The sequence below is a fragment of the Glandiceps talaboti genome, chromosome 3 (genome assembly GCF_964340395.1).
Source record: "Glandiceps talaboti chromosome 3, keGlaTala1.1, whole genome shotgun sequence".
Lineage (NCBI taxonomy): Eukaryota > Metazoa > Hemichordata > Enteropneusta > Spengelidae > Glandiceps > Glandiceps talaboti.
In genome coordinates this window covers 31705602-31777690 of record NC_135551.1, presented here as the reverse complement: position 1 = coordinate 31777690, position 72089 = coordinate 31705602, and the positions used below count along the sequence as shown (strand labels likewise).

Sequence of the window (72089 nt, the reverse complement as noted above, 5' to 3'; positions counted from 1 at the left end):
TTTGCTACTTCTCTGGGAGAGATTGCAGGAGACCCTCTCCTCTGCCTTGTCTGTGAATTATTTTTAAAAGTACATGAATTACACTGTGAAATTAAGATATTTGAAAAACATAACAGAGTATCCCATTTTTGTCTGACTGGTGCTGCATTTAGTCACATACTTATATAATTTGTGCAGAATGAGATTGTACACACATCACATACATTTATTTAGGTATCTATCTGACCTTTTTTCCACACACTATGGGGACCAAAAGGGTGGAGACAAAGTTACAGTTGATTATCCCCCTTAAACCGTTAGACATGAACCAGAATGGAAATTCTTGTCATATAGCTGATATGAGTTGGGAAAACAGTTGATTGTGTATCGACCAGTCACTTATACACAACAATGTATCTAATACATAGGTTGTGTTTACAAGCTTGATACTTGAGCCTAATGTACACCAAGGTGTACTATAAAAATACCAATGATTTACAGGACAACAAAGAGAAAATAATCATATACTGTATTCCTTTTGTTACTACAGACAAATTATACACAGAATTAACTTTAATTCATGAATGTTTTTCGCAAATGTACGTGTAAGACTCTTCATTAGTAAATAACATTTCTTTCATTCCAGTCTAAAATAAAGTTGATATATGTCCAAATAATACAAATTAACAAGAACTTTGTTGGAAAAATTTTGGCAGGAAAGTTGTTGCAAATTGTAAATGTTTCACAATCACTAAGAGAAAACTACTTACCATTATAAATGACTTGACAGACATTTCTGCTCTGATACTAGTGACAGATCATGGAAAAGAGAGAGGAAATCATTAATATCAATAATCTCAACTATTAAAAGAACTCTGCAATCTAAGCTTCTATATTGACCAGCATATGTTCAATGATTGTCCAATCAAATTAAGTTTGCCTCATGAAGCTGATAGGCTTTCATTCTAAGATAGTGTTGATAGAACAGGATTTTCCATGACTGAACTGCAATGACCCCCAAGCTTTGACAACTTTTTGACTGGGAAATCAAAAGGCGGAAGCCTACTAAATGTAGAAACTTAGCAGATGACTGGCTTAAAGCAAAAATTCAAGTTTGTACTTCACTTTACCAACACTGATTTCAAAATATGCCAAAATTTTGAAAGGGTGGGACATGCTATTACCATACAGATAAATTTAAACAGATAACAGCTGACATATCAAATTGTAGTGTACATGCCATCTCAGTCTCTCAGATGTTTTTGACAGCATTCAATAAAAACAAGATTTGAGTTATGGTTGACCAAATCTAAACATTACAACACATTGTGGCTCTGTCTGCCAATCAGGTGTATAGGAATATAAATTGTAGATGTATAGGAATCTGCATGTCTATGAAAGTCTTTTTGCACCACTATGTAGTTTGTCAAGCAATTACATCAGTTCATGTATGACAGTATCAAGGCATGATGCAAGTAAAACCTGGTTGATGGTCAGCCAGCATGTTGAAACCAAAATTGATACAGTATGCCAATATATGGATGCAGTCATAGTGTGTCACACTCTGTGACATATAGAGTAAATTGCAATAGCAGTTACTTGAGTTGTGTCATCCAATATCAAACAATGTACATCTTAGACACAAAATATGAAGTGTCCTGAGACATTTCTAACACAAACTTTAACGTTACCAAAACTTATGCACAACCTTTGAAAACAATACTGTAAGTTGTGAAATTATTGTTTTATGTCATGTGACAATATCTGATTTGAAGATTAGCCATATATAGGGATGAAATTCAAATATATTTGAGTCCGGCGCGATATTATGAACCGAGCAACATTTTTGGTGTGCGAGGGTTTAACCTTGTAACTTGCCACATATACGATATTTTGGTCAAAATCTAGCAAAGGTCAGAAAATTTGAGACTGAACTGTATGAACAAACTGACTGCAGTTGTTACACGACGCGACGGTGAACTTGAGACTGTGATCGAAACGGGACCGCGAGAGAGTTCAGACGATCGACTAGACCCCCCCCCCCCCTTCACATCAGTCTCAGACGTTACGAGTACATTTTTGTAAATGAAAAGTCTGCTTCATGTAGGACGAAAAACATTGCCAAAGACAATAAAACTGAATGTTGAGATGTATAATGACAACGAGTCAGTGAATCGTGGTTTTAAAACCTTATCAAAACTTCTCCGCCATGATGTTTGTTTACACGTGACTGTGATTTATAATATTAGTTTATAAAGTTACTAACGCATTTCCACATCTCTCACTGCTCGACTCCACCACTTACATTTGTACATAAAGCATGGAAGTATAAAGTGACATGATTTCTGGTTGCATACGCCAATACCCTAAAGAAAATACTTGTCATCTTGCATTCGTACTTAATGATGAAACAACTGTGTGATGCCGAGTCCCTATCAGTGATTTCGGTGAAAACAATCTGAGATTTCGAACGTCTCAAACACTTCATTCTCCCAATTACATCCATACGCTCTTTCACATCATACCATACACAATCATACATAATATACAAAATTAATGACGCGAACATGGTAGAAACAAATGTAGTTTTCGAGAAACTAACCGTTTGGATGTTTCTAGATGTAAATCCACGTCCAACTTCCACCAACAGCAGTGGGGGAAAAATCCTCCATGTCACGGCGCCAGACACTTCAAAGAGTTTGATGACGCACTGAGATTTCACTGTCTAGATCTATGCAAATTAGATATATGGGACGGTAACCAACGGGACGTGACAGGGATAGTTCAGACGATCGATCGACTAGAAAACTTTCTTTCCCTTCACGTCAGCCTTAGAAGTTACAAGTACATGACAAATCTGCTTCATGTAGGAAGAAAAATATTGGCAAGACAATCAAGCAGAATGTCGAGATATTTACACAAGTCAGTGAATCATGATTTTAATTTAAAACCTTTTCAAAACTTCTCCGCCATGATGTGTGTATCATACATGTGACTGAACGCACCCCCCCCCCCACCCTCTCACTGCTCGATCAACACATACATAAAGAATGGAAGTATAAAGTGACATGATTTCTGTTTTCATACACTAATACCCTAAAGAAAAAATTATCATCATGCATTCGTAATTAACGACGAAACAACTGTGCATGTGATGCACAGGGGCGTGTATTATTGCTTAGATTGTCGTCTTATTATTAATAAAATATGGTACGAATCCTGCTGCTACAACTGTATCAATCTGTATACTTCAAAAAATATACAGGTAGGACTATATAGTCAAAGTGTTGTTATATTTAGCCTATAGACCAGGAAAACAACAATCTAAGAAATATTACAAGCCCCTATGGTCCCATATCAGTGATTTTGAGGAAAACTATTTGAGATTTCGAACTTCTCAAACCTTTATTCTCCCAACTACACCAATACGCTCTTTCACATCATACCATATATAATATACACAATTAATGAAGCGAACATGGTAGAAACATGTGTAGTTTTCGAAAAACTAACCTTTTTCTAGATTTCTTGATGTAAATCCACATCAACTGTGCAGTGGGGAAAAATACTTCAAAGAGTTTGCGCATGCGACGACGCACTAATTTGCTGTCTGTATGCAAATTAGATATGGTAACTTTGTAGCCAAAGTCGGGACGCGGTCTTCAGACGTGCGCTAAACAACAGCCAATCAGAATGTATACACTCGTCCTATGCAACATTTCATCCCAGGGTGGCGATCGACCGTGTGTATAGTCTCTGGGCAAGTTTTCTACCTGAGATACACCCGCGCAGTATGCAATCCGTAGGAAAGTGTCAATGTAGACTCCAGCTGAAACTCACAGGATCAACTATTTATGCCTAAAGAGGGCCTTATGTGGTTTATTCTTTAGTGGCTCCGGATATATGCACCACCAAGAAAAAAGGTTCCACCAACAAGTGAAAGTGTCGATATGCTGGAGCCACCTCTCATTGCGATGTCCAAACATACATACATACATACATACATACATACATACATACATACATACATACATACATACATACATACATACATACATACATAATTTGAGCATAGAGTGGGAAAGTGCTATATAAACACCAACATTTTTAATGTGGCGTCATAATGGACGAATGGTTAGGGTGGCCGACTTGGAATATGCAGGTTGCAGATTCGAGCCCTATCGCTGCCGTTTGTTTTTGTGTGGCTAAAGTCATTGCCCATGACTGTGCATCAGTCCACCTAGCTGTCTAATTGGGGACCTGGTACGATAGAGTTTTAATCATATGCGCTTATAAAGGCTGAATGGATTGTATGCTCCCCAGGGAGTTGAGGAAGTGCACAGTTTTGCTGATATAGATCCGTGCTAGATTTGAGCACAGAGTGGGAAAGCGCTATATAAAAATATTAAAATTAACATTATTATAATTATTACATACATACAAAAATGATACATGGAGAGAGAGTGTGTGTGTGTGGGGGGGGGATGTGTGCGACAGAAAGACATAGATAGATAGATAGATTGATAGATAGATAGATAGATAGATAGATAGATAGATAGATAGATAGATAGATAGATAGATAGATAGATAGATAGATAGATAGATAGATAGATTATAGTTAGAATGAATGAATGACTAGACCTTTAAGCATCTCTCACTATATGATTCGAATTCATTCATTCATTCATTCATTCATTCATTCATTCATTCATTCATTCATTCATTCATTCATTTAGTGAGGGTGTTGCAATTCAATCAACTGAAATAATTCATATACAAAACATATATATCTCCTTTTCTTCTTTATTACCTACTTATTAAATTTACATTTGTAGACAAAATAAAATAATACATGTTTTGAGGTAGGTAAAAGGAGACCAGAAAAATAGCTACTTGCTAATCAAGTCTGTCTCCTTAGACACTGTAAATAAAATTTATTAATAAATACATGACAAAGTATAAAGAGGGCAGTGAAAAAAAACCTAAATATCTATGAAAATATATATATTGTACATCAACATGAGTTGCAGTATATTCATATTATCAGGTGAAGAAAATATTTTAGTGAGTTACGAATCAAGAGGTAAGTTGTTCCAGTGTATAGCTCCTGTGTATGACATTGCAAATTTACCTATTTCAGTGTTTACCCTTGGGATTGAAATATTGCTATAAAATGTCGATATATTAAAAATCACCCAATTCCCGACAGAACAGCTTTCTCATGTAATGATGTATATAGACATGGTAGATGTTGGAGAGTGCTTTGCGAAATATATCTAGCTTGTTTGTGCTTATACGTCCCTCAGGCTGATTACTAGAAACCACTAAATATTTGTTGTAGACTTGAACACTGACAGCGTTATTTTTAGGACCCTTTGGGTGCATTGCGTTTCCGTGCGTCCGAATGAACGATTGTCTGGGGGAAAACACTGCAAAGCAGAAAAAAAAAACTTAGGGAAGCGTTGTCAGAAATTGCGCCCTCTAAAAGTGATATTTAGAAATTTGGCGGGGAATTTACGCGCATGCCCCCTTTGTTCCAAAACACGGTGAAGTCAGCTGCTAGCAAGGCGCACGTTTCAGAGGGATACCCCAAAATGGCTGAAAAAGAGGGAGGTAGGGACTCATTAATATGTTTTGTGATACTGAATACCTTGTGATTTTCTACGACTAATTTCTGGTCAGCAAACATTTCTTCCACTGAAACGCTCGGTAACTTGGCGACATCAAGTATTTCCTATTTTCTGCGCCATTTTGATTTTGCCGGGTTTCCTATTGTCATTACTGAACAGCTTTTTTGGATGGCATTTCCACGGCTGCATATATATTGGGATGAACTATTCGCTGTTTTGTCCTTTGTAAATACGTAATGTGAAAGCAATGTAGAGTTGTGGAATAGTTTTTACAAAATATCACCAAATGTTTCTTTTGACTGCCATGGCCTATGGCCACACACTTAAAAGTTCTTGTTTCTCTTCGTGGGAAGGAAAAGAGATACCCTACAATGAAGTTCAGCATTTAACTATATTGAATGTAATGAATATGAGTACTGCAGATGGCCTTTGCAACATTGTTTTACTTTTTATCAGCTGAGGGTCATACTCAATTCAAAATATGCTTAATGTTCCATAAAACTTGCATGACTTTCTTGATGCTAAATTCGATGTGTAAACTAATAGTATGCTAATGTATTCCAATTTCTACTGAAATTATCAAAGGATAGTTAAGCATTTGGTATCACAGTTTTAGTAATTTTGTACTGTTTTTGCCAGAAATCAAACGATTTTGGTATATGAAGCACATTGACATTGCTTAAAACTTAGATGCAGTACTGTAGCGGTTTTGCTATACTATACTAAGTCTCAGTATGCTACAACCGCGCACAGATAGTAGTGGATAAAGCTCCCATCTAAAATGGGTTCCGGATCCGAGAGCACATTTTTAAACCATTGGTTTTTTACCATATCCCTCACCTCTTTGAAAGTCAAGCATATCCTATGTCACTGACTCGAACTGCATCATTCTCGATCGGATTAATGCTTCCTCTCGTTATTTTCAAGTGAAAATCGTACTATAGACTATAGTCTCGACAATTCAGCTAACTGTTTAGATTCTGCAGACATGTTGACTAATACTGCGTATGCACTGGCACGACAATGAAATAGACTGCTGAGTAGCACTCCCATGTTGTGGTTTGGAGTATTTGTTGCCGTTTTGAATATAAAAATTAACTAATTAGAGTATTGACATAGTGAATTTTGGTATTGAAGCTAGGGAATTGAATGAGAAAACCATGGAGATTTCAGATTGGTTGTGCTCGTTGACAGAATTGTAGCTTTGTTTGATTTGCAAACCCTGTGAGAGTTACAGCAACATAAAATATGAAATAGAATAAAAAGCATTGTAAACAAAAACAAAGCTACAATTATTGCAGCTACTTAAAACTTTAACTTTTAAAAAGATTGAAGCATACATACCTACTTTTATTTTTGAAGTGTGCTCATAGTACACTCACTATTGCAGTTTTCGGACAGCTAGATATCAACTCGTATTTCAATCATTACTGTTTTCTCTGGAACTGTCATGTTGTCATGTTCAAGCATTCATACGAAAGAGCAGATGATACTAAAGCTTTGATTCAACACTAATCTTGTATCAGTTTTGAGAGTACTAATACCGGCGATCATAAAGTTACCGTATGTAACAACACTGCCAGACATATAGTTGTCAGTGTTTTCGCTACAGCAAAGTATGCAGAAATGTTACAAAATCACTAGAATATCATTTTGCTCTCATTTTAGATCTATAAATCTCTCATTAATAGTTTTCTCAGTTCAAACAAGATGACAATTTCCATGAAATGTGGGTGTTTTTAGATGGAAACATGGAAGGGTTATAAATTCGGGGACTATGTCATCTACAAAATTATTGATGACTGTAAACCCTGTTAAAAAGACCTAAGGAAAATGTCTAAATAAAAATTAATGGGTGTTACTTTTTTGCAGTGTTTATCCAATAGTAATCATCAAAAAACATGAACTTGTCCAAAAACTGCGACAGTGAGAGTGTACTGTAACTTCTAATCTAAAACCAAGTGGTGATTCCAGCTTGTAGTTTCAGGAAACAACATTGATGACAGATTACATAGCAAGATGGTCTATAGTTATGTAAATTTCAAACCAATAGCAAGAAAATGATATTCTGTTAAATTCTCAGTGACCATGCATATAAATGTTTCCAGTAATGGAAATCCAACCAAGATTTTGATATGTTCTTTAAGCACTGTCCCATTTTCAATACTAATCGGCTGTTTTTGTGCTGGTAATGTATTTTGTGTTACGTAGAAACATTTGATGATGCTGTGGAAGAGAGAGTTATCAATGAAGAGTACAAAATATGGAAGAAAAATACACCGTTTTTATATGATTTGGTCATGACACATGCATTAGAATGGCCAAGTCTAACTGCACAATGGCTGCCCGATGTGTCAAGGTAAGTTAAACTGTGATTGCATGAGATAGTATGTTTGTACTGCTTGTGTGTCACTCACCACCACAGCCATGGTTCAGGTTCACTGATCAGGATTGCAAAAATACACTAGGTAAAGACTAAAAAAACAAAAAATTGTTCAACAAGGACTAGAACTGATCCTATACTAGTACACTGATTCCTCCCCCCCCCCACCACACACACACACACACACACACACACACACACACACACACACACACACACACACACACACACACACACACACAATGGAGCCATGAACCAGCCTCCTTTGGTGAAAATTTGATAAAAAGAACCATCCCATATTTTGATGGGAACACATTTGAGTCTGACTTACTAAGGAATATTGACAGTGACTGACTGACTGACTGACAGTGCCAGCAATTCTGTGTAACATGTTTAACAGCAGCAAAATTGACCTTGGCCCATTGATAGGAGGTGATTATGTCAATGCCATATGTGACAAAAGAGAAGTTCAACTCTTTACACCTAAAAAAGGGAAGATGCTCTTTGCTAGTCACCTGAAGTATAGTGGGACAACTTGACATGGAAATCAGTGGTACAGATTGGTTATTAGTTTGTTGTATGTTAGGGAGTCTAACTATATCCCAAATTCTTACACCTTAACTCAATGACAATTGTTGGTTTACCAATCCACAGTATCAATAGCATTACAATATGAATAACGATTTCTCTTTTGTTTGTTTTAGACCTGAAGGAAAAGACCATTCCATACATCGACTTGTATTAGGTACTCACACGTAAGTAGCCAAATAGATTATTATAGTTTGATAGTAATGTAATGTAATGTAATGTGAATGTCCATTCTCATCACCTCAGGGAATGTTGGGGGGAAAATAGCAAGTATAAGTCACTTACTAAAAGAAGCCTGAGGTTGAAATACAGTTTCAAGTCATAACATATCATGTAGTCTGTACCTTGTCAGGTTTTATATTGCTGATGGCTCATTCCACTGTGCTGGTCAGATAATGACTTTGTAAGCTTGAAGTCACCAAATCTTGGCTCAAGTATTATGGAAATCAGTGCATATATGGTCAGATAGGCATCTTTTATTTCTTGGTATTGATGCAGATTTACATGGTATGTACTCGGCAGCAAAACCAACAGTCTGCATTATCTACCCTATCTTGTCTCTTTTACTCTCAACATCAATCTGGTAAACTAAAAAAAGTCTTTTCTAGTCTTCACATGCTGCAAAGTACAACAAAACCTTGCCTTGTGCTTATTCATTTGCTAAAATACTAACAACCTTTTTTCACAATTGGCTTGCATTGTGTGATGAGATCAGCAATATGAAGATACTCAAGGCTCAGAATAGACAACATGGGGAGAACTATTACTGTGAATTTCATGTAAAGAAGATATATTTTTATCATTGGCCCCACAAATATTGAACCTAGAAGAGTGCTATCAATGTGTGATTTGACTGATTTTCATATTCTTTGAGGTGGGGAGACTGGAAATTCATAAACAAACCAACGACTTAAGATAGCAATGGGGACCTACGAAGTAGAACAAAAGCATCAAAAATTTTCCATGAAAAAAATTGCATCATAATGCGTTGACGTTCTTTTTTTGTTTTGTTTTTTGAGTTTAATGGCTGTGGGGCCAACTACGGATAGTAGGTGAGTTTCATATCAAAATAACCTCATGCCCCTCAGAAATTTCAATTATTTTATTCAGTATTCCCAATCCCAATATTTCTAAAACTTTAATTTAAATCTTACTGAATATCGACATGGCAGGAAAGTTCAATTTGTTTTACAAAATTACAGTACAAAAATGGACTTTGTGTTGAGATTTTAATCAGTAAAGCTTGCCAGTCATGCATAAAGTACATTGTAGTCTAGGTTCAACATATTCCAACATTTCAGTATTTTTTAAACTCAATATTTTTGCATAAATGTCTTGTGAAAAGACAAGGATAGAAATATTTTATCATGTTAAGAGTGAAAAAATCTCTCTCAAAGTGAAATATGAATTTAACTTTTAGGAAGTTTGTAAACGATAAGGGGCAATGGGGTTAACAATGGCCAAACTCACAATGATTATATTTCGCCTTGATATACTTATGGAGGGACGTGGCCTTCATAGGAAACCCCACACAAAGGAGATGACGTGAATTGTTTTATTTGTAGTTTTAATTAATGTATACTTCATTCAATGTGGCTAAAGTCTTGATAAGAATGCATTGTGTGTTGATTTTTAATGACTGCTATATTTTTTACACCTTTTTAAATTGCTTGTATTATAGACATGGGCTCAACTTGACACATTACGCTATACATTTTATCATGCCCAATGATATTGTATTAAAGACATAAACAACTGTTTCGCTTCCAATAATATGATTCACAACCAAAATGGTCTTATTTGTATATACCTGTGAATTAAACAGTTTGTTAAAAAAAACTACACTATATTTTGTGTCGTTCTAGCTGGTAGAAAGATGACTTTTAAGGTGTTACTAAGACAGAAAGTAACATGTTGTAATGGCAGATATGCTTGTTATGTGTGTATTATAAGTTTTTGGTAAAACTTGCTGAATTGATAAAATATGTCAAGCCACAGTTCTTTTCCTTCTAGGTCAGATGAACAGAATCATTTACTGATAGCAAGTGTACAGCTACCCAATGCAGACACCCAGTTCAATGCCTCACAGTACGACAGTGAAAAAGGAGGTGAGTATATGCACCAAGCATGGGATGGGAGGGAGAAATTTTTGTAGTAGATAGATGATTATCAGCTCCATGTTATTAACCAATGAATTTGTACAGTTGCATTTTATGTTCCTCCTCATGTATTATTATAATGAGTATAGCGTTTGTCATGAATATTCCATCAAATTGATTATTACACCAAGTAACACTCCCAACTGACCACTGCTACAACTATGAATCCGTTCTATCTTGATACTCTGGTAACACTCCCAACTGACCACTGCTACAACCGTGAATCCGTTCTATCTTGATACTCTGGTAACACTCCCAACTGACCACTGCTACAACCATGAATCCGTTCTATCTTGATACTCCGGTAACACTCCCAACTGACCACAGCTACAACTATGAATCCGTTCTATCTTGATACTCCAGTAACAATCCCAACTGACCACTGCTACAACTATGAATCCGTTCTATCTTGATACTCTGGTAACACTCCCAACTGACCACTGCTACAACTATGAATCCGTTCTATCTTGATACGGTAACACTCCCAACTGACCACTGCTACAACTATGAATCCGTTCTATCTTGATACTCTGGTAACGCTCCCAATTGACCACTGCTACAACCATGAATCCATTCTATCTTGATACTCTGGTAACACTCCCAACTGACCACTGCTACAACCATGAATCCATTCTATCTTGATACTCTGGTAACACTCCCAACTGACCACTGCTATAACTATGAATCCGTTCTATCTTGATACTCTGGTAACACTCCCAACTGACCACTGCTACAACTATGAATCTGTTCTATCTTGATACTCTGGTAACACTCCCAACTGACCACTGCATGCTACAACTATGAATTCGTTCTATCTTGATACTCTGGTAACACTCCCAATTGACCACTGCTACAACTATGAATCCGTTCTATCTTGATACTCTGGTAACACTCACAACTGACTGACCACTGCTACAACTATGAATCCGTTCTATCTTGATACTCTGGTAACACTCACAACTGACCACTGCTACAACTATGAATCCGTTCTATCTTGATACTCTGGTAACACTCCCAACTGACCACTGCTACAACTATGAATCCGTTCTATCTTGATACTCTTGTAACACTCCCAATTGACCACTGCTACAACTATGAATCCGTTCTATCTTGATACTCTGGTAACACTCCCAACTGACCACTGCTACAACTATGAATCCGTTCTATCTTGATACTCTGGTAACACTCACAACTGACCACTGCTACAACTATGAATCCGTTCTATCTTGATACTCCGGTAACACTCCCAACTGACCACTGCTATAACTATGAATCTGTTCTATCTTGATACTCTGGTAACACTCCCAACTGACCACTGCTACAACTATGAATCCGTTCTATCTTGATACTCTGGTAACACTCACAACTGACCACTGCTACAACTATGAATCCGTTCTATCTTGATACTCTGGTAACACTCCCAACTGACCACTGCTATGAATCCGTTCTATCTTGATACTCTGGTAACACTCCCAACTGACCACTGCTACAACTGTGAATCTGTTCTATCTTGATACTCTGGTAATACTCCCAACTGACCACTGCTATGAATCCGTTCTATCTTGATACTCTGGTAACACTCCCAACTGACCACTGCTACAACTGTGAATCTGTTCTATCTTGATACGAGCTGGATATGGGACAGCACGGACTTTGTAAAGTTAGGAGATATTGTATGGGTGACTGTTAATGATAAAATTCAAGGAAATGTCAAACTGCATGTGGTAAACTTGACTGAAATATGTAGTGAAAACACACGACAAAGAATGACAAGAAGCCCATGAAATCAATGGGACATTCATTTATAGTCAGTGGTCCAATAAGTCTGATGTGTGAAGGTGGAAATCTTCTCCCTGTATGACTGTATGGAGTAATGTCTCTTTATGTAATAAAGACGTACTGTTATTTGGCACTGATACATTCTCCCATGTGATTGTTTTGTTATTTAGTAAACACATTCTTTTATTTGGCACTGACATATTCTACCATGAACATATTTGTAGTTAGGTCCCTGCACACAATTTCATAGCTGGTTGTGAGTGGAGATATTACCATGTTTGCTTGACTGCCACCCAACTATGAATCGGGACCAATAACAATTGAGGGATATAGACAACCTGTGCTACCAAGGGGAGTGCACAACACTTCTTACAGGAGGCAACTATAAACAATTTTGAATGCACTCAGTTATTGCACCATTACTTTATGGAAGGCACTGTGTGGAGTTACACTCTTTGTGTGTACTACAGTTTAGTACTGGTCAACCAACTACTCCTAGTGAACCTTCGTTGTTCTTTATACCTCATCTTATAATGGCTATCCTTGTCATCTATCTCTCAAGTAATATTTTCCATAGTATGGATATAGCAAACATCACTAATACTTGTGAAGCCCATATTTATTTGATATTTATGTGTATTATATATTTTTGATGTAGAATTTGGCGGCTTTGGTTCAGTGAGTGGTAAGATAGAGATAGAAATTAAAATCAACCATGAGGGTGAAGTGAACAGAGCTCGTTATATGCCACAGAATCCTTGTGTTATTGCTACAAAGACACCATCTAGTGATGTACTTGTCTTTGATTACACTAAACATCCATCAAAACCAGGTGAGTGCAAAAACTGTAGTTTATAATGTTGATATGATTTTCACATTTTCTGTCTTGTCACTGTTTTCTTTATCTGTCGCTGTGCTATGAAGTAACTATTATTGTGTATGTGTTGTGTACAGTAGAGATTTTGCCAAGGAAATGAAAGGTAGGTATGATTTTAATTACATTCCTTTCAAAATACTATGGTTCATGTTATTGGAGGTGAGTTTGTTTTTTATGAAGTTTTTCCTAACGAAACATATGAGTGATGTCATCATAATCTTCTCATGGACTTTAGAAAAATTGAATCATCTCAGAATGTTGTTTTCCATATGTCAACCATATTTGTGTAATAAAATACAATATTGATTAATTTGGAAATAAAGTGTTCCAGTCTGTAACAATCCATTATTAAGAGGTACCTCTGAAAGTCCCAATAAAGTATACATGTAGTAGGCTCGATGTAAATGTGGACTGTCTTTTTTTAAGTTATCAATATTATGTCTTGTGTACATGTATATTGCAACTCTGGTAATCGAGGCTTCACTTTGCTATTAAGATAGACACACGCTAGAACTTTTGTTATTCAATGTGGTAGATTACACAAATGGGTGATAGAAGTTCCTCTGTTGTGTGAATCTAATCACCCTGTGATCAATGTAGTGCAAACAGTGGAAATCTAAAAGCAGTACAGCATGTTTATGGAACTAGCTTTTCAGAAAGCCACCCACCGAGACTATAATGAACCAGTGCCCATTTAGTAGCTTATCACTGTTGTATCAACATGTTGCAACAATAGTTTTAGTTTGTGTCTATCTTAGTAACCAAAGCCTTGATTACCAGAGTAATATCCAACACACATGGGTGGATGTCCCTATAAACAGTTTTGTGTTGTGTTTGGTGTTTTGACAGTTATATTTCTCAAATCCAAATGACTCTTTCAGACCCAAGTGGGGAGTGCAGTCCAGATCTTCGTCTGAGGGGACATCAGAAGGAAGGGTATGGGTTGTCATGGAATCCCAACATGAATGGACATCTCCTCAGTGCCTCAGATGATCATGTAAGTACAGTAAAACGTCGATTATCCGAACGTCGAATATCTGAATTGATCGGTCATCTGAACTGACTACGTGTCCCCGAAAAAATCTATTCAGACTATTGTTCTGATGTCAAAGTAATGTTTCAGTAAAAGTGTGAAGTTTGATGAATGACGATCGACATGTGAATGAGCGCGGTTTGTCTTGGAGCTACAGTGTGTATTGTTTGTAAACAATCACTGTCCACCACTTGAATGATGTGATGTTAATGACGTACGGTAAAACAAAAGATGACTACATCGAGTGTGTTGGAACGATCACACCTTCAATAACATCTCAATTAAAGTCATTGTGAATTGTTGTATTTATCATGTTTTGAAACTGTCTTTTGATGCTTATTGCCAAACAATTACTGTTGTGTTTCACACACTATTCCATGATTCTTGCCTAGTATAGCTGTTAGTGTTACTGTGTGCCTGTCTGAATTTATATATGTGATGACATTTGAACGATTTGTATACGTGCTGAATTCCACTCAGTAATCACAAAAGTAATACTGGAGTGTCTTCAATGGAGCAGAAAAATTGAGTGCCAATTTAGCTCACAACCAATGCACAGAACCTTTTTGTAACATACCAATATTTGATGTTCCTCAACCCATTAATCCGTTTGTAATTGACAAGTAAAATCTAAATGTAATGTTGACTCACAACAAAACATTAGTCTTTCATTGAAAGTCTTACTAGTTTTTATATTGCCAAAAGAGGACGACTTATCTTGTGATGTTATTTACATTTCAGACAATTTGTTTGTGGGATATTAATCAACTGCCAAATGAGAACCGTGTCATTGATGCTAAGACGATATTTACTGGTCACACAGCTGTTGTAGAAGATGTTTCATGGCATCTACTTCATGAAAGTCTCTTTGGATCTGTTGCTGATGACCAAAAACTCATGATGTAAGCATGGACAATATAGAATATATGTTGCTGTCTGCTCCGATCAACTGAAGTTCAAAAACTTTCTTTGTGCTGCAACATCATAACTGTAGTGTATACTATACAGCTCAGATAAATATTATGGATTATTTCTTACTATACATTTGTTCAAATGCAAGGGTTGATATGTATGCTTGGTGGGGTATTTCTGCCCAAGTATTCTCAGTGTTATAACTTGTATATGCTTTCACAATACCATAACCACTACTGTATTTAACAGTCTATGAATTTCCAAACCATCTGGTGATGTTGTGATCTACATTTTGTATGTGAGATATAATGCAGAATTGCAGCATTTTTTGATGATGATGTTAATACTTGCCCTGTTTTACTCCTACAGTTGGGATACTCGTTCTACCAACACCAGCAAGCCTAGTCACACAGTAGATGCACATACAGCGGAGGTAAGAGGAAAATAAATATTATGTACGTGACGATCTTCCCGTAAGGAGACTCAGGGATAGATAATACCCTCTGAAGCTGCAAGTTGGACATTTTGGGAAGGGTGGGGGTCTAGTGCCTGTTTTCTGTTTTGATACAAGTTTTGCATAAAATTGAATGGTTTGGTGTATGGCTTCCATTTTATCAAGAGGGTTCTCAGACATAACAAGAGGTTGGTGCCCTTGTCTGTTCATTAGGGACAATACCGCTCTCCATATATGTTAAAGTTGCCAGCTAATATTGAGAGATGATTTTCAGTTGTCTTACTCTGTTATTATGAATAGCAAATAGACAGTAACCCCTTGATACAGTGTCCTATATTAGTTTGAAGTGTGTAAGTTCATTGACCTAACTAACAATATCTTCTAACATTGTATGTCGTATATGTAACATGTTCATACCATCTATCTGTAATAGTATGTTGTATTATTTTATTTTCTAGGTCAATTGCCTATCTTTCAACCCATACAGTGAATTTATCCTTGCCACAGGGTCAGCTGATAAGGTGAGACTCAATAATTATACTGTGTACATTTGTATTTTAGGTCATTTAGCTGAAACAATGTTTGTGCCAAAATAAATAAACATGAAAATGGAATCACTTTCATTGGTAAATTGTGAGTAACTACAAGATGTGGAGTAACATACAAATATGATGTTTCTTTTCAGAAATGATTTTTGTAGGGAAACTTGGCAAAATAACAATACCTAGGGAAGTTGTGTAAATTTAAGCATCAGATTAGTCCTTGCAAACATACAGCTAAATATCAACACAAGTCTACTCGGCATATAACTAACAACAGATATTTGATAATTCATTGGAAATATTACTTTCATTTTCCTGGTTTTTGTTTACCCAATAGACTGTTGCATTATGGGATTTACGTAACTTGAAATTGAAGTTGCATTCCTTTGAGTCTCACAAAGATGAAATATTCCAAGTCCAGTGGTCACCACATAATGAGACAATATTAGCATCCAGTGGAACAGATCGACGTCTCCATGTCTGGGATCTCAGGTAAACAAATATACTACTTTTCACTGTCTCTCTTCATTCATGCGTGCTAGCTTCTTTCTGTAGCTTATTTTATAGTGTTGAAACTTTACAGTTTTGTTAGAAAATGTTGAAATCTTGTTATGACTGGTCTTCATTTGTATTTAGGACTGAATATGTTGTGACTTGTGTGTACTTGTACAGGGCAATGTCAGGAGATTCTCAAAAGTGTCTAATTTAAGGCCTGTGAAGATTAGAAAGGCTGCCAACTGTCGATATCTTTATCTTAAGTTTAGTTCACTACAATGTTAGGGCATAACTATATGAATGTCTAACATTACATTCTGTGAAACCATCCTTGCCCTGCTCAAAGAAAAAATCATTTCAAATTATTTTTTTCACTGATATACATGCACACTGTAAACGTTGTTTTAATTTGTAACTTAGAAACAATGACATTAAAACACAAGAAATGAACCAATATAATGTACAAGCATTTGGTTTTGATATTTGAAAACCTTGTGCAGACCAGGCCATTATAGTGTATATTTGTTCATGCAATTCTATCAAGTAAATGAGTTAGAGTTAAGTCTGATACAAATTATTTCCCCAACAGTAAAATTGGAGAAGAACAGTCAGCTGAGGATGCTGAAGATGGACCCCCTGAGTTACTCTTTATTCATGGTGGTCACACTGCCAAGATTTCAGACTTCTCATGGAATCCCAATGAACCCTGGGTAATTTGCTCTGTAAGTGAAGACAACATCATGCAAGTTTGGCAGATGGTAAGTAATCCCTGGCTCTAATCAGTGTGCTCCCTAAAATGTTATTCCAAAAGGCCTCACCAATAGTAACACTTTCTGTACTTGTCAGTGTACAGGAAGGGAGAAATGTAAAGGGCTTGATGCTGTTCTGATATCATAAAATAAAGTAATTTGGAGTACAGTTTCACTTCAACTATCTCAACATGGACTATCCCAATATCTTACTTTGAACATAAATACAGGTTATCTCAACAGTGACTTTCCCAATATCTTACTTTGAACATAAATACAGGTTATCTCAACATAGACTATCCCAATATCTTACTTTGAACATAAATACCGGTTATCTCAACATGGGCTATCCCAATATCTTACTTTGAACATAAATACAGGTTATCTCAACATAGACTATCCCAATATCTTACTTTGAACATAAATACAGGTTATCTCCACATTGACTATCCCAATATCTTATTTTGAACATAAATACAGGTTATCTCAACATGGACTATCCCAATATCTTACTTTGAACAAATGTAAGCAGTGGCTGGTTATTGTTGCTTCATTGCTACTCTGCCACTGGTTGGGCCCCACTTAAACTTAGAGAAAACCCTCCCTTATTCCTTTGTAAACAGAGCATCAGTAAGTGTGTTGCTATGGTTTAAATGATGCCTTGACAAGAGACACAAAGAAATGCTTATGTTAAAGCATACAAAGTTATGGACAGTACATGTAAATGTATCCATTTGTTTACCTTCACAGGCAGAAAATATCTACAATGATGAAGAACCTGAGACACAAGCATCAGAATTGGAACCATCAACTTCTTAAAGTGAACTGTGACTACTTCTTGAGGACCACTCAGATATTTCTTAAACCTAGCCATCCAGACAACTTCTTGAACTCACCCATTTCTAAATATGATTATTCCGATGACATTTGACCTTTAGGAGATACAGAAGAGGGTGTGCACTGGCCTAAGAATGCGAAATATATATCCCTTCATGAACTCCAATTGTTTTGTAGAATTTTAAATGTACAGTGCTATCTATGCTTGCAGTCAACTGGGGGAATATTTCTTTGTACAAGTTTGTTAATCCTTATCATATGAGAAGTATGTGGGCTAAGTCTTGTCAAAAAACACAAGTTATCATTGTGTAGGAGGGGTTAATCACACACATCAAAATACAACTGTAGAAAAGAGTCAGAAGTTGTTACTGCATGAATCCTGTCTGTGTTACCTTACACATTCATGTATGCAATAGTCTACTTATTCCTACTTAATATACATTGTAGTGACACGACATGACATGACATGACATCAATCTTTCCTACAGAAATGTGTGCTGGAGTAAAATTCTTCATTTTCTTTCTACTCATTTCAAGTACATGTTACATGTAGTTACTGTTAATAACATGAAGACTTTCAGAGAGCTTTACACGGATTTGTTAGAAAGCAATGGAAAAGATTAGGATCCTTTGCCACTATTGTTTGTGATTATTCCAAGCAGTGGAACCCTTCAGGTAGCTTAATTTCACATATGAAGGTAGTTATCAAGATGAGTGTAATCTATGATTTAAGTCAGTCAATATGTAAATAGCTTATCTGATCTGAGCTATATGCAAATTAGAAGCAAGAGTCTCTGTTTTAGTCTGAGATAGACTTCAGTCAATATGTAAATGAGCTGATCTGTATGCAAATTAGAAGCATGGTTCTGCATTTTGGTCTGATGTAATAGACTTGTACACTTAATCATATGTACAGACAGGCTCTTTGAACAGTAGGGTTAAATATATATTGTATTTAGAACCAGCAGTTGTCAGAAAACAGGAAAACAATAAGTCAGAACTATTTGAGTTTCAAGCAAAATACGACTTTTAAGTGTAGAAAACCTGTTATGAATGGTTGCCTTGTGAAATGGTGTTCTGACTTGTATCCATGTACATTGCTAGAAGAGATGGTGAGACAACAGAGATGTAACCCAATACACCTTGCAAATTTTGAATGCCCACAGCAGCACAAATAAAGAAACTTGAGACCAATCTAAACTAAAAAAATGTAGTGCTGTTACACATTTCCACCGTCAAAGAGATGGGTCATGTCTCTTTGTTGTCTGTGGTCATAAGCCATCAAGCAATATCCACATAAATTTCACAAAGCTTTTCTCCAATTGATTTACATCAGAAACACAAAACACATAGAATTCAAAATAATAAATCTGTGAGTATTGGCCAATGGTAGCCAGTCTAGCGTGGTAGTGGTAGCTTTCCTACATCACAGAAGGCCAATCACAAATGTAAAGGCATGCATGTTGACAAACTTAAACTTCAAAGAAGTTAATCAAATGAAATATTTCAAAAGCTTTTCTTTTGGTATGTATCAAATTGCCCTTTTTACAGGAAATGTGTGGTAAAAAAAAGTATCACCATATTTTTGTGGCAATTCATAGATTGCTTTACAATATTCTGGACTACACATATACTACTGTCAGTAAGTGAAGTGAACTGTAATGTATTCTTTTCACTGGCAACTACAGCCATAGACAAAAATATCAATATTTATGAGTATTTTTATAAGAAGTAATTGATCCAGAAGGGAGGTAATTTCTATTCTTTTCAACAGAATTTCTTTGTAAGGAGACCATATTCTAAGTTTCTGTGTATTAGTATTACGAAAATAAACCATATTTCATAGAATTTGTGGTGTTTTAAAATGTTGCTTGTCATTTTGTGTACGTGTAAGTTTGCATGTTCTTGAAGTGTTCAGGAAGGTGGTACATGATAGATATAGGTGGCCAAATTCTGTGGATGTCACCTATTTGCGTACACTTCTTTATGCTATACTCTGAATTTGCAGTTATTCATCTTATGGGAATAGGCAGTATGTGGATGACCAATGCAATTATCTGCAAGTTTCTCATGATACAATCACCCCACAAAATATTCTGGCAGTTTCCCGGGAAAGGAGACCTTACATTTTCAACATGAAAATAAGACTAGGACGTCGTTGAGGGCGCCCTATCAGGGCGTGTCTTACAGACTGGAAATGTAAGTAACATTTCCATGGATTTTATAAAAATAGCTGTTGCCAGTTATATCCCAGGTTATTTACAGTTATTCATCTTGTGGGAATAGGGAGTGTGTGAACAAATACTTTTGAGAAATTGTGTGTGACCATGCAAACAATGAGAAAGTTTCTCTGGAATAAAGTAAAGGTAATTTACATGATTAGGCCTAGGGGAAAAAAATGAATTTATTGGGGGGGGGGGGAGCGAGGAGTAATATTTTGGTCAAATTCTTTTCTGCACCCCCCCCCCCCCCCCCATGCTCCTGCCAAAATTTCAGGAGCGTTCGTTTACCGAGTACATTCTCTCTCTCTCTCTCTCTCTCTCTCTCTCTCTCTCTCTCTCTCTCTCTCTCTCTCTCTCTCTCTCTCTCTCTCTCTCTCTCTCTCTCTCTCTCTCTCTCTCTCTCTCTCTCTCTCTCTCTCTCCCTCCCTCCCCTCTCTCTCTCTCTCTCTCTCTCTCTCTCTCTCTCTCTCTCTCTCTCTCTCTCTCTCTCTCTCTCTCTCTCTCTCTCTCTCTCTCTCTCTCTCTCTCTCTCTCTCTCTCTCTCTCTCTCTCCCTCTCCCTCTCTCTCTCACTAGCTATCATGGGGGATGCTGTGTCTGCCCAGAATCAAGATTGAATTGAAATATAAAACCATGCTGACTAAGTATCTCTAAGTACAGCCCAATGTGAGACCTTTTTCGCAAAGCCCACATACATTTGTAAAAAAATATCCCGTTGTTATGTACGCGGGTCAGTATGGACGCTGAAGTTGATTTCCATCGTTGTTTTAATGTACTGTGGATCTCTGAAGTGAAACGGAGAGGGGGGTACTGTATAATTACACATTTAAATATGTGTATCCGGAAAGGGGGAGGGCACTACGAATACTACGAAAATTATTGGATTCAGGGGGGGGGGGGGGCATGAACATTTTTGAGAGCACGAAGGGGGGGGGGGCTGCGAAAAATTGTTGACCAAAGTAATTTATCCCCAGCCGCCCCCCCCCCCTCACCCCGCCTTAAATTCTGACCCCAGCCTAAGACTTAAGGTTTAACCTAATCTGTCATAAATAGGTGACTGACAGACTAAATAGCCGTACTCTAAGTAGTACCAGAATAACATGATTGTTGTATTTTTGGAAAAGGAAGTCAGCCGCATGAATGACATTTTTAGCACAAAGTGCATGCGTACAGACCGAAAAATTAATCATGCAGCACGGTTGACGTTATGAAAATCAGTCAAAAGAAACAGTACGATTGCGTTCGTGCAGACCAAAAATAAAATTGTGCAGCACAATTTGGAATTTGAGACAGTCGAAAAAAGTCTTGCATGCATGCATGCGAGTACTTGTGATGTTTAGCACGATTACGTATACAGAAGGAAAATATAATCTTGAATAGTTTGACTCATATCGTAAGTTTATATAACTGACTCAGTGATTTACTCTTTTACCATACCTTCTAGACTGACACCCCCTTTGTTGTTGATTTAAAATGTCGTGAAGGAAAATGTGGTCAACTTTTTTCCCAGTTATCCTAAGGTGTCCACTTGGACTGTTCGCAATCTCTCACTCAGGTCGCTATTTGATAGAAAAGATCACATAGCTTTGACGAAACATTTATTTCAATAAAGAGTAAAAAAAAACACCAGAGACTTGTACATATCTGTGAAAGGAGAATGAAAATCAGCTTTCTTTTTCCTTCAACATTGTGTAAACAATATTCCGTACACCGAACACCCAACTTTCCTACAATGGTTAGAGGTTTAATACGATCCATCAAATTACAAATTTAAATATATGTATGCAAAAGAACAAAACTAACACAGGGGTAGTAGAGTGCGATGTGGTGTTTGCTTGTATGTAATGTAATGTAATGTAATGTAATGTAATGTAATGTAATGTAATGTAATGTAATGTAATGTAATGTAATGTAATGTAATGTAATGTAATGTGTGTGTGTGTGTGTGTGTGTGCGTGTAAATGAATGAATGAATCAATTAATTAATTAATCAAACTTTTACACCAATAAATAAATAATTTGTATGAAATATGAAAACGGACACTATATATATAATGTTACCAGTATAATGCAAGAAGGAGAACTGTCATACGGAGCTGTGCTACATGGATATTTCCGAATGTCTTTCCTTCATCTGAGCTCATGTAACCAGCTGAGAAAAAGACTGAACAAACTTGAAACACGTTGTAAAACCAGGTATGATATTATTTCAAAAACACCTGTTATTCGGTTTTTTAATCATTCATTTTTGCCGATTGTTGCATATTTAATGAGTCTCAAACAGTGCTTTAGAATGTCGAAAGTTACTTGTTCAACATAAAGAAAATTCCGGACGGGTTCTTCATAAAAATTTTAATTCAGTTGATAGCATTTGATATTTTCAACAATAATTCGAATGGTACGCTTAAAATGCTTAAAATGCTCTCATCGTGGTTGGTGACAGTTTCAAGGACCATGGCAACATATGCCCTTCGGGAAATTTTGTATGGATTCAATTGTGTACATGACTCAAAATATGAAATTGCTATCTATGATATGAATACGAATTAACGAAAAAATGAAGCAAACAAGTCATTAAAAGCTTATCGGGCAAGTGAATTTAGCCTATGTACTATAAGACTGAATTCTGATAATAGTTATTTAATTTTTATTTTTTTTTTTAGATGTATGGGAATCCATACTTGTTTTCTTTTTATATGTATTAGTCAACTTCATGTGGATTTTCGTATGAGCAACAAAGTGAATTGAACAAATTGTAGAACATCTTATAGGTACTACCACTTGGCATATGTTACTATGCATCTATCAACCTGTTATTTTTTATCGTGTGTTCCGTTTTCTGTGTATATTAGTTTCTTGCTATCTTTATACGCGAAAGGAAACCCACGTTTTGGTTGATAACTGTGCTATCATTTGCAAGTTGACATAAAATAGCAAGACTTGCAGTGCTTTGGAAATGCACACCTGTAAACCAAACGTGCGCACTCGAGGAGTCTCGTATACTGTATTATTTGAGTGTGCTGGGGAGTCACAAGCACGAGCACCGAATACTTCCGGTTTAGGTCGTGTGCAGCGTTGTGTACAGATGTTTGCACCGTGCTGGCGTATTCAAAGCGTAACGTACAGTTACATAAAAATTATGGTGGTAAACACTAGAGGAGTACGTCGACAAAGTAAGTACTATCCATAATTACTGATTTTTATCTTGAAACTCGTGAGCAACTGATACAGGTTTAGTTTTTAGCGAGAGTTTCTTTGCAGTAACGCAGCGTCTGCAGTGTGTGGTGCCTGGAGCTCCGTGCTGGGCATGCATGCATGCACGTTTAAATTGGCTGCATTGCAGACATTGTTTGCAGAGCTATCCAGGCCACACACTCGCTGAGCCGGGGTCGGTTTTCCTTAGCCTTGCCCGATAAAAAAATCACGATCCGCTTTTTACTCTCGGTTGATGGCCTTCGCTTTTATGTCAGATATCGTGAAATGTTGTACACGATACGCACCGTACAACGGAAGGAACGAGAGTGCTATCGTGCACGGAAATGTTTCAAAGGGGCGGTCGATATTTTCTTTCCCTTCATACAATATATTATGCATTGTCAATGTGATTAAATGCGTGGTGGTCACCTTTTCAATTGTTTTCAATCAGATGAACTTTTCCCACGCCAGCGATATTGTGTATAAGTTTACCAAGCTGGGAATGGGCTCAGGCAGCGATGGAATTGTCAATTGACTTGGCTGGTCGTAATCCGTTTGTTCACAGATAAGCAGTGAAAACCCGGCGTTTTATTAGGAAAGTACACTTATGATTTCACACCGTGAATGGTGATATTACCTGAACTTATGAATATTGCCAGTCATATTATGCAAGTGTAAGGAACTTCATCTGATACAATTTACATTACAGTTACAAAGCGTAAATGCAAGTTACAGCATGTAATTTTGCACTCTTTACAAACCCATATTTTCTTTGAATATATTCTCTACATATATTGTTGGACTACAATATATTATATTTGAAAATAACCCAAATCCTATTTGTGTTCCGTATTCAACCATTGGCGTACAGTGTTTGAACAATAAAGATGTGAATAATTCATAAAATAGTAACAATAATAACAATATTATATTTCAAAGTATCAAATGAAACTTTCTACTCGTAGTCCAAATAAGGATTGGAAAGGAATCCCAAATGTTCACTGTTGTAAAGTGTAATCAAGGGATGTACAACAATGGACACTTATTAATGAACCCAGAGTCCATGAACATCCAATCCCTTAGATATCAGTTAAGAAGGTAGTAGCTGATTATTGGCAACACCTAGGTAAACGTAATCATAAGAATTACTTCAACCCAAATGAAAGTTACACTGAAAAAGCAAAGGAATTTGAAAATGAAGTGTTAAATTCTGTGATAAGATTTGAAGAAGAGTCAGCTAATAATTTAGATTCAATAACAATTACAAGAGATAGTGTTTATGATCTAGTTTCAAATCTACAGAACAATAAGGCCCCTGGTCCAGACGAACTAACACATGAAATCATTAAGGGAGGTGGGAATATTATCATTGACTCTTTGCTATCAATGTTTAATTTATACACAAGACTAGAAGTTGTACCAAAAGACTGGGGAAAAAATATAATTATCCCATTACATAAAAAAGGTGACACAAGAAATCTTAATAACTACAGAGGGATCTCACTTAGTTCAGTTGTTGGTAAACTCTACAATAAAATTATTGAAAAGGAAGTATCAAATTTAATTGAATCTAAAGATATCCTTGGTGAAATACAAGGGGGTTTTAGAAGAAACAGACGCACAACTGACCAAATATTTGTTTTAAAAGGAATTGCTACAATCCGCAAATACAAAAAGGAGCATACATATTTGGCATTTCTAGATTTTAAAAAAGCATACGATAGTGTGTGGAGAGAAGGACTGTGGTATGCTTTATGGAAAAATGGCATAAAGGGTAAATTATGGCGAATTATTAAACACACATATGATAACATTGAAAGCAAAGTCTCTCTTGGAGATATTGAGACAAATTATTTTGATCAAAATGAAGGTCTGAGGCAAGGATGTGTGCTAGCTCCAATCCTTTTCTCTATTTATATCAATGAACTTAAAAAATTACTTAATCAATCACTTCTTGGGGTACATTTAAATGAAACAACTGTAAATGGTTTATTTTTTGCTGATGACGTAGCTCTCATAGCACCAAATGAACACCAACTTCAACAAATGTTAGACATCACAAACAAATATTGCAAACTCTGGAAAATGTCAATTAATGAAGAAAAATCAAATATCCTGATTGTAAATAAGAAAATAGACAAACAGAAAAACTGGTTAATTGGTGATTTAACCATAAAGGAGTCAAATGAATACAAGTACCTTGGTTACTGGATCACACGTAATCTTTCTGACCATACCCACTTAGCAAAATTATCAAAGAAGTTTGACAGCTTATTCCCTATCATGAAAAGTACCCTTGGTAACCATGGTAACATCAACAGGGTCGATTTTGGCTCATCTCTATGGAATCACATAGTGTGTCCAGTATTGGAATATGCAGGTGAAATACTAATACTTAGTCGAACTGACATGGAATGTTTAGAAAAGATGCAAAGGTCTGTGGGGAAATTCATTTTAAAGGCAACTCGTTACACTGCAAATGAGGCAGTACTTGGTGACCTAGGTTGGACCACAATGATAAGTAAATTTAATGTGTTGAAATTGAAATATTTAAAAAGACTATGTAATCTTCCAGAAACACGCTGGACCAAGATTGTATTCAACAAACTCACTGCAATCAGTCAAGACTCTGAAATGAACACGATAAACCTGTGCTGGGATTGGCCTAAATCTATAAATTACGTCTTAACAAATCTCAAAACACATAGAGAAGAAATAAAAAATCTCACAGACAATAAAATCAAGCAAATAATTTTCAAGTATGATGAATCTAAATGGAAAAAAGATATGGAAAAAAAGTCTAGTCTCATTCACTACCGTAGGTTCAAAACATCTTTAGAAATGGAACCGTATCTTAAATCAGTAAATGACTTCAAAGGGCCACAATTAAAATTTAAAGCAAGATCCTATACATTAGGACTCTCATATGAAAAGAGAAAGTGGGAAAACTGTAACTTTGATTGCTCCTGTCCCTGCTGTGGGCAAGAAGATGAAACATTTGAACACTTTCTCTTTTCGTGTGAAAGCCTTTCTACCTATCGTCACATCCTAATGAAGAACACAAAAGATCTTTTACTTAACCATACAGAGACAAACCTATATCAAGATTTTATACAAGGCAAAGAACTGTTAAGCCTCTTTATAGGAGACAGTACATTAAGTAAAAAAATTGACAAATTTATCCAGCAATTTCTAAGTAGTGCAATGGAACATAGGAAAACATGTTTAACCTGATGGAGAATTGTAATTTTTTATCTCTTTCTTTATCTCTTATTATTTCTTTGAAGTTATATTATTTGCTATTTTAACATGATATTTAAATTTTTTTGTATGTATTTGATTCTATGTAAATGCTGCTCCTAATGTTTTTAGTGAGCCCCTGATATAAAAGGGATGCAGAAAATAAATAAATAAATAAATATCATAGTCTTTACAAATTCAACACATTAAAAGTAAATGTTTTAATTCTTAATTTTGTGTATCTCATCAAATACTCAGTTATCAGAACACACTTTTTTTTATTTGACCTAATGAATAATCTTTTCCAGTTTGATAAATATATTTGAATTTTTAGTATTTTGAATGATTGCTTATCACTGCAAAAAGGTGAATTTATGACAATTTATGTCCATTTCCCTGTAGATTTTCTTGTCTAAGTATCTTTTGGTTACTTTGTTAAAAAAAAATCACATTTCAGAGAGAAACGATGTCATTTCAGCCTATAAAAGCACAGTCTGCATATTGTGTTTATCTACTTCTGAATCACATAATTGTCTTCATTTACTTCTTTTACACCTCATTAATTGTTAGTATGGAAGTATTGTAAGGAGTATCTTTGGATTGAAGTAATTAAAAAAAAAATCAAATGTATAGTAAAACAAAATAAAATGCTGAGCTACATTGTACCTACCCTATTTTCTGATGTCACGTTTTTGAAAATAAAACATTTTTTATTTGTTTTTGCCTTATGACATGACCTGAATTGAATACTAATTTGCCTGTGAATTCCTGAAACTCCAGATATTCAATGGGTTTACATGTCGTAAGTAATGTATGTACATGTAGAAATACATTACTTCATATTTTTTTCAATTTATTCATTGTATAGACTTTGGTGAGAGGCAGTATCTACATCTTGTATGATTGCCCCTGAAAGATTCCCAATTACTTCTATTCTTGTAAAAAGCCTGCAAGTACTAATACTCATCACAAGTGCAAATTAATTTTAGGGTGATAATGATTTCAGATTAGAACTAAACTGTAGGTTAGGTGAGAAAAACAGTTAATAGCAGAACAGTAGAAAGTTGTTCATGGACAAACACAGAATGATTGCATCTAATCCCTATAGCTCCACTAATCAGTAATAATAGGAGAAGTCAGGATGTAAATTTTATAACAAGGCCTAAAAAAAAATAATTGTTTGGTTCCGGTTTTAACCTGACCCCACCTAGCTTTTCACTGCCGACTCAAAACTTTTTTTACGTATTTAAGAAAAAAATAATAAAATCACAAAAAATGATGATGTGTCACAAGATATAGTGGGTGTGGAAACTGGCATCAACTTAAAAAAGACACTCTAAACTGTTATTCCAATCTGTAATAGCTGTACATCTGATAAGAAGAAATAAACAACACAAAGACCATTTTGAAAACGATGGAAAACCTGAACTCGACACTCACACAGAAAATATAATAAAATAAAATAAAAAATCTACCTACCCCACCTAAAATTGAGCATAACCAGAACCACACAATTTATTTTATTAGGCCCTAGTACAAGTTACAACATTAAATCACACTGATGATTTCTACAAGGTGTGCTTGTCATTTACTGTAAGTAACCAAGTCAGCATGGATGACTAACTATATATATATAGTGCACATTATATTGAAAATAAATCTTGCAGTATTTTGCTTAAGGGCAGCAAGGAGGTAAAATCTACCAAAGTATTTTACATGGATTCACCATCAAAATTGTGGTACATGGGAATTCTAACAATTTTACCATCCAGCTTCCTGTTTCTGTTACTGGGGTAGCCAATACCTTTGCAAAAACAGTCTCCTTTACCATAAGTGGAAAAGTGATTCATTGAAATAAAATATTTGGTGGCCTGGAGAGAGGGTCGGAAATTAGTAATGGTGAGTTGAGTTAGGTATAAATCAACATATGAATAGCTCTGAGGTTTTGACCCATTCAAGGATACTAATTGTTAAAAGGACAGTTCATATTGTGAGGTATACATGTAGAGGTGGTACTATTAATATTATTTTGTGTGTGGCATTCATGATCTGGTTATTTTTTTTACTTGGCCACAGTGGCACTAAAATAGCATTTATTCAATGAAACAAGGATTTCAGTATTCAGATGTTAGCGTTGTTCTCAAAACATTTTTGTATACTATTAGAAAGAGTATGTTTGAATTTATTGTTCTATTACTATCATAGAACTTTTCTTCAGGAATATCCTCAGGGTTCTCCACAGGCCAAAATAGTGTCATATATGGGCCGCAACGCCTTCATTGACTCCTGTGATGCTATCAATCATCCAGCAATCCAATTCAGTGCTATCATTTTCCCTAACTCATAGCGACTGTCTGGTCACTTTTACCGATAATTGATTGTCAGTTATCCAAACCTGTGGGCAGCGCTACATTCTCACTGCGCAGAGTCTATTCCAAAGACAGTCAATAACAATGCAAAGACTGAAAAGAACAATAGACAAAGCTTCACACAGGTACAACCCTTCTACATAACGATGCCAGTTGTGAATGTTCTGTACCGCATGTTAATTGTGAATGCTGACACCACATAAAGATCTACAAAATGAGTAAGAATAGAATCTCATTCACAGGTACAGCCTTAAATGATACGACTGATACCTACACTGTCTTTTTACTGCATCCTAAACAACAGAAACAGTTTTAACAATGTCGTCAATACAGACTAATGTACCTTTAGGTAAAGTGGCGATGTTATCCAATCATTAGTTTTATGTTCAATTTTACTCACAAAACACTTTTAGTTGGAAGTTTGACATCATACAACGGTACATCGCACGACTGAGATGAAAGCATGGATTTTCCAATAAGGAGGCAATCATTGCCGTGAAATTGAATGACGTCACAATCTTTTAACAACACAGCTTTTAGGACACAAAAAAAGGTCGTTTGCCAACAACTTGGCTGTGATCATCAGAGAGGAAAGACTGCATTTGAATGCCTGGGCTCATTGTGTTAGGCAACATGCATACAGGCCATCACATGAGGTCAAACAGTCACTGCCCGTGCACTGGAGCACTGGATATTTTTACGTTATTTTTATGTACTTAGCCTCCAAGTCTGCAGATTTCATTGCAAATAGACATCAAAGTCTGATGGTGGTGGTGAGGTGCTGTAATCTCCCCTGTCATCCCGTAGGCTTGACAGGCTATTCTTTGGGGCAAGTGGTGCATTTATTAATCCTTGGGACTGGCTAGTCACTTCCATTGTCCCAAGAGGCAGTGTCTTGCCATGGAAGTGGCACGCATCTCATTCCTCGGGATGGCTAGCTAGATTCCATTTTCAGACACTTCCTGGCACCTTCAAGCCTCCAAGACTGGTTGCAACAGGTCAGAGGGCAAGGTGCTGTCATCCCTACTAGTCTGGGAAAGCCATGCGAATGGATATCTTGAGGGTCAATGCACTTTGCCATGAGCTCTGGTCGAGTGAAACTACATACTTGTAACTCACCAGTGAAACTGCACTTGTAACTCACCAGTGAAACTGTACTTGTAACTCACCATTGAAAATGTACTTGTAACTCACCAGTGAAACTTTACTTGTAACTCACCAGTGAAACTGCACTTGTAACTCACCAGTGAAACTGCACTTGTAACTCACCAGTGAAACTGTACTTGTAACTCACCAGTGAAAATGTACTTGTAACTCACCAGTGAAACTGCACTTGTAACTCACCAGTGAAACTGCACTTGTAACTCACCAGTCAAACTGTACTTGTAACTCACCAGTGAAACTGTACTTGTTACTGTACTGTGTGTGTGTGTGTGTGTGTGTGTGTGTGTGTGTGTGTGTGTGTGTGTGTGTGTGTGGGTGTGGGTGTGGGTATACTATGTATAGGTGAATTAATACATGAGAGTGAATGAATGAGATGAGGAAGTTCAACTTGTATTTCTAGTAATTGTAGTCTTCAAAAAGTAATGGCAGATACAAATAAAGTTAAGTCTGAAAAATAATTGTCTGGCAGTTCTGAAGAAGAATTTGGTCTTCAAGGAAGAATGATTCTATTTTATAATCCAAGACCATTGGATTCAAAGATTGCAGGGTACATGTATATGAGGTTGATGAGTGCTGCAATGCATGGGTACATGTATATGAGGTTGATATGTGCTGCAATGCATGGGTACATGTATATGAGGTTGATATGTGCTGCAATGCATGGGTACATCTATATGAGGTTGATATGTGCTGCAATGCATGGGTACATGTATATAAGGTTGATGAGTGCTGCAATGCATGGGTACATGTATATGAGGTTGATGAGTGCTGCAATGCATGGTTACATGTATATGAGGTTGATGAGTGCTGCAATGCATGGGTACATGTATATGAGGTTGATGAGTGCTGCAATGCATGGATACATGTATATGAGGTTGATGAGTGCTGCAATGCATGGGTACATGTATTTGAGGTTGATGAGTGCTGCAATGCATGGGTACATGTATATGAGGTTGATGAGTGCTGCAATGCATGGGTACATGTATTTGAGGTTGATGAGTGCTGCAATGCATGGGTACATGTATATGAGGTTGATGAGTGCTGCAATGCATGGGTACATGTATATGAGGTTGATGAGTGCTGCAATGCATGGGTGATGCTATCATGTACAAAACAATACAAATGTCATGTTCAGTTATTTTGCTGATGTTAACATTGGCCTTGTTATACTTTCTAGTTGACTCACTGACATGGCCTGCTAATGATGGCTTTATTGCATTTTGTGTAAATGTAATGTATTCCAATCCTACATGTGTACATTGTATATATATTTAGCTTGATAAACTATCATCATAATGACTTTACTCCTTACCTGAACATCTTGTTGACGAATTATATTATACATATGTCTAAGCGAAATATTCGTGAATATGCAATAAAGTTGGTAACTTTCAAGTTAAACAAAAAATAACCCTCGAGCACCAATTTGGTCCCTTAGGCTTTAGCCTTCCTTGTGGGAAAAATGTTGCACACATACATTTGTAATATTCCTGACAGACATGTCTGTGAGAACATATATATGTGTGCAAGATTCATGTGTTTAGAGAGACCTGAAACTAGTGTACATCTGACAGCAATTACTATACTGTCAAATGTCTAAGATTTGTAGAGGTGAAAGGTCACTAACTGATTTAGCTGTGAAGAGTGACATCGAACATTTTCATTTAGTGCTGGTACTTGTTGATCTCCAGACTCCAGTATATTTCAATTTTGTTTCTCAACCAAATTTTCCACTGGCTTGCTGTCGCTGCTAATTTGCATAACTAGCTCTGAAATGGATAAATGCATGTAAATTTAAAATATTTATAAGTTATAATATACATCCTTCATAGTGTGCTGTATGATAATGAAATCACCAATATGTATGGGTATACTAGTACTTGTAGATAGGTGCTTTTATGGGGGACGATACAAATATAAATACACGTAGGTTAAAACTAAGATTCCTCAGTCATTGACCAGGGTTCTCCGATCAAAATTATTAGCCACTCTATCGGAAACTAGACATCTAATTTTACCTCAGATTTCTATTTTTCAGTTACCAAGGATTCCCAATGTTAACAAAACTATGATAGATGTGTAATTAATTACCACAGTTGTTTGTGTTGATTTAAATCATAGATCATTAATTATCAAAACAGTAATTGTGTTTTGAATTTGATATTTTCACATTATGAGATTTGTACTAGCTGACATCAACTTGACAGGCTTCAACATACTTAATGGAGTCTCAATGGCTACTCTTTATTTACAATATATGCATGCAGCAACTGAACAGCTGTGAGACCTACATTGAGCCCAGCTGTACAGCCAACCCTAGAGGCTTAATAAGGAATAGGGGATGGCATACAATGTACATGTACATGTATGTAGAGTGCACTTAGAGATGTCTCGTCATCTGACGACAATGTAATTCAACATTTTGGGATACTCATGTAATACTGGCAGCTAATAAATCTTCATGCGAACATTATTATGAAATAATATACTAGGTATTGCTTTTTGAGTGTTGCCTGTTTAAATTTTGATATTTTGAAAAAAAAGACAAAAAAAAATATGGTTGATGAATCCATTTCTCATGTACATGGAAAGACAGGAAGTGTGTTGAAATGCCATAAGTATGGTTTCGGGCTATTGATTGACAAATGCCATGGTATCATTGATAGATTGTGGGTGACCAAAATGCTTCAGTGGCAGCTATTTAGATAGATGTGGTTTATGATACTTGAATGACAATAGATTTACACTTGTTCTATATTTGTCTTGTAGATTTGAGTGATGGAGAGTGCATGGCACGCCGAAGATGAAGCTATCAAAGTCATTGACTCTGAGTTAGTTACCAAGGAAACCAAAGTGAAGGAGGAAGTCATGGATGATGCCAAAGGAGTCATTATTGTAGAGACAGAGAATGGAGAGAGTATGGTGATGAAAAACCACAATAGCAGAAATAATGACATAGACAGAAATATGAGAAAAACCATAATTAAACAAGGTTTGTGAAATAACCTACCCCATACATGGTTGTGTCTTTTTGTGAAGTAATCTACCCCATTACTATATACATGATTGTGTCTTTTTGTGAAGTAACCTACCCCATTATGTGGTTGTGTCTGTTTGTGAAATAACCTACCCCATTACTATATACATGGTTGTGTCTGCTTGTGAAGTAAACTACCCCATTATGTGGTTGTGTCTGTTTGTGAAGTAACCTACCCCATTACTATATACATGGTTGTGTCTGCTTGTGAAGTAAACTACCCCATTATGTGGTTGTGTCTGTTTGTGAAGTAACCTACCCCATTACATGGTTGTGTCTGTTTGTGAAGTAACCTACCCCATTACTATATATATGGTTGTGTCTGTTTGTGAAATAACCTACCCCATTACTATATATATGGTTATGTCTGCTTGTGTTAAATATGAAATAACCTACCCCCATTACATGGTTGTGTCTGTTTGTGAAATAACCTACCCCATTACATGGTTGTGTCTGTTTGTGTTAAATATGAAATAACCTACCCCCATTACATGGTTGTGTCTGTTTGTGAAATAACCTAACCCATTACATGGTTGTGTCTGTTTGTGAAATAACCTACCCCATTATGTGGTTGTGTCTGTTTGTGAAATAACCTACCCCCATTACAAAAAATGTACATGTATATGGTTGTGTCTTTTTGTGTTAAAAGTGAAATAACCTACATGTACCCCTGGGTCCAGTATATGGTGTCAAATGATAGAATTTCAGAAAACTGTGTAATCTTTAAAGACCACGTTCCTGATTAAAATTAGCTGTGAAAATTGCCTAGGGAGAATATATTTGTATCCATACAATACAAATGTACTACTCGCAAATCTTGATACCTCTATAGGTAGTTAACTGATTAAGTTCAGTTTCAGTTATACATGTATTTCTGATGCCAAGTCATCTAATGCACCTACCATCCAAGGCTAGACTATAGTGACAGCAGTTTACTCACCCTAGGTTCTATAACCCTTGTAAGGCTAGACTATGGTGACAGCAGTTTACTCACCCTAGGTTCTATAACCCTTGTAAGGCTAGACTATGGTGACAGCAGTTTACTCACCCTAGGTTCTATAACCCTTGTAAGGCTAGACTATAGTGACAGCAGTTTACTCACCCTAGGTTCTATAACCCTTGTAAGGCTAGACTATGGTGACAGCAGTTTACTCACCCTAGGTTCTATAACCTTTGTAAGGCTAGACTATAGTGACAGCAGTTTACTCACCCTAGGTTCTATAACCTTTGTAAGGCTAGACTATAGTGACAGCAGTTTACTCGCCCTAGGTTCTATAACCCTTGTAAGGCTAGACTATAGTGACAGCAGTTTACTCACCCTAGGTTCTATAACCCTTGTAAGGCTAGACTATAGTGACAGCAGTTTACTCACCCTAGGTTCTATAACCCTTGTAAGGCTAGACTATAGTGACAGCAGTTTACTCACCCTAGGTTCTATAACCCTTGTAAGGCTAGACTATAGTGACAGCAGTTTACTTACCCTAGGTTCTATAACCCTTGTAAGGCTAGACTATAGTGACAGCAGTTTACTCACCCTAGGTTCTATAACCCTTGTAAGGCTAGACTATAGTGACAGCAGTTTACTTACCCTAGGTTCTATAACCCTTGTAAGGCTAGACTATAGTGACAGCAGTTTACTCACCCTAGGTTCTATAACCCTTGTAAGGCTAGACTATAGTGACAGCAGTTTACTCACCCTAGGCTCTATAACCCTTGTAAGGCTAGACTATAGTGACAGCAGTTTACTCACCCTAGGTTCTATAACCCTTGTAAGGCTAGACTATAGTGACAGCAGTTTACTTACCCTAGGTTCTATAACCCTTGTAAGGCTAGACTATAGTGACAGCAGTTTACTCACCCTAGGTTCTATAACCCTTGTAAGGCTAGACTATAGTGACAGCAGTTTACTCACCCTAGGCTCTATAACCCTTGTAAGGCTAGATCATGGTGACAGCAGTTTACTCACCCTAGGTTCTATAACCCTTGTAAGGCTAGACTATAGTGACAGCAGTTTACTCACCCTAGGTTCTATAACCCTTGTAAGGCTAGACTATGGTGACAGCAGTTTACTCACCCTAGGTTCTATAACCCTTGTAAGGCTAGACTATAGTGACAGCAGTTTACTCACCCTAGGTTCTATAACCCTTGTAAGGCTAGACTATAGTGACAGCAGTTTACTCACCCTAGGTTCTATAACCCTTGTAAGGCTAGACTATAGTGACAGCAGTTTACTCACCCTAGGTTCTATAACCCTTGTAAGGCTAGACTATAGTGACAGCAGTTTACTCACCCTAGGTTCTATAACCCTTGTAAGGCTAGACTATAGTGACAGCAGTTTACTCACCCTAGGTTCTATAACCCTTGTAAGGCTAGACTATAGTGACAGCAGTTTACTCACCCTAGGTTCTATAACCCTTGTAAGGCTAGACTATAGTGACAGCAGTTTACTTACCCTAGGTTCTATAACCCTTGTAAGGCTAGACTATAGTGACAGCAGTTTACTTACCCTAGGTTCTATAACCCTTGTAAGGCTAGACTATAGTGACAGCAGTTTACTCACCCTAGGTTCTATAACCCTTGTAAGGCTAGACTATAGTGACAGCAGTTTACTCACCCTAGGTTCTATAACCCTTGTAAGGCTAGACTATAGTGACAGCAGTTTACTTACCCTAGGTTCTATAACCCTTGTAAGGCTAGACTATGGTGACAGCAGTTTACTCACCCTAGGTTCTATAACCCTTGTAAGGCTAGACTATAGTGACAGCAGTTTACTCACCCTAGGTTCTATAACCCTTGTAAGGCTAGACTATAGTGACAGCAGTTTACTCACCCTAGGTTCTATAACCTTTGTAAGGCTAGATCATGGTGACAGCAGTTTACTCACCCTAGGTTCTATAACCCTTGTAAGGCTAGACTATAGTGACAGCAGTTTACTCACCCTAGGTTTTATAACCCTTGTAAGGCTAGACTATAGTGACAGCAGTTTACTCACCCTAGGTTCTATAACCCTTGTAAGGCTAGACTATAGTGACAGCAGTTTACTCACCCTAGGTTCTATAACCCTTGTAAGGCTAGACTATAGTGACAGCAGTTTACTCACCCTAGGTTCTATAACCCTTGTAAGGCTAGACTATAGTGACAGCAGTTTACTCACCCTAGGTTCTATAACCCTTGTAAGGCTAGACTATAGTGACAGCAGTTTACTCACCCTAGGTTCTATAACCCTTGTAAGGCTAGACTATAGTGACAGCAGTTTACTCACCCTAGGTTCTATAACCCTTGTAAGGCTAGACTATAGTGACAGCAGTTTACTCACCCTAGGTTCTATAACCCTTGTAAGGCTAGACTATAGTGACAGCAGTTTACTTACCCTAGGCTCTATAACCCTTGTAAGGCTAGATCATGGTGACAGCAGTTTACTCACCCTAGGTTCTATAACCTTTGTAAGGCTAGACTATGGTGACAGCAGTTTACTCACCCTAGGTTCTATAACCCTTGTAAGGCTAGATCATGGTGACAGCAGTTTACTCACCCTAGGTTCTATAACCCTTGTAAGGCTAGACTATAGTGACAGCAGTTTACTCACCCTAGGTTCTATAACCCTTGTAAGGCTAGATCATGGTGACAGCAGTTTACTCACCCTAGGTTCTATAACCTTTGTAAGGCTAGACTATAGTGACAGCAGTTTACTCACCCTAGGTTCTATAACCCTTGTAAGGCTAGACTATAGTGACAGCAGTTTACTCACCCTAGGCTCTATAGGTTTGGGTTTGTGTCTTTGATGAAGACTTGTTATTAGTAATTCCTTTACTCAGTTTTTACTAAATTTTGTTTAATGATCATCTGTGCAGTAAAATTTGAAGATTAATTAAGAACCACAACAAACAGAAAATATTCATTTTTCACAGCTCTTTTACCTATGTGTCTTGTACACTCTAAATGTGACAATGTTTCTTAGCCAGACTTTTTTGAAAAGTGTTTGGGAATGTTCAGGTTTATTTTCCACTGAAATATGATTTATGAAAAATAAATATTTACTCCTCTGTACATGTATACAATCATGGAGTTCTAATAAATCTTACATAATAATAATAATTTAGTTCTGTGCTTTGGCCACAGGTCTGTAGCAAAAATCATTTTCAAGCATATGTACATTGAGAAACAAAAGTAAGTTATACATTGTAAGTCATGCATAAGGGGTGTTTGACAAAAAGCAAAAAAACATGCTATAAAATACCAAACTGTACAATGCCTAAATTATGTATGCATGGTGTACTGTTAGTGAATGACTATGAATGCAAGGCACACACACACACGTCTTTCATGTGTGTGCTTGAATTATGCATTGTAATGTGTATGTATCAATGGATATATGCAAGCTGTCACAAACCTGCCTAGAATACTTATTAGGGGATTGTTGCCATGGTAACATAGGGTCCATCATGCTTAATTTCTCTACTCTATTGTGAGACTTTTAAGTCATGCAGTGTTTTGTTATGGGAACCACGGTTACAGCAAGTGAGAAATTTATTCCAGTAATGAAAATTGTAGAGTTGTCTATCGAAGGATGAACTCAACTCGCTATGAAGCTGTGACATTCTGGACCTGAGGCACATGTAGATTTTGTCCCATGAATGAAGGACACAAACTTGCCATGTGATAATAATTAGCCCCCACAAAGCCGAGGGGGCTAGTACATGTACATGTGTACATGTACCTTGGGCCCCATGTGTTCGTCCATCCATCCATCCGTGTCCGTCTGTGTCCATCTCTATCTTATTAAATACTCTTGGGCCAATTTCAATCAAACTTTCAGTAAACATCAAATACATGTAATATCCTGTGCATATGCACGTCAATTTATTTTTTGATATATGCAAATTTAACCAAATGGCAGCCATATTTGTTGTTAAAAATCAATATTTATTGCATAACTCAAAAACTATAATACATAGACACTATTTTAGTGTCTACCCCCATATTATCAGATGCAAGCTATCTTTTGAGACCCTAACCTTTGACCTTGACCTTCAGGGTCAATTATCAAGTATTTACACATTGCCAATTTCTTCTAAATCATGTTTACAAGTACATGTAACATTGAAGAAAAGAATTATACACACATTATTTTTGGTTTCTGATATCACTTTTTACTGAGTGGCAGCCATATTTGTAGTTAAAAATCATTATTTACTCCTGTGTCTCATATATACATTGGCCAATTTCAACCAAACTTTCAGTAAATATCAAATACTATCCTGTGGATATGCAAGTCATTTAATTTCTTTACTCTTGTGATAATGTCCAAATGGCAGCGAGTTTTGTTGTAAAAATTCACATTTTGCCAAGTAACATCGGTAGCTTAGTAGATAGTGTCTACACCCATCTTATCAATAACAAGTTTTCTAATAACATTTTGACCTTGACTTTCATCTTCAAGGTAATTTGTGACAAAATTAACATTTTGCCAAGTAACATTGAAAGCTACATGTAAGTAGATAGAGACTTTATTTTAGTGTCTACACCAAGCTTTCTAATGACACCCTGACCTTTAATCTTGACCTTCATCTTCAATGTCAAATAGGCATTGTTAAAATGCATATATATTATATATGACATAAATGGGCCAATTTGTCCTTGTTTAGATATCAGGTATAGTGTACATCACTTCATTCTATTACCTTTGCAGTAATGTCTTGACAACGGCTATTGTGTTGTAAAAATTCATTTTGACCTCTCACACTGGAAGCACAATAGATAGACCTTATGTGAGTATCTACAGCCATGTTTCCCAATCAACAGCTTTCTAATGAGATCTTGACTATTGACCATTAAGTTTAAGGTCAGATATCATTGAGTTCACTCAGTCATCTCCTTGTATAAAACATCGTATTCATAGTCACAATTGAGTGGAAATTTCTACGAACAGCACCGTTATTTACATTGTAAGTTACGTTAGGGGAGACAGATTTTGCTTAGGCGATGTTGAAATTTGAATTTTACGTTGGAAAACGCACATAAAAAATCCGATTCGTAAAATCGCCCGTATCGTGCATAAATTTCCCTCCACTGACCTTCACACGCTGAGCTAGTACAAATACAAGTCATTACTGAGACGTAACAAAAGAAATAAAACAAAAATAATCCATTTTATAGCCAAAAATTACAACCAAGACGTTAGTATGGGAGTCGGTACCTGTCACAAGATTGCGTAAATTTGCCGACATTCAAAAATTCAACCGTAAACTGTCGCCGGCAGCTCATACGGACTTAGCGGGAATTTCATGCTTACACACAAGTACAATGTGTTCCCACAGCTAAATACTTGTATTCAATGATGTATTTCGAGTCAAATTCTGTCGAAATATCCAAAGACAGTGACATAATTTATATCGTAGACCATGTTATGAGAGCCGTTATTTATATCCGCCATGTTTAAATTTGATCTTGTGGGCGAAAAACACACGTAAAATTACGATTGCTCGTCATTTGGATCGTAGCTCTCGATACCGTTCACTATCATACATTCAAAATGGCAGGCAATATAAACAAGGCTAATACGCATGTGTGGAACTAGTTATGGCAGCAAATTTGCAGCAATTGCTACCTTTGAACAGTTTTACGGCAAGATAGGTGAATGAACTTTGGCGTCCCGGTATACCGGGTACTGGTGGGCGCCCTAGCGCGTCCCGGTATACCGGGTACTGGTGGTGAAAGGGTTAAACCTCAACAATCAAGAGATGTATATTCTAACTTCCTTGTTACCATATCGTTCATTTGGTTGAAGTTACAAAAACATACATGCATACACAACATGTTTAGTTTCATAGGTGTATAAAAAGTATATTATATAAAGTGATCCTGATCCCAGATTATTGACTGTTGTCCTGGGGAATTAAACCAAACATTGCACCATGTAGCATTTGTTAATGTAAATGTACTCTCATAATAGACTATTCTGATGTTAATTGTTAATTTTGTTCTGAAATAAAATTCTGTGTCATTGGTCAAAACCAGAAGTCATTATATAGTACACAATTTGTAAAATATAATGAAATAATGAATGCAATTCACTTTTATGTGTTCTGTCATAAACATCAATCATAGAGGCACTACTCATCAACACTGACACATACATACATACATACATACATACATACATACATACATACATACATACATACATACATACATACATACATACACACACATAACATAACATACATACATACATACATACATACATACATACATACATACATACATACATACATACACTCACTGATAGACATACATATTGAGAGACAGACACACACACACATACACACACACACATACACACACACACACACACACACACACACACACACACAGGCAGAGACAGACACACCAGCCATCCCATCTAATCCTGTAAATCCAATTATAGGCAATAGCCTAGCAGTCAAAAGGACAAACAGACAGTGAAAACTGATCATTTTATGATGCAAGCACACTTAGTTATTCCTGTTAAATATTAATGAGACTTCGGTCAAGCTAATTTATGTAACTTTTAGTCTAAGGGGAAAAGTGTGTAATAATACTATAGACAGATTACCTGATATATGGTACATGTATTTTGGTAAATGAGTGTGACATGCTAATTTGATCTATATGTATGCAATGAATTGTGAATATGAGTGTAGCTATGTGTGTATATCAATTAACATGGATATAGGTCACAATGCACAGAGACTTGAAATCTACAGAATTTGCATGTACAGGCTTTTACAATACATCAATTAGTATGCAGCCACCTGTCAGCTCATATTATCCTTTGGTTTTGAAAAGAACAGTACAGCACAGATCGGATGGTGTTGAGCAGTAATGATCTATTAATATATGCCATGTCATTCATACATAGAACTCTACATTCATCACATTCAACACACCTCGATCTGATTTGACTTTAATGATTATATTTCAAATGTACTTTGACAATGGTTTCTAACAGTCTTTGTTACAGAGTTTATTAATAATGGATTGAGAATTGTCATCTTTGAGTAACTCTTAATTTAGTATGTGCATGACACGATTTCATACATGTAGCTTGGCAAATGAAGGATAAGCACTTCAATGTTACATATTTCCCTGCCTTGCAAATTCTTAGTATTACATCTTTTAAAATTAGACTATCTTGATCACCTCTCATTTGACATTTTGATGTTGTGATGCTGAATTGCAAATATGTATTATTGTACATGTGCAATGCTGATGGTGAATTTCAATGTGCATGGAAGAACCTTTCTGGATTTTGTATGCAGAAACATTTATATATTAGTTATGAAATAGAAACAGAAATTTACTCCTGTAAACTAAATCCTAGTGTTTGGATCCCACCTTTTTGGTTTAAAACTATCCTATCAGTAAAACTGATTAATAATGTTTGGATAAGGGGGGAGGAGCATATTTGTATACTGAGAAAAATAGGTACCAAATAAATGGGTGTTGGAAGCAGGCTAAATAAAGGCATTAAAGATAGTGTATGATATGTTTTAGGTCACATACAGTGTACACATATTGTGAATCTCATTGTATATGAATGTACCTTAGATTTTATTTACTTATCAGTCTTAGCAAAACTACTGTACATATAAAGCTGTGTACAATTGTTACGGTCTGTGATTTGAAATGTTTAGACCTCTCAGAATGTCTACATTCCTTAGTGCAGATTTTACTGTACATGTTTTTCATTTCTTGCAGAAGATGGACACAATGTAACCCAACAAGATTCAGTGCTGGTTGAGGAGAGAGGGGCCTACCAAACAGATAATGGGGGAGGTACTGCAGTTATTGTTGAATCACCCCAAGGGGGGTCAGGAGACTATGATGACGCTCAGAAAGGAAATGACCTACACCTAGGCTATAGGTGTCACATCTGTGGTCGGAAATTCTCTGTTTATGAAGTATATGTTGAACATGAACGCAGTCATGCCAATGAGGGCGAGAGGCCATTCGTGTGTGATGTGTGTAATTTGTCTTTTAAATCTACTGGAAGTTTGATAGCTCACAAGAGAATTCATACAGGAGAAAAACCCTTTGCTTGTAGTTACTGTTGGAAGACATTTCGGCAGAGTGCAACGAGAAATCGACACATTAAAGCCATGCATGCTGATGAACGAAGGAAGAGCCAGAAAGAAACTATGGATAGAATATCTCAAATATTATCTCAGCAAGTTACTCAGAGATATCAACCACCCAGTCAAATTCAGGCTGAAAGACACCCCCCAGAAATGATTACATCAGTTATTGAACATCGTCCTCCTGTAGTGCATCCAATTGCATCATTTGCAGCACAACCTGTATTCCCGGGAATGACACCACTAAGATTAGACGTACCTAGAACAACAGTGAATATGACGATGCCATCTACATACCCTTCCCCTCTCATCCATCAGTTGCCAAGTGAACATCAACCACATCCTAACAACCATACCTTGCATCCTAGTCCAGATAATCATCTACAGAGTAGAGCCATGGCAACTGCATCCCAGAGCAAAGAGAATGAGTACTGGCAACCACCTAGCTCCTCAAAAGGTACCTCAAGTGAAGGCAGTACTCCTGTAAGCCATACAGAGGGTAATAGAGAGTTTTCCTTTACTCCTCCAACATCAAGTACTACTACAATAAGTGCAGAGGTTTCTCAAATTAGGAGATCACCACAAAAAGTGGCTGTGGAACAGAAACAGATGTCGGCTAAATTACCACCAACTGAATCCCCACCTGCACCAGTAGCTAAGCCAACATCAGACCCAGAATCAGCTAAAGTTAATAAACCTGTCAGAGGGGAGTTCAGGAAGAAAGATCATCATGTACCAAGGCACCATGCCTGTAATAGCTGTGGAAAAAATTTCATTGGACGTGCAGCATTGAAAATCCATCAGCTGGTCAAACACATGGGTGAGAAGCCATTCGCATGTGAGATGTGTGATCAGAGGTTTGTATCAGCCAGTGCGTTGATCACACACAGGCGGCGCCATACTGGTGAGAAACCTTACAAGTGTAATATATGTGGACGTGCATTTAGACATAGCTCAACAATGAAACGTCACCGATTGTTACGTCACATGCCCCAGAGTGTTCAGATGGCCTTCCAGCATGCTCCAACGAAATCGTCATGTCAGCCAGAGCAGGAGGCTTCTCGTGTCAAAGAAGAGATCAAGATGACACTAGACAACCAAGATATACAAGTGTATGACTGTGGACTGTGCTCTGGTTTCTTCTCAGATCATGCTGACTTAGTAAGGCATCGAATCAGTACGCATCAGGTGACAGATAAGAATGCACAAGGAGGGCAAGCTATTCTTAGTTCTTGGAGTCCAACAGAAGAAGATCAAGCAGCAGATGGCAAGGTCCCAGAAGATTTCCTGCATCTTACACCGAGTCAGTACAATGTATTCCGCCGTCCATTTGAATGTGAGGATTGTGGGAAGGCGTTCAAAGTAATGGGGCATCTTGTCATGCACAAACGCATTCACAGTGGGGAGAAACCATACACGTGCAATGTATGCGGAAAGTCATTCCGACAGAAAGGAACAATGTCTAGGCATTCTAAATTACACAAAAATTGGGAAAATATAGTGAGAGCTGGTGGAAATACATGTTTGACAGAATCAGAGAGAATTGTGTCTGGTGTTAGTGGTGAAGAACCACGACAGCTGGAAATGAGCAATAATGCTAGAAACAACATGTCATCTAAAGACATGATGAAGAGTATGCAGTTACAGATGGAGAATGCAGAGGATGAAGATGAGGAAGAAGATGAGGAAGATGAAATGGAGGAGGAAGGAGAAGAAGATGATGAAGATGAAGAAATGGAGGAGGAGGATCAAGAGCAAGGCATGATGAGTAGGACCCTGAAGACTAGTATTATGCAACCTCTACGAAACAGGAAGGCTCAGTTGTCTCAGCTGTCTGTGACTGCTCCAACATCATCACATGCAAGATGGAACTGTAACGTTTGTGGAAAAATGTTTGGAAACCATTGGAGACTGGAACGACATAAAATGACTCATTCAAATTCAAGGCCGTTCCCCTGTGAGTACTGTGGTAAGTCATTCCGGTTCCAGTCCCACCTTGCTGCTCATCTCCGGATCCATACTGGTGAGAAACCATTTAAATGTAATCTCTGTGGTAAAGCGTTCCGACAGAGTGCCACCATGCACCGTCACAGGAAACTACACCTGATGAAGTTCATGCCAGCTCTAGGTTTGCAAAGCAACAACATGCAGCATCTATTGACTTACTTAGAGGGTCAGGCTACTACTACATCTAACCCAGTCAGCCAAGGAGCCACTACAGTAACCATGGTGATGTCACAACCAAGTATGTCTACAGGGATTTCAAACCATACAAGAGTAGTGAGGAAAGAAAGCGAAGAAGCCTTTCCTGTTGCAATATTATCGAATGATACAGGACCAATCATCACCTCGGTTTCAAGTCTGGCAAACACATCAAGTGTAGAAACAAATGTATCTGCACATCTGAACAATGAGGGCAGTGTTCATGAGACAAATCAGGCCAATCCAGAAGCCGAGGCAGATAAAGGAAGCTAGGATTTATTGTGGGCAAACAACCGTGAGAAGAAAGAGTACCTGTAAGTAATCTGTGTTTTTCCTACCTTTATGTAACATTGGTTTCATAGTGGTTCACTGGTTAGAGTGGCTTGCTCATCATCTGCATTTTTCTGATTCATTCCTGCATGGCTACTACCATGTCAAATTCATCTGAAAGTCCTCAGACAAGCTTTTAACCAAAATTTCACCTAAGTGGGGACCTATTAGGACAGACACTGTATTTATTTGTTTAAACTTATTTGTTTATTGCATCCCTTTTGTATCAGGGACTCACTAAGCATGTTAGGAGCAGCACTAACAGAAAATTAAAGTACATACATACATACACTACTAAAAAAAAATTAGAGAAGATATTGAAGGATGAAATCATACTTAGTAGCAACACAGATAATATTCCATACAAAAAAAGTGACTATGCAGAATTCAGCTATGTGAGGTCATTCATCTTGCATTAAAGTGGCCATATGGATGAGGATTGGGTATTTGTTCTGGATTTTGATTTATAAAACAATTTTATAATGGCTTCCTACTTGAAAAATCAATGTGAAACAATATTAAGTCAGTGTTTGTAACTCAATACATTGCAAAAAGCTAAAACATGTGTAAAATGTTCGTTATTGTACATATAATATCAATCATTTTACACATTTTTAATCTCTTGCAATGTATTGAGTTACAAACACTGACTTAGTCAATATTGTTTCACATTGATTTTTCAAGTAGGAAGCCATGATAGAATTGTAAAATCCAAAATAAATACCCAATCCTCATCCATATGGCCACTGTAAGGCAACATAACACAAATCCATGACTTTTCAGTCAATGATCAAATCAAAGTTATTCAACAAACCAGAATTTTTCATCAATCCTTTGTTTGTAATATATTTGGGGAGGTATTTAATTCTGGTTTCATTTTCTCTTCCAGTTTGCACAGAGTATGTATATGGAACAACTCTTAAATGTACGTTGGATGAATTCAATAAACCTACTTCAACATGTAACCAACAACCAAACATGTTAGAACGCAAGTAGAAGATTTGGAATACCTTGCAATGTCTGTCCCTCACATTCTTGGAAGTATTTAATACTTGATAGTAGCTAAGTTTGACAGTCAAACAATTTTCAATATTTTTGTCATATTGTCAACCGTGATGGGAATTTTAATATTAAAACTTTATACAGTAACCAACTTTAATTTTGTTTATGACCATTTAGCTGCCATCTGTGTTTTCCCCAACTACTTCTTGTGACCATTTACCTGCCATCTATGTGTTTTCCCCAACTACTTCCTGTGTCATAGGTCAACATGTCAATAGTCAGTGTGACAATGATAGGTCTTTATCTTGTCAATTTTATTGATGTGTGTAAGACAAATAAATAGAGAGGAGTTAATTTCAGATTACTTGTAGCAATGTACTAAATTTTCAAACTCCCTGTCCCTCAAAACAGTACATACTAAAACCACTCCATAAGCCTTCAACCTTGAAGGAAATGATATCCAGTGATTCAAAGTTGATTTTGTTATATTTAGTTCAATTCTACCACCATTGGGTTCCCTCAGTGTAACCATGGAGATGTTATGATAGCCTACAGACTGGGCTATCTGGATTGACAGTGTCATAATTTGTCAAGCCAATATGTCAAGTCAGATACACATAGACAAGTCAATGGGCTACTGTTATACGTATATAGGCATGTAAGTACATGGTGTTATCACATTTCATAGACTACACTCTACCATTTCAAAGAATTGTACTACTTAAAAGAATACAACCTACATTGGCTAATCGTTTTACTGTAGAGTAGACAAATATATATGAATCACAACTTTGATGTAGTGTCGTAATTATTTTATGCTTTTCTGTTACTACATATATGTATTTGCATGCTATAATAATGTTCATATTGTACACAATTATTTTTCCTCAGTGTTCTTACTTGCCCACAGATATATTTATGTTAGTAGTAGTTACAAATAATTGCTGTGTGTATTCTTGTACAAGTTCATGTTGCAGTCTTGAGGTTTGGGACCGCTAATGTTTGCACTAAATGAAGTGTTTGGTTTATCAGAGATAAACAAGTGATACCATAATTCACTTGTCTCTGCATTAGCGATATGGTATGTTTAACTAACCTCAACAAGAGGGTTTCTCCTTGACTTTTTACTAAACTGAAGTTCATTTTAATATATTCAATCAAAATTTTCACTTCCTTTTTTCCTACTAATTGTAGGTATTTTTGATGAAATGAATAGTATAGATATAATAATAATAATAATAATAATAATAATAATATTAATAATGGTTGTTTTATGTAGCTAACTCATCAACTCTTAATCAAAATTGATAGATATATAATCAGTTTGATTGCCAACCAATCACAGTAAAAAATTCATGTCATGTGATTGTTGTCAACCAATCACAGTAACAGATTCATGTCATGTGACTTTGCCAACCAACCAATCAGTAAATCTTTCATGTTGTGCTTGTTTGCCAACCAATCATACAAAGCTGCATGTCATGTGATTGTTTGCCAACCAATCACAGTAAGAGTTTTAGGTCATGTTGTCTACATGTATTTTGAAAGGAAATGCTGTGAAGAAGTACCGGTATGAGGCATAACTGAAAATTGACTTTACAGCCCCAAAAGTTTGAAGCCTATAGTTTTTATTAAAATGATATTCCACATAGTAATAATAATGATCAATTCTTATCAGTGCATTAATCTACAGCTGCAAAGCTGGATGGCAGACTTCAAAGTGAAAAATAGTCAGTGAAGAATATCTTTACTATGAGGGAGAAGGCTGAAAGAGAGTTTGACAAAAGAGTGTGTGTGTCTGTGTGTCTGTGTCTGTGTGTGTGTGTGTGTGTGTCTGTGTGTGTGACAGACAGACAGATGGTTAGATGGAGATGGACATATGGGGGGAGGGAGGGTGTTTGAACCTACTACTACATAATCAGAAAGATCCATGGTTAACAATTTGCATGAGATAACCTAGGTATGTTTAGTGAATGAAACCATGAATTTTAATAGCACCACAGTATTGTATAACAATATCATGTATAAGACAGACATAGCAACTCCTTCAAACCTTATCATTTCAAATTGTGTTACTAATTATCTACCTTTCACAATGTATTACTGTGCCATAGTAAATATGTTATCAATTCCAAATAGTCCTACATGTATAAGATAAATTTATGGATTTTTTTTAAAAATCCAATTTATAAAAATAGTTTAGTAATGATTTCATGCAATAAATGAATTCTCATATTTAAGATATTTTATTGCACCAAGAATTTTTCACTTTTTCTATCTATACAATAAATGTTTTCTATCAAAATGATGGTAAGAAATTCTTTTCTATTAACAATTATTATTCAGTTTTACTACTTTTTCAAGTCAGTATGCTTGTACAGTATTATATTGTAGCATTACTCTATGTACCTTTTTATCTTATGGATGTTGACCTTACTAGGGATTCTTAGTAATGGTGTTAACTGAATGCATGTTGGGGTTAGTGGTTGTTAATTCAATATTTGTAGTGAATTTATTCAGAGATAACATATTTTAAGCTGCAGTAGCTGCAACTGGAATGTAAAAAAAAAAATGTTTTGTTGGTACAATAACTTACTTGTAATATTGTACACCCCAAGTAGTATTTTATTACCTGTTGATAAACATATTTGTGTAGATGTATACATGATAAATCAAATCAAATCGATTATTGGGTCCACACATAAAAATCAGAGCCCTCAACTGTGATTATGATTTCAACCTGCTTATAACAATTTTTAGTGAATATATCGTGGTTGCCTGATTGAAAACTGATACTCCAGTTACAACTTGTACAGTTTGAACATGGTGTGGACAGTTTCAAAATCAAGAGCCTTTTGTTCAAGATTTAACCTTGCCACTTCACTACCTACAGATAATATTGACCACTAATTAACAGATTTTTTGAATGAATACATCTTTTGTTATTTGATGTAAAAAAGGCTCAGTTGCAGCTAGTGTGGGTAGTATTTATGTAAGAATGTTTCAGCTGTTCTTCCTCATTCCTCAAATTCCATGTTATTTTTTTATGTACAATATCAATCTATTTCAAACCACAGAAGGTGCTGTTCAGTATGTTTTTGTTTGACAAGAGGTAATTAAAAATACCTCCTTTAGCAAAATGTAATATGTATTGTACTCAAACTGTGAATTTAGTATATAGACATGTCTGTTGCCATGGCCACCACATGACACAATATGTACATTGCTGATCAATGAACATTACATAGATTGGAACAGTTTCAAATTTGATAATAATGTTTATAATGCCAGCACCATGGACTGGTCTAAAACATAAAATTACAACTAGTCATCTCATGATATTTGTATAAATACTGTGTAGGTTTATAGTTATTTCTTTGCAGCATGTCTATCAACAGTTTAGCGATTTTTTACCAGCAATTTGAATTTTGAGTACTTCAAGAAACATAATATATAAAAGAAATTAATTTTGAGCTGTAATTTGATAATTATTGAGTTACCTCTGTAGTCCATTGGAAGTACGCATGTTGATGATTTGTCAACAGTGGCCCTGTGGCAAGAGGTCGGCACTTCTAATTTGATGGTGTGGCCCTGTGGCAAGAGGTCAGCACTTCTAGTTTGATGGTGTGCATGGGCATTACTTGTATTTGAATATAGTTAAACCATCCTTCAATATTGTGGACCGCATTACACTTTTTGTACTGGATATTTATGTAAGAAGTATTTGATGTTTTAAACTCTTTCTTCAGTGATGCCTTTAAAGTGTCAATTTTACTGAAAGTTCTTTTCATGTAATTTTTTGCAAAGGGAGTTATCGTGGTTACTATATGAAATATCTGAGAACCTTGAACAGACTTAAGACCTTGTTAGTACAAAAGGTTGTTGGGAATTTAAGATTACCTGAAACAACTTTGCTAAATCCAATTGGTTGTTTGGTGTAAACCTATGATGTAATAAGGTCTTCATGTGACTTGAATTGGGAATGAGTTGAGTGGTGAATTATAATTGATATGCTTGATAATATGTAGATGTGTTGAATTTGTGGTTAACTGGTTTTCAACTTTACGTCAATATTATTGAGTGAACAATGACATGGTCCTGCATATGATTCATTTGTTACTAGTGCTGTTTGCAAATTTTCACTGGAGGAATTTTGTGATCTTTTATTGCAAGGGGCATAACTTGGTTTGAATGTTTCTGAAATAGTGACCATAAGCACAATATTATAATGTAGCCAAGTTACATATGTCAAGTAATTACAATTCAATTCAACAAAAACATTTAAGAGACACAATTCAATATACCTGTGCAATATTTACTATTTGATGCACATTTCACTGATAATAGATCATTTCAGATATTATAGTGCACATTTCTGGATACCCAGTATGTGGTTAATCTCTAAGTTTTGGTTCAGAAATTTAGAGAGCATTTTATATGTCATTGCTGCTAACAAGTGTGCATGTCATTAGTATGAAGAGCGCCCTCAGTGTTTGAAAGTGAACTCTTCAGGATTGGTATCATCTTGGCCAATGAAAGCCTCTCACTCTAGGTTGTCATCATTTGATTGGATCTGGAGTGTTGGTCAGTATTTGGTTTATCAAAACCATAGTTACTGTGATCACAAGAGATGGTAGACATTTGAAAGACATTATTTCTGTTTTGATTTGTGACCGTAAAGTGTTACTGTACCCCAGCAGTACATAGTAATGTGCAACTACTGTATGTTAGCATTTTGGGATGGATGAGTGGGTGATAAAGACAAAATGAGGGGATGAGGGAGTAGGAGGGGGGGGGGGGGCTGGATGAGTGGGTGATGACAAAATAAGGGGGTGCCGGTGTAGGAGAGGGGGGCAGCAACAGACGAGGGCTTTCCCATGGGAGTGGGGGGGGGGGCAGCAACAGATTAGGGCTTTCTTATTCAACACCATTGAATGGATGGATTATTGTCTCACTGCAACTGTTTATATGAACTTTTCCACATAAGACTTTGTGAAAACTATAGTATATTCCTATTTGCAATACTTGTAAGTCTTACATTTGACTACCAATGCTGTACCATTGTATAACCTCTTAGTGCAATCTCATTACTTTTTAGTGGATATTTATAAGTTGTGTGTTTTCAGTATTATTTATCTGTATGCATGTCATTAGTGGACAATTCTTTCCTACACAATTATTCTGAAATGGAACAACAGAGTAAATAAAATCATTGTATTCCAAATTTCTAAGTCAGTAAAGTTAGTGTTTTTTGTTCTATTGATGTAAAGTACTGTCAATTGTATTTTAACACAACTGATGTCATATCAATACTTTTGTCACCAGCTACCAGACATGGTACTGATGTAACATTGGATGACAAAGAACACATTTAAGAAGGCAATATGGAAATACCCCGAGACTTCATTAGACAAAATATTTAATGTATTACAAAACGAAAATATTCACAATACATTTAAAAGACATGAAAGGCTTATTATGTTCTTGTAATTTCTATTTCACTGATCAAAAAAAGATTGGTCCCAAAAAGATGCTACTCTAGTATTTCATCATCTTTTTATACACATACTTATAACATTGGTGATCAAATAACCCATATGATAATTACTGATGCAACTAAAAGTGAAGTTGGAGTGAAGGCAATTCGAAAACATTCGTAGTTACAACAAAGAAAAATCGAGGTCACCTTACAATTTTTGAAATATAGGTCAAAATGATACCAAAGTTAACATTTTACAGAATCTAATGTGTTAAGCTGAATAATGTTAACTCTTTGATAAAATAATGATTGTTGAATTCACCGAAAACGAAACTTCAAAATCTTCTCAAATTTCTTTCATTATTTCAAAGAACCAGAAACAAGCTTTGTTACTGCAGTCTGAAGAAATTGTAAGAATTTTGATTTTGAAGGAAACTATTCCCCATATTCTACCTTAGCAGTAAAGAGAGGAAAAGAGACGCTGTAACGAGGACAGTCTGTACAGCTGTACTTGTGGCGGTCGATATTTCACAGGGTGTGTCTGTTACGAATTCGATTCTATTTTCAACGCTGTCGAATAATGGTGAAACTTGGTTGATGTATTCTATCACAGTTTCGGAGTCCAGGTTACCTAGAATACAGTAAGGATAATAAGAAATACTAAATGTAGGCTCGAATTGATTTGTAGGCTAGGTCCTCGTAAAGTTGTAGAATTTGATGAACAACCAAACACTGCCCCCCCCCCCCCCCCCAATGGTCACATATGGAAATAACCCACGGTTTCCATATGTGACCATTTCGGGGGGGGGGGGGTGTTTGGGTGTTCGTTGGTTTGTTGTCGTTTACTCATGTATGTATCTACTCATTTGTTAGTTTATTTTGTTTGTTTGTTTGTTTACTTGTTTTTTTTGTGTGTTTTTTTGTTTACTTGTATGTTTATTTTGTTTTGTTTATATTTGTAAACAGAACTAAATGAGCCTGAGCACCCTGTGAGTGCACCGCCAGATCTACTAAAAATGATTCAGACTGGAAGATTCGTTATCGATCAAGGGGCGTCGTTAACAACAGCGCCAACGGTGACGGCGACGAATCTATCGGTCAAGTAGTTGGTGTTGCACCCCACTTACCACTTTCATGTACGAGTTTATTATCTCGAATCATAGTATAGCCATCTCCGCCATCGGCTATGAAGTTTGACGTAAGAATTGTATAGACTTGATCATCATCAAGGGGAAGATATTCCGGCATATGACATTCACTACAGCGTACTTTGGCGTCAACAACTCGACTACCAACTGGTTTTGTGACGTCATATTTCACATGTATACCTAGTAATAGACAAAACAAAAACAGATTAGAGATGGAGAAACTCCATATTCGGGAAGTTTATTAAAATTATCTATTATGTTGCATTCCGTATTTATTTTTGTAAAAAATTATATATGCTGACGTTTAACAGTGGTGTTAGGTAACTATAAAAGGTAGTTTAACCACATTGTGTGTGTGTGTGTGTGTATGTATGTATGTATGTATGTATGTATGTATGTATGTATGTATGTATGTATATGTATGTATGTATGTATGTATGTATGTATGTATGTGTGTATGTATGTATGTATGTATATGTATATGTATGTATGTATGTATGTATGTATGTATGTATGTGTGTATGTATGTATGTATGTATGTATGTGTGTATGTATGTATGTGTGTGTGTGTGTGTGTGTGTGTGTGTGTTCTATAAAATAGATACATGTATTTCTCAAATTCTCGCAAGCCAGCAGACTACCCGAAAATGAACGAACATCAGTTGTTGTCAAAGTCATAAGCAGTTTACGTCTGACGTCACATTCAAAGTATTACAAAAATGTAAAATACATTAATCACGTGGCCACCCTACGTCACAGCTAACTTTGAATTTACTCGTACTCGACGACGGTACACTGTTTCCTCCGATTATAGGCAATTAGCGTAATCTCTGTCGAAGGAAAATGTTACCAACATATATATAAATTTCAGGGTGTGGCATTTATTACTAAAGGTATTAATTAACACAAACGGCTTTGAGACTAGTACATTTAAGTTGCCTTACCTGAAAACTGTAGAAACTGACCAGCTTGTACTACAGGATTGTAACTTTCTACTGAGTGTTCTAAGGATTCACGTAAATGTACACCCTTTAATTGTACTATATCTATCGTATTTCCAAATGGTAAGACTAGAACGACATCTTCTACGGTAATATCACCTGGTGTGTGATTAAAACGAAAAGTGAGAAAAAATTATAACATTATTGTGTCACAGGGCTATTAGTTTGGTTAATCTTTTTCAAGGAGCGTATGGTCTCACCGGCATGTGAATGTCGGAGGTTGACCGATGCGTGGTGGCGCCCCGTTAGGTCGTACCTGACAGACTACTGTTTATTATAGTATATGGAGGTAGGATGGACTACCTCAACGGTTAGAACATTACTGTAAACGTCTGTTACAACTCAAGTGCTTCCTTCGCTAACTGGATTAATTGTACGAATACAAGATTACCTTGTTTAATGGATGCACGTATACCACCCCCATTCCACAATGCTACGGCGACATGGTTCCATCTAAGTTCATCGGGTTCTTTAATATTTTGGTGAATTAAAGCATCAAGGATCATGTTCCCCATGTTACATTCTTGGAGTCGGCACACTTCTCTACTGCCCTCAAGATATACGTTCGTTTTTCCAATGACCTCCTCTTGAAATTCTATCAGCGGCTCATTCCATATTTCTACTTCTTGTAAAGTATCTGGATCTAGAATACAGTGGCAGAATAATCACAAGGAGAATTGGTTTTAATATCGTAATTTGAAATTTTCGAAGCTTGTTCTGTGGGAGGTAACAGATCTTGAAATAATTAGAGCATTTGCCGAAGAGATACGATGATTTTAAAAGTTGCATAACGTTTTCAAAAGAGAGCTCTCAGAATCATTTATCCTTTTAGTACCTGTTGTAAGGAATCACAATTACGTCTCAACTTTGAGTCCTTAGAGATTCGACGTCAGAATATCTGTCGCAAGTTTGCTGCCCAAGTGTTAAAACCAGACCACAAACTCAATCACCACGTTCCGGCACTTATAAATCACAAGTACCCAACAAGAAATAGTAATGTTAGAAACTTTAAAGTAATAACGCAAAGACCTCAGTCCTGTTGTTTACTGTGTCAATTTGTTGCAAAATAGTCGTTGTCTCTAGTGTGTCTCGTCATTGTAATTTGTTTTTTAATTGTAATGTTACCACACTTTTTAGGTACCAGCAGTGTCTTTGTCCTTCATGTGTTTTAAAAAGTAATGTAACAATCGTAATTTGATCTATAGGTCACAACGTTTGGAAATAAACCGTTATTATTATTATATATCCAATATTCATCGATTTCTGTGGCATAGCAAGTTACACTTAGTACAGCCTTACAAAGTCAACAATGTTTTTCATGCTTTGTAGTTAATAGACATACCTTCAACGACACTGTCGTCCAACAATATAGGATTTCCTCCCCAGTCTGTGATATCTCCATTGTCATCGAATGTTGCCTTCAGTTCACCAAGATATTTACCATAGGCATAGCTTTGGACTACCAGAACGTTCTTAGTAGGGTCATGGTCTGGGTTGATAACCATGGGGTAGTCACCGAGAGGAACTTCAGTTGACGGAGGATCGCCTGACAATGGATGGACACACGCCATATTAGAAAGTTGACACTGGGAGGTAATAATGATTTCAAACTATCTTATGTGACAAGAAAAATGGAAGTGTAGCTAGTAAATTGTCATGTTTAACACTCAATATCAACTTGACATTAACTTTCGAGGGCAGAAACTCTTCTTCCTCAGAAGCAAAGTGGACAGAAAGAAATATGGATATGCTGCCAACAATTTCGCTTTCTGATTAATATTTCATATAAGACAACCAATAGGCCCACATCTAGCATGACGTGAAATATGTCTGTAGATTTAAATTTGCATATGTCCACGTGATCATAGATGAATTTCTAGATTTGTTTGGGTTGTACCTCAAAACTAACGATCGTGATGTCTTGCACTTGTATATATACCATTCATACACATACGTACACACACACACACACACACACACACACACACACACGCACTCACTCACACACACACACATACATACACACACACACGCACTCACGCACGCACACAAGCTTACCTACCTACCTACCCCCCCCCCCCCACACACACACACACTCATACATACATACATACATACATACATACATACATACATACATACATACATACATACATACATACACATAGCATATGCAACTAACATTCAAAAGTTGATCAGAAGTATTATTTATAGCATTCAACTCACCTGTATACAAAAATGTATTTGTATGTCCACCTACGACAATATCAACGCCTTCCACTTCCTGCGCTATCTTCTGATCAACGTCAATTCCAGAATGACCGAGAGCTATGAATATATCAATAGTCGGGTCTTCGGCTCTCAATCGGTTTAATTCAGTCTGGATCGATTCTACTTCATCTTCAAACTTTAATTTCTCTAGAATAAGAAACACATGAATGTATTACGAGTAAATGACCCCAAATTGTATGTTTAAAATTGATATATCATCATTATATTTATCCTAATGTGTGTGCTGGCACCTTTCAAAATGACAAATTGAGTAGGTGTATTTCCATGTACAGGACTAACCATATGCCAATTTCTCTGCATGAGGAAAAAAAACATAACCGGTTTTTTAAATAAAACTAAAACTGGTGGGACTTTATCACACCTTGTAGCACCATAGCTGGGACGAGATTACAGCTTGTAGTACCATATATACCTGTGATATTACAGCTTTTAGTACCATAGCTGGGACGATATTATAGCTTGTAACACCATAGCTGTGACCAGATTACAGCTTGTAGTACCATAGCTGGGACGAGATTACAGCTTGTAGTACCATAGCTGGGACGAGATTACAGCTTGTAGTACCATAGCTGGGACGATATTATAGCTTGTAGTACCATAGCTGTGACCAGATTACAGCTTGTAGTACCATAGCTGTGACCAGATTACAGCTTGTAGTACCATAGCTGTGACCAGATTACAGCTTGTAGTACCATAGCTGGGACGATATTATAGCTTGTAGTACCATAGCTGTGACCAGATTACAGCTTGTAGTACCATAGCTGGGACGATATTATAGCTTGTAACACCATAGCTGTGACCAGATTACAGCTTGTAGTACCATAGCTGGGACGAGATTACAGCTTGTAGTACCATAGCTGGGACGAGATTACAGCTTGTAGTACCATAGCTGTGACGATATTACAGCTTGTAGTACCATAGCTGTGACCAGATTACAGCTTGTAGTACCATAGCTGGGACGGTATTACAGCTTGTAGTACCATAGATGGGACGAGATTACAGCTTGTAGTACCATAGCTGTGACGATATTACAGCTTGTAGTACCATAGATGGGACGGTATTACAGCTTGTAGTACCATAGCTGTGACGATATTACAGCTTGTAGTACCATACCTGGGACGGTATTACAGCTTGTAGTACCATAGCTGGGACGAGATTACAGCTTGTAGCACCATAGCTGTGACGACATATCCGCTTGTAGTACCATGATAGCTGTAACTTCTCATTATTTTCTGTCTCTTGTTATAATACAGAACCTTAGACTTCACTGGAAACGGTCCAATCCATCCCGTTACGTCAAGGTATTATAACGTACTTTGACATGACGGCTACCACGGTGTATATAACGCGAATTCTACACATGTAACTCATAAATTTATGGGGTGATGCATGACAGGGTGTTACTGAATTACTTGGCAACCATGCATGTGTTACCAATACTGCTGCAACAGTAATAGTCTATGTCCTGACATGGACCGTATTACGTACTACAATCCCATTGTACGGCCCCTGTCAGGACATTCGGACTACAGCAGTAACTGTAGATTGAAAGATTCGTCGTGTACTTCTTGTAAGCTAATGGTTAACAAGAGCGCCAACAACCGAACATCTCCCCTTAAAGCACATACATGTACATGAAAGTGGAATGGACTTGAAAAAAAAAGAGAGTGGTCGAGGGTGTTTTTGTAATTCTGGTCATGAAAGAACATATACATTTACATATTGTCCTACCTGGAGACGAAATCATTGGTGTATCTGTGGTTGTGTAACCAATCACTGCAATTTTCTTTGCACCACGTGTAAAAACAGTTGATTTGTTGTACTTTCCTTGTATTGATGGTTCCTCGGTGTCGTCGATGTTAGCACTCAGTACTGGGAACGTCACATTATCCAAGAAAGGAACAATTCCAGCAATTTTATTGTCGAACTCATGGTTCCCCAAGGCCTGTAAGTTGAAAGGCAATGCTCATTTTAAAAATAAGTAATTGACTGATTGATTGATTGATTGATTGATTGATTGATTGTTGATTAATTAATTAATTAATTAATTGATTGATTGATTGATTGATTGATTGATTGATTGATTGATTGATTGATTGCTCAATATTACATCCCGTAGTGGAAGATATTACACTAGCTGCAACTGGGACATTTTTAAAAACCAAATAACCAAAGATGTATATATTCTATAATAATTCTTATACAAAGATATTGTATATGTTAATTAGTGGTTAATAATATTTGTAGGTAGTACAGTGGCAAGTTAAGTCTTGAGCGAAAACTCGGTTTTGAAACTATCACCATGTTAAAACTGTACTAGGAACTGGAGTATGATTTTTAGAGCAGACAACCACTGAAAATTGTTTTAAAAAGACCAATAATTAGACACTGTAAATGGTAATCAGATACCAATAAGCAGCCCGAAAACATGTTGAAATCGTGATCACCGTTGAGGGCGCTCATTTTGGGTACGAACTTGATTTGGTTTATTGTGTATACAACGACAACAATGCGTTTTCTTACAGTTGCCGCAATACTGCTCAGGGAGTACGATATCACGAGTAAGTTACTCTATCAAACAAAACGTTTTTTTTTTTTTTAAAACACACAAAAAAAACACATTCCAGTTGCAGCTAGTGCAGCTTTAAAGTATTATCGATAAAACTTCTTTAATAATACTGTAAAAATCAAACATGCATTACATGGGATAATAATGAGATAAACATCGTGCAAGTTTAGAGTGAATACTTTTATTTTCATTTGTTGTTTGGACGCGTGAGATAACAACGTGTTCCTTCAGCGATGAACGTACTAGCATGCAAATGATACAATAAGGAGACAGGTAGCGAATTAGGCGACAGGTAGCGAATAAGGAGACAGGAAATCCAATAAGGAGACAGGTAGCGAATAAGGAGACAGGAAATCCAATAAGGAGACAGGTAGCGAATAAGGAGACAGGTAGCGAATAAGGAGACAGGTAACGAATAAGGAGACAGGAAATCCAATAAGGAGACAGGTAGCGAATAAGGAGACAGGTAGCGAATAAGGAGACAGGAAATCCAATAATGAGACAGGTACTAGGTAGCGAATAAGGAGACATACCAGTGGAGTGGAAAAGACAGATTTCACATGCAAAGCGACCGTATCGTATCAGAACAGAGAAGAAAGACCGAAGATCTAGCAACTAGTCCTAGCTTACGCAGCGTTGTCGTAAAAAGTCGACCCCCACTAGTACGACCGGTCCACTAGACTAGACATGTCAAGTTCTTCCACGTGATCATTCTCGCGCGACAAGTAGCCTCGTGGAAATAAAGATGAGTTGTTTTTGACATTACTCGTATCTATCACCACATGTTAGATATAAGGGCTAATTACGATCATTTAAAAACAATCATAGATATAATATGGATATCAGATTATCGATCACGTTGTAATTGACAACCGATCAATGTGACCTGGTTTGTGTGTGAATGTGAGTGTATGTGTGAACATAAGCGATGGAAATACAGTTGTATATATAATGAATATCATCAAAAATCATAACAAAAGTAGCCGTGGTATTAGTAGGATATACAACTCTGTGCTCATGCGCATCGTTGTATATGCTTTACAAGTTTACACTAAGTCTTATCGTATTTTACATTCATAATGTAAAGACCACAAAGCCAAACTCGAATGTATTTCTAGTGTGTTATTATTGTTTTACTTATGTACAACCGTATCTTTCCAAATCTTTCTATCATTGGCACTGCTCCATCAATATTTGTTCTCTCTGACATCCATCCTCATCGCGATATCACGGTTACCAGAGACTAGTGAGTGGCCGTATAGCGGTCAGACGACGCTTTTTTTTGCGCTGAGATGGGTTATTTGAGATAAGAGTATCAAAGTTCTTAGTACAAATAAAGACAAAATTAATTTTACGTGTCGCAATTAATTTGTAATTGACTACAACTTGAAAGAGTTGCCACAGCATCATTTCATCTTATATTGTTCGTGAACAAAAGCTGTCTATCAGTGTGTTACCGTGAAATTTGTGTTCTGAAGTGAAAACACGATGTGCTTTAATTACTGCATGTACTAAGTTCCACTATCATTTAACAAGTTTGAAGTTGCCATGCTTCTAGCCTACTTAAAAAAAGATAATTTGACATTTTCAGAATATACCAACATAGCACATTTTATATATATTCACTGGTACTTTTTTGGGTATTTTGTGTGATTTGTTTTGAAAAATTTGTGTAAATATTATCTCTTCAACTGGAACATAATGATGATTGTCTATTGGAATTCTTCTTTCCACGTGCCATGTGGGTGACATCGTCCGTGCCATGTGGGTGACATCGTCTGGGCAGACATGCTGTTGGCAGTGTTTTTTTTACGATCGTGATAGAGAGGAGATTTGGTGAATAACCTTTGACATAATATTTAACCGAGACTCCTGTCATGTCAAATAGTAGACGTCATAATCAAGCAAAGGTGAACAGACGGGTGGTCGGTGTTTTGATTTACATTGTATGATTTCCATATTTCCTCATCACCATTTTCGCTGGAAATCATTTTAGAAAGAAGGTGATATATAGGATTTTAAAAAAATGTTCGTCTCACCCCCTCTCCTCTTACATATCTTGACCTAGTAACGATCGTTACGGAATTGACTGGTAAATAGAGAGGATATTCATCACATCCCCGTCTATGGATTAGTGGATTAAAAATAACTCTGTTAGTAATCGTTAGCTGGATAAGTGAGTAAAGATCAGTAAACTACCGATTAGTTTATAGCAATGTCAAATCATAACCGTACACTCTGAAATCTGTACTACAGTACTGTACAAACAGATACTAGTAACGATTAATAGTCTTACTGATAGCCTAGGATAAACGGACACACCTGTAATCTTTCAATGTCACACATGTTGTCTTCTTATATATTGTATTACGTATAGCATGATTCATTTGCTAGTAACATACCTTCATACTTTCTTACCGGCTCGGGTTCATGTGTCACGGTGTGTATAAGTACATATCCTCGTGTTTGTACAAAAGATAGGACGAAAAAAGACAGATACTAAAGGCAAAGTAAATTATGAGTTCCCATTACCGTGCCTTCAGAAAATAGGGTAGGGTGGGGTTTTTTACTGCTGCGAGCAAAGGCGAGCGATTGTCAGTGAGAAGTTTTGATGTAACATTTTTGATGAATTTTAAAGGAAATAAATACAGACAATTATGTATGAGAAATAGGTAGATTGTACTGTATACTATACAACTAGTAGTCTATGTTAATACAAACAGTGGTTGCCTAGGAAATCAACACTTCAAGTTTGTTAGTAAAAATACCATGAAATTCCCATGAACAAATATGAACAGACTAAGCCCTTATGAACATATGCATTAGATACAAAATAGAAATGCTAAACTTTTTTCAAATTACAATTCAAAAATAGCGCCAATGGTATTTTACTACAACTGTGTTGTTTATGTGTTCTTTAAGAATACTTGAAATCCACTTGCCTATCCATCGATACTGTTAATTTCGCAATATATATCATCATTTCACTGTTGCCATGGGCATGGGCTAGTTGCTAGGCATATTAATTTATGAAATTGTCCCTATAGATATCCAAGTTACTCTGTCTGCCAGCAGGACTTTATCATCCGTTGCTGATAGCATAATGATTGACCAAATACCATTAAACTAAAACTAATCAAAGATAAATTACGATGTAGGGTCAACTCCCGGACGGGTCAACTTTGACCTGACATTAGGACAACTTCGCTTAATCTCCTTATTATGTCCCTATGGTGATATTACATGGAATCTTTTTCTTTTAAAATACCGTTTGTAATGTTTTTATGTTTGTATTTTGATGTTATGTAATATTTAAGCTGTCTTGTGGCATGTTTTTGTTCTTCTCTGGACTATGCGTCATTGATAAGCGTCTTGTAAACGTGATAGCATAGAATACATACATGATATATTTATTTGTATACGTTCAAGATAACGTAATTTTAGAATAGCAGCTAGCTTCGCAACTCCATACCTTGAAGTAGGCGACGAAGTCAGTATCAAACTTCTCCGTTGCTTACTATTAACTACACCACTCTGGTGTACGTATTTATTTCTCATCTCCTATTATAGATTACTAGTTTTAATCTATGTCGTTCTATATCCATTTCTACAGTGCACCGTGGTCACGTCACGCGGTGACTGAGTACACTGTATTGCAAATGTTGACAGTTCAGAAAGATAATACTTGTAGCCCGGGACTTGTAGGGGCATGGTAGAAAACCAAATTACAGCAATACAAATAGTGCCAATGGCGTTATAGCACAACTGTATTTGGCTGTTGATGTATGGGCATGGTCTTGTTGTTAGGCATATTTGATTACATTTTTGGAACCGTTATTCACTTACCTACCCATCCCTGGTTTCATCTTTGCAATAACATCACCATTTGGCTGTTGCTATGGGCGTAGTCTTGTTGCTAGGCATATTTGCATATATTTTAAAAATCTGTATCTTTGTAATATGCATAATCATTTCAGTGTTGCGAAGGGCGTGGTCATGGTTGCTAAGGCCAGTTGTGTCAAAATGGGTTTGAGCAATAACTGCAGAATACCACCTCCAGAAACATTCCCACCAAGTTTCAGCCCCATTTACTATGTAGTTTTGAAGATTTAAGTTTTTGATCAAATTTGAGATTATTAGACCTAATTTCCATATCGCCAATGGAATCATCATATTGTGAATACACCTTTGATTTGAACAATTTAACAACTAAACTCCAAAAGTAATTGTCTCCACCAAATGCCAAGGCGATCGGTTGAGTGGTTTTGAGTTTAAGCTGTGCTATATGTTTCCAAGAAAACTCAAACAGATCTTAATCTTGATGCCATTCACATAGAGGTGTGAAGTAGCCCATAAAAAATTATTTAATTATTTCATGACATCACTAAAACAATAACCTTTCATTTTTAGGCTGAGTCAAAGCATTTCTCACACCAAGAATCACGTTCGAGCCAAAATGCACACACACACACAAACACACACACACACACACATACATACATACATACATACATACATACATACATACATACACACACACACATACATACACACACTCTCAAACACACACACACACACACACACACACACACACACACATTTCACCATGGCTATAGCACTACTGAACCTCAGTTCAGTTGTGCTAAAAATCACTCGATGTTTTTGTTGATTATATTATAATTAGACGTAAATCAATTCCAAAGCTTGATTTAGCTAATAATTGGCAGTCAATTGTTGATACATTCATATAACTTTGACACGTATGTTTACAGATATCAGCACGATAGCACGGTACAACGATGTGTCACCTACTTCTAGACTCTAAATCTCAACCCTGCCACTATCGACTACTTATCAACGACTTGACCACGTGAATCTGTCGATACATAGCTGTCTGGTGAACCGCTATCTACACAGTCACAGTAGCAGTTTCCTAATACGTATGCTCGAATGGTGCCTCTACAAGGTAAGGAAGGTGTCGGTACGCAGGGGGCAGACCTTCTAAATCTAACGTATTAGACCTATGTCATCGATTTACCACGAATTCCGGTTTAGCATGCTGGTGATTCCTAAAATCAAGACTATGTATTTCACTTTGTATCTAACGGTATGTGTATCAAATGTAAAGAGATAAAGAGTCATAAGGATTCAATTTGATCACAGATAAAGAACAATTTTTTTCCTTGTCTGTGATTTAATACAGGAGGCGAACTCAATCCATATATCGATAAATAAAAATAGATAACATTTCCCAATCGTGTAATCTGTATGGTTCAGTCTATTTGCAATACTACTCTATGTCATTTATGGAATTATCATATAGTCACTTTATTGTAGTGAAAGGTCTTTATGGAATTATCATATAGTCACTTTATTGTAGTCAAAGGCCTTTATGGAATTATCATATAGTCACTTTATTGTAGTCAAAGGCCTTTATGGAATTATCATATAGTCACTTTATTGTAGTCAAATGTCTTTATGGAATTATCATATAGTCACTTTATTGTAGTCAAAGGCCTTTATGGAATTATCATATAGTCACTTTATTGTAGTCAAATGTCTTTATGGAATTATCATATAGTCACTTTATTGTAGTCAAAGGCCTTTATGGAATTATCATATAGTCACTTTATTGTAGTCAAAGGCCGTTATGGAATTATCATATAGTCACTTTATTGTAGTCAAAGGCCTTTATGGAATTATCATATAGTCACTTTATTGTAGTCAAAGGCCTTTATGGAATTATCATATAGTCACTTTATTGTAGTCAAAGGCCTTTATGGAATTATCATATAGTTACTTTATTGTAGTCAAAGGTCTTTATGGAATTATCATATAGTCACTTTATTGTAGTCAAAGGCCTTTATGGAATTATCATATAGTCACTTTATTGTAGTCAAAGGTCTTTATGGAATTATCATATAGTCACTTTATTGTAGTCAAAGGTCTTTATGGAATTATCATATAGTTACTTTATTGTAGTCAAAGGTCTTTATGGAATTATCATATGGTCACTTTATTGTAGTCAAAGGTCTTTATGGAACTATCATATAGTCACTTTATTGTAGTCAAAGGCCTTTATGGAATTATCATATAGTTACTTTATTGTAGTCAAGGGTCTTTATGGAATTATCATATAGTCACTTTATTGTAGTCAAAGGTCTTTATGGAACTATCATATAGTCACTTTATTGTAGTCAAAGGCCTTTATGGAATTATCATATAGTCACTTTATTGTAGTCAAAGGCCTTTATGGAATTATCATATAGTCACTTTATTGTAGTCAAAGGCCTTTATGGAATTATCATATAGTCACTTTATTGTAGTCAAAGGTCTTTATGGAATTATCATATAGTCACTTTATTGTAGTCAAAGGTCTTTATGGAATTATCATATAGTTACTTTATTGTAGTCAAAGGTCTTTATGGAACTATCATATAGTCACTTTATTGTAGTGACTATTAGTAGGATGTGGTATGCACAAACTTTGTATTAGTCCTTGACGTTGTTGTTCAGTGCTCTCGACAATGTTGATACAGTAACTACTTGTTTGAATTGTTCTTGTTTTGTTATGATTATCATGTCCTTTGACAAGACTGTTCAAGTCCCTGATTGTCTGTGATAGTCTATGCGGGATGAAGCTTTTAAAGTGTGTGTGTGTGTGTGTGTGTGTGTGTGTGTGTGTGTGTGTGTGTGTGTGTGTGTGTGTGTGTGTGCGTGCGTGTGTGTGCGTGCGTGCGTGTGTTTGTGACGAGTTTGTCCCTGAGTTGGTGACGCAGTTATGTACAGGCAGAGCCAAATGCAGTGGTCTCCATATACATTATGCAAATTGCTGAGGCTCGATGTTCTCATAGGCACTGATAAACACTAATGTGAGGACCTTGGATTGAAACCCTGGCATTTAGAAATGTATACATAAACAAACAAACAAACAAACAAACAAACACAAATACAAACAAACAAACAAACAAACAAACAATAACAGGTCTTTAAAATAGCAAGCAAAACTCTAAACACGCAACTACAATGATTGATGATTATAACACCTACCTGGATCGTCTCATGATACTTCAAAACTGCTGCAATCAAAATTTACATAATAAGCAGCAATGTATTGCGATTGCGCACGACAATCCAATCGTGTGTAACTTACCATCGTATCGTATTCAATGAAATCCATAAAGTGTGCAGTAGCCATACCCTTGTAATAATAAAACCATAACGTCCCTTGGTACTGGTCACCGCCGTCGATTAATAAAACATTACTATCGCGAGCCCTAATTTCGTCCACCTTGGTTTTACGACGAGCAACACCGGCATAACATTCTCCGGCGGTTTTTTCCGCTTCACTACAGGCTCCTGAGGAGACGTCGGTCTCTTCGAATCGGGCATGTACATCATTCGTATGTAGTATAGTCAATTCGTAGGCACTTGATGCAGGTAGCAACAATAGAAAGGTATATACAAAACATATCAGACCAAAGTGGATAAACTTATACATACATGTACTAGTACTGATGTACATTATTCGTTCTGGCTTGGCATGGGCAGACATAGCTTTCAGAGAAACACAAGACAAACAGTAACTAAAGTTTACATAAGTAGCCCTGCAAATCGTGCCCAAGTTTGATCGATTCGACCATTTCAAAAGGGTTACCTAAGAGTATGGGCTCTTTTTGGTACTGAAAATAATTATACGTTTTCCCTCTCCGACATAAATAACAGAATTGTCTTGCTTTTCTGTTCCTACATGTGCTCCTTCAATGTAAGAATTGTCGGTAAATAAAACGATATATATATCTGTATCCGTGTTCTCGAAGTCAAATCTATATCCCGGTTTCAGAATGGTTTCTCCTCAAATGGTTGGTCAGAGCCCGGGGTCAGAGTCCCAAAACAATCGACATCATCAATGTATACGTATACTTATATGTATGCTGTGCATCAATTACCATACATATTGACATGATACTAAATTTGGACCAGAGGGCCAATCTTTGTATCCGACATGTACGTAGAAGTGAAGTCATTTCCTGGTGTCCAATTGGTCGATTTCAGCTGAATAGCATTCACCCTATCTCTGTATCCTATGATTAGTGACTGTGACCAATATTTAAGGAAATGTTATGGACACAATTTCTTTGGTGCCACGTGGTGTGCATTCCCTAACAATACTTTCAAATCCCATCTAGAAGGACTGTGACCTGCCTTTCAGACTGTTAATTGGGGGTTTGTTTTTGGTAGTTTTTTTTAGAGAAAAACATATTCATTGTGAAAAATACTAATTATCATAGAATCAATAATCGTTCCGATGCTTTTTTTTGGACTAAAAGTGGTCTGAGATTAAGTAACACGCTCAATCGATTTATGTGCTTCATTACAACTAGACATTGTTTTGCACATTTGAACGTTTCATTCTCTCGATCTTATTGACTGAGCTGAAGGCCTCAACTCCCAACGATTAGATTGAAACACTAGTTTTACATGTACACCTGTGAGAGCCACTCCTCTCCTCACACCACAACTGACAATTAATGACATTGATTGTCAGCAGCACTTTCATTGATATAGGCTGATGTTATGGATATCTAACCCTAACCTAACCCAAATGGCAGCAATGGGATTTGGAACCGGTGGCAGCGATAGAATGACAAAAAAACCAATATTATACAAAGTTAGGCAATACAATGAGTCAAAGTAAAATGTGACCCTCACCCTCATCCCATTTTCTGCCCCGAGAGCCACTTTGTAAAAAGTGAGCCCAAATTCATTTTCCCTTTCATTTCCGAACTGAAATTTATAACATGGCCAGATAAATACACACGCATATATACACGAGCTGGAAAATAATATTACTGAAAGGATTGTGCATGTACATTTCATGGAACTTGAAGGGGTGGGGTGGGGTTGGAGCTGATGGGGTCTCTCTCTCTCTCTCTCCCTCTTTCTCTCTCTCTCTCTCTCTCTCTCTCTCTCTCTCTCTCTCTCTCTCTCTCTTGTTCTTTACTTTGATTTCAAGATAAGCAGATTGCTTTATTTTCATTTGAGATCAAAACAGAGGCTGTTACGTCATTCTATTTACACCGAGGCTCACACCATCATTGACTCTTGTTGTATTTTCTTTCAAATCAATTAACCTAATGCAATCAAACTTTATCCATTGAACAAATTCAGACATAGACGTAAATAGGACTGATTTATATATCTATCTATATTTATGCTACTATATTCTGTGGCTTTGTTATTGATTCTTGCTAGTGAAAACACAATGCTTCTGAGTAAGTCGAGGTTTTTATATTCGACATCAACTTTGAGTCCAATGGAAAATGTATTTTTTGTCAGTGAATGTTGATATACCATAACGTATCTTGTCCATAGTTATAAATATTGATACAAAGGCTTACTGATTGGGAAGTAGGACATTTCACGCCCTTACTTGTACTTAGAGAATGGCGGACCTGGGAATACTAGCTAAAGTAAATATAATATAATTATATTGCACCATATAACACTGCTAAGAAGTAAATTATCTGGTGACTCCGTCTTTTCAGCAATAAAGATAACAGAATTAGGTCGCCACGTTGATAGTCTAGTTCCTATACAGTATCGTTAGGATTCATCTAACCATAACCTTACCCTAACCCTGACCCTAACTGGTGGTTGTGGTTAGGGTTAGGGTTAGAAACCACGTTCACAGTCTGGTCATCCAGACCACCACGTTGATGAAAGCAACAATACTGTTATTGTGTAATTTCTCTGTAATTTACAGTCAATTTGGAATCAAATCCTTGACTTACTGGTATATATATGATTCCTTATTGGTTTTTGCTTCCACCAAACTGTTCATACATATTCTATGACAAGAACGACTTCCTCTATAAACAGAGAAGTACCTAACTTTAATATTAGCTCCGGTAGGGGACTGCGGACTGCTAATCCCGTACATGTCAAACAATGTGTCAACATTATGACAGATAAAGGGCATAAGTACCTATATCCACATATTGACCGAGTCACTGCCGAGTACTTCCACATTTCGGAATGATTCTATACTTTGGCTACTGGGTCTTAGGGTTATAATGACGGCTACGAAGTACAAATGCTAGTTGAGTAAGCATAGCGCCCTGGGCATAGCGCATGCGGAGGCAGTCATTCTATCCCCATGGGCTCACTCACCAAGTTAGCAACAGCCCATAGAAATGTAACTATAGGTAGATCCAGGTAGATCTATTCTGTGTCTTCTATGAACAGCGCCCTCTGTCAGTACTTCTCCAACTCCACTCAAAGTGTAAGGAATAGAAGGGTGGGTAGAGTGCTGATGACGAATACTTTCAATTTGGTTTGATCTTACCATAAAACATAGTTTAATAATAACAGATACGAATGTCACAAAAGAAAATTCCAGAACACCAGGCAGTAACAATGTGTACGGTGATTCCCCCCCCCCCCCATTACAAACCTTTAGAGAGCAATGGCCACTCTTGAAATGGTGTTTCAATTTGATTTTAATAACATCTCGCGTGGTTATGGCATAGCTGACTTTCAAATGGTATGATAACATATGACACAGAAATAATCACAAAACAACGAAAGGAAATTATGAACAAATTAAAAACTCTGATATCAAAACTATTTTCAAAATTAATTACAAATGTTGCGATCCATTCAAAAAAGAATAACTAAATTAAGAGCACGTCATTCGCGAATAAATTAATTGTATTTTTAATTGTATTTTTTAATTGTATTTTCAATTGAATCAATGAATCAATTGAATAAATTAAGCATGATCCAAAGTGTCATATAACTGTAAGTTTCGAACTAAAAGTTTAAACTACTTCACCTATACGGGTATAAAAGTCCCTCGAAAGGAAAAGCTCTGATAATTTGTACGCATCTATTTCCTGATATTATGTAGTTATCACCAAAAATTGCATCAAATAAACCAGATTAAATGGCAATAGCGTAGAATGCGTAGTTTCTAATTGGTTTCTATGTGGTTGATTCAAACAGATCCGATGAACGGTAACTTGAAGCGGGCTGTTTGCTATCTTTCATATATATACAGTGTCATTGTCATTGGTAAAAAATGATACTTTCACATATAGATCAAACGAAAAATGACAACATATGCTAACTTATAGTTGTTAAAATTCAAAATCATGACTATAGTGGAGACTGTTTGACGTCTAGTCGTCGAATTCCGTCTCAGGTGGAATGGATTTCTTCTCCATCTTGTTTGGTTTGCTGTACAACTCGTCTACATTTATGCCATTAACAGATCTCTTACAGACATCACTAATGTCAACACTAACTTGATTTGCGGCATCATTTCGGTCTCGTTTGTTTTTCTTGTTTGGTTTGCTGTATAATTCATTCAGATTGTCGGCGTCCATTGAGTTGTCATTCACCCCATAACTGGTATTTCCATCTCCACGGTGTTTATAAGTTTATTGGGTTTGGCGTATAGGTGATTGACACTACTGTTCGATTTATCTAGTTTACTATAAGTACGGTCAAGAGTTTGGTCAGATCTGTCAAAATCTGTCACCATATCGCTATTGTGCACTGCCTGTCTTATTTCGCCTATTTCCGCGTAGTCATTTGAGGGTGGCACCATAACATTCACATTATTAGTTTCTGTATGAATGTGTCTGCTGTCTGTAATGTCATTCATGTCCACATATATATTGTTGACTGTAACGTCTACTCTGATTTGGTCCGTGTTGGTATTACTTGGTTTTCCTCTTCGATTTCTTTTTAAAATGCAAATTATTATCACAGCTACACATGTTATAAAGGCAATGCCTCCAACAATAGTAGTGATGAGGATGGGTGTTTGTAAAGTAGATAGTTCATCTTGAGGCCATTTGGTAGACATTGGTGATAGTGTAGATTGTTCGTTTGAGGACCAGTCGGTTGAGGTGTCGGTTGAGGTTAAGGTTGAGGTTGAGGTGTCTACCAGAAAGTGTGTTGAAACATTTGAACAACTATTACCTTTGAATTGCACGTGGCATGTTACCAGATACGAACCAGTACATAAACTTGCACCATTTAGCCCTGTTATTGTGAGAAAACTGTGAGTATAGTGATTGTCTCCACCTTTTGTATCGTTCTGATGAATCGTAAATTGATCTTTACTAATTGTGTCACTAGTTATATTCCAGGCAAAATGTTGAATTGTGCAATCTTCCGACTCCGTAAAACATTGAAATCTTATTTCCTGCTGTATGTCTGTTCCATCGATGTACGTTATGTTCATTGTACATCTTTCACTCTGGTTGTCTTCTCCTTTGGGCGAACATTCCATTTTTTTCTCAACATACATCAACCTGATCTGTCTAGGGTACTGAGATGCATCAATTACACAGCCCAAATAACAAAGGAGCGTCAGAAAAATAACTTCCATGGTCACAATGTTACTGAAAGTCGCGGAAAATACTCAAGCAGCTGCAGTTTTATGTTCTTCCTTCTAAAATGAATTGTTTGAACTAGCTATAGTATGCCGCAAGTAACTTAATGTGTCATTGATTGATAGTGTTGACTTAAGTAAATGTATAGTTCTACACTTGGAACGTTACCTGATAAACTATTTGTCAATGTTTACATTATCAATATTTTTTAATAAATGGTTGACATATGAATTATGATACAATGATATATATCATTTATGTACTGTGGCCTTGATAACAATTGTTTATATTTGCTCTAGACTAGCAGAAGAACAATACATTAGTTCCCAAAATGGATATATGTTTGGTAAACTCGATCTGTATATAAAACAGACTATTAGTTTTACTTTTAGCGCCCCTCAGTATCAACGACAGCACGAGCCATTGAGATGGTCAGGGGTGAGATCTGTAATTGAATGTCTGTCTTCTGTCGTTTGTCCATTAATGCTTCTTTTTATTACAATCTTCTTCTCTAAAACCGCGCTCTTTGTTTTTGTTTTTTTCCATTTCGTGCATATGTGCCTATTTGCATTTGTTCATTTGTGTTGTGATTTTTCAGAGGACGGGGTAGTTTTGGTCAAACATGATATTTTCATTTCCGGTGATTGAGAGTCCCCCTTTGTTGTACAATGCCGAGTTTATGGTCAATGTATACACCTCACCACACCTCGCTGTTCCAGGAGAACATTCTGCAAAATTCTTCAGGAAGCAAATCAATTTCTGAAGTATACTGTAGACTGTAAACTACACAGCTTAGACCACACAACGATATCAGAGAAACAATCTTCATTGTATTTCAAGTCTCCAACGAATTCAAATTCCTTGAATAAACCGGTTTTAGACCTGTGCATACTGAATAAT

The 72089-nt window shown here is 36.6% G+C and overlaps 4 protein-coding genes across 8 annotated transcripts in view; 2 read left to right on the top strand and 2 right to left on the bottom strand.

Annotated features, from left to right (window-relative positions):
- The window catches only part of LOC144432548 (uncharacterized), a 39916-nt gene extending 39135 nt beyond the window's left edge, over window positions 1-781 (bottom strand). Inside the window, exons 1-2 of the mRNA XM_078120785.1 lie at window positions 750-781; window positions 1-50 (exon numbers count right to left, since the gene is read on the bottom strand). The exon at window positions 1-50 is cut by the window's left edge and continues 74 nt beyond it. Coding sequence (XP_077976911.1) covers window positions 1-50; window positions 750-773 — 74 coding nt within the window. The 5' untranslated portion in view covers window positions 774-781. The remainder of the gene's footprint in view (window positions 51-749) is intronic.
- A 4741-nt stretch (window positions 782-5522) lies between these two features.
- Window positions 5523-20245, top strand: LOC144433416 (histone-binding protein RBBP4). Of its 5 annotated transcripts, none has more exons than XM_078121730.1 (13): window positions 5523-5592; window positions 7821-7968; window positions 8697-8747; window positions 9600-9632; window positions 10594-10688; window positions 13177-13350; window positions 14277-14392; window positions 15170-15330; window positions 15710-15773; window positions 16253-16315; window positions 16674-16828; window positions 17421-17589; window positions 18331-20245. In XM_078121730.1, exons 1-13 carry the CDS (start codon window positions 5574-5576, stop codon window positions 18397-18399), a joined length of 1317 nt encoding a protein of 438 aa, XP_077977856.1. In that variant the 5' UTR covers window positions 5523-5573; the 3' UTR covers window positions 18400-20245. The 5 variants fall into 5 exon arrangements, with proteins under 5 accessions (XP_077977856.1, XP_077977855.1, XP_077977859.1 ...); XM_078121729.1 differs by having other exon boundaries at window positions 13171-13350; XM_078121733.1 differs by lacking the exon at window positions 9600-9632.
- A 3455-nt stretch (window positions 20246-23700) lies between these two features.
- LOC144433386 (uncharacterized) lies at window positions 23701-46437 on the top strand. The gene is made up of 4 exons (XM_078121689.1): window positions 23701-23811; window positions 33376-33598; window positions 42383-45275; window positions 46181-46437. Exons 2-3 carry the CDS (start codon window positions 33385-33387, stop codon window positions 45232-45234), a joined length of 3066 nt encoding a protein of 1021 aa, XP_077977815.1. The 5' UTR covers window positions 23701-23811; window positions 33376-33384; the 3' UTR covers window positions 45235-45275; window positions 46181-46437.
- Window positions 46438-52221: 5784 nt separating this feature from the next.
- Window positions 52222-66337, bottom strand: LOC144433385 (5'-nucleotidase-like). Its single transcript, XM_078121687.1, has 8 exons — window positions 65936-66337; window positions 57945-58158; window positions 56148-56339; window positions 55264-55467; window positions 54313-54564; window positions 53865-54020; window positions 52900-53100; window positions 52222-52403 (listed from the first exon to the last, which is right to left on the bottom strand). The coding sequence occupies exons 1-8, from the start codon at window positions 66335-66337 to the stop codon at window positions 52222-52224; spliced, it is 1803 nt and encodes a 600-aa protein (XP_077977813.1).
- Between the last annotated feature and the right edge of the window lie 5752 nt (window positions 66338-72089).

Coding starts and splice junctions, on each gene's coding strand:
- LOC144433416 (XM_078121729.1), top strand. Junction 14,393..15,169: donor TCAGTGCCTCAGATGATCAT/GTAAGTACAGTA, acceptor TTTACATTTCAG/ACAATTTGTTTGTGGGATAT. Junction 16,316..16,673: donor CCACAGGGTCAGCTGATAAG/GTGAGACTCAAT, acceptor TTTACCCAATAG/ACTGTTGCATTATGGGATTT.
- LOC144433386 (XM_078121689.1), top strand. CDS start 33,385: ATGGAGAGTGCATGGCACGCCGAAGATGAAGCTATCAAAGTCATTGAC. Junction 33,599..42,382: donor AAAAACCATAATTAAACAAG/GTTTGTGAAATA, acceptor CATTTCTTGCAG/AAGATGGACACAATGTAACC.
- LOC144433385 (XM_078121687.1), bottom strand. CDS start 66,337: ATGTCTGCCCATGCCAAGCCAGAACGAATAATGTACATCAGTACTAGT. Junction 56,340..57,944: donor ACCAATGATTTCGTCTCCAG/GTAGGACAATAT, acceptor TTCTTATTCTAG/AGAAATTAAAGTTTGAAGAT. Junction 53,101..53,864: donor TCAGTTTCTACAGTTTTCAG/GTAAGGCAACTT, acceptor GTCTATTACTAG/GTATACATGTGAAATATGAC.